Source organism: Pan paniscus, chromosome 1, assembly GCF_029289425.2.
Source record: "Pan paniscus chromosome 1, NHGRI_mPanPan1-v2.0_pri, whole genome shotgun sequence".
NCBI lineage: Eukaryota > Metazoa > Chordata > Mammalia > Primates > Hominidae > Pan > Pan paniscus.
The window spans coordinates 204777419-204846578 of NC_073249.2; the positions used below are offsets into that span (position 1 = coordinate 204777419).

The 69160-nt window shown below is 51.8% G+C and overlaps 1 protein-coding gene across 1 annotated transcript; it reads left to right on the forward strand.

The window, feature by feature from the left end:
• The first annotated feature begins 19698 nt into the window (after positions 1-19698).
• On the forward strand, positions 19699-47308 carry WNT4 (Wnt family member 4). Its single transcript, XM_034957770.3, has 5 exons — positions 19699-19863; positions 32834-33069; positions 41116-41247; positions 41339-41481; positions 42176-47308. Exons 1-5 carry the CDS (start codon positions 19787-19789, stop codon positions 42641-42643), a joined length of 1056 nt encoding a protein of 351 aa, XP_034813661.1. The 5' UTR covers positions 19699-19786; the 3' UTR covers positions 42644-47308.
• The last annotated feature ends 21852 nt before the right edge of the window (positions 47309-69160 follow it).

The following is a 69160-nucleotide window of genomic DNA, read 5'->3' on the forward strand; positions in this document are numbered from 1 at the left end:
GCTTCATCCCATTCCTGAGGGGAAACTGAGGGCTTCATCCCATTCCCGAGGGGACACTGAGGACTTCATCCCCTTCCCGAGGGATACTGAGGGCTCCATCCCCTTCCTGAGAAGACACTGAGGGCTCCATCCCCTTCCTGGGGACACTGAGAGCTTCATCCCCTTCCCGAGGGACACTGAGGGCTCCATCCCCTTCCTGAGAAGACACTGAGGGACTCAGCCCTCTCCTGAGGGAACACTGAGGCCTCACCCCTTTCCCCAGGGCTGCTGGGCTGTGTGATCTCTGCCCCACCCAGTGGTGAGTCCTGAGTTTGGGGGCAGCCACCTGGTTGGAAGGGAGCCAGAGTATTGAAATTGACACTGCATGGCATAGTCAGACCATTTTTTAACTTGACTAGTGTTTATCTGGGGAGGCTCTGAGAGGTCTGATGGTGCTTATGGGAACCTGAAGGGCTCCCAAGTTGTGCCTCAGCACTGCTGACCACCTGGTGGCTCTCGTCCTATCTGACCTGAGACCTGTCCTTGCCCTCTTCAGGACAAGCTTCACAGCCATGCCCTCTTCTTGCATCACCCCTTCACCACTCCCATCAGCAGGTGCACCCATCCACATGATCTTTGCTAAGAAATGAGTTCCCCCAATCTGTAAGCACTGACTTTGGAGTCAAAAAAGCAAGGGGGTTCTTCTGGCTGTGTGGCCTTGCATGAGTCACCTGACTCCTCTGAGCATCACAGGGCAGAGAACGCACTACCTACCGCTGGATGCCATGAGGATTAAACGTGGAAACTTAAGAAAAGTCTGGATTCAGCAGCAGGCCCTCAGTAAATGAGGAACATGCACAGGGGTATGGATTGAAGGTTTTCATCCCCTCCCAAAATTCATGTGTTGAAAACTTATCCCCAATGCAACAGCACTGGAAGACGGGGCCTTTTGGGAGCTGTTTAGATCATGAGGGCTCCACCCTCATGAATAGAGTGATGCTGTTATAAAAGAGTTTGCAGGAGTGTGGGTTCCCTCTCTACCGCTCTTCTGCCACATGAGGACACAGTAGGAAGGCCCTCGCCAGATGTCAACACCATGATCCTGGACTTCCCAGCCTCCAGAACTGTGAGCAATACATTTCTATTCTTTATAAATTACCTAGTCTCAGCTATTTTGTTAGAGCAGTTCAAATGGACTAAGACACAAGCCAGGAAATAACACGTTTGCATTCTTCCCAGCCCTTCTCTTGCTTGCTTTCTAAGGGGGGTGCAGGCTTGAAGCAGAGAAGGCTGGGGAGAACCCAGGAGTAGGTGAGCCAGGCACCAGGCACGAGGCCCCAAGTGAGGCACTAGGGATACAACTGGAAATGAGACTCAGTTTTGCATACGCACAGTAAGAGTATCAGGAAGGCCCCAGCTACACTCTGTCCTCTTTCTCTTCCCAACCGGGCCCAGTGTGTGGCCACTGCAGCCCACACATCCAAGCTCTGTCCACATCCCCCAAACATAGGCTCCATTGCCACCTCCAGGCCTAGCAGCATAGTGGAGTGCACCCTCAGGAGAATGGGTCACGGGAAGGGAGCCACACAGGTCCTGGAGCAGGCTCAGGCCTTTGGAGCAGGCCATTCCACCATCCAGAGTGTGCTCTACAAGCGGGGGTGGTCTGGGCTCTGGGTGGGCACCTACTCTTGGCCCCTTACCCTGTGGGACGGGGTGTGGGCCAGAAGTAACCATAGCCAGATCCAGGGTCAAAGCCTGGGCCCTGCTTGCCTTGATCTAGGGCAATTAGACACTGACTGGGTCCCTGTGCACTTAGAGTCGAACAGCAAGAACAGGCATTAAACTAAGAACTTGAAGAAGGTGAGATCCGTGATACAAACGCCAGTGGAGGGAGAGCCTGGCTTCCCCTGGGAGTGGAAGCGAATCCTCCAATGCCCCCAGCTGAGGCCCCTTCAAGTCCTGCTGCCAGAGCTCCCTCCCAGCCCCCCAGACAGAGAGTTTAGGGAGCTGTGCCCACAGCTTAGCACCAGTCCTGCCACGCTCTGGGCTCTGAGGCCCAGGGTCCCTGGGGCAGTGTCTCCCAGCAGATGGCTTCCTGCCCAGTTGCAGATGCCTGCCCACCCCAGCCCAGGGATCCAGATGCTCGGCATGCAGTTAACAAGTGCCCTAGCACATTCTCACGCACCTTGAAGTTGGAGAACCCCTGCTGGAGGGGGCATACCCTGTTTTTGCATTTGTTCTGCATTCTTATATTGAGCACCTATAGTATGCCTGGCACCGATCTGGGCACTGAGGATACACCTGTGCACAGACATGGCCCCTGCACCCATGGAGCTGGCCTCCTAGCCGGGGAGACAGACAGTAAGGCAAATAAATGCATGACGAGATCATTCCCACAGTGGTAAGATCCATGAGGACAATAAAAAGGGCAGGGAAGGCCTCGTGGAGGAGGTGCTGTTGGAGCTGAGACCTGAAGGACTTACAGCCAGGTCTTTCTGCGCCACATCCTAACCATTGCGTGACCCTGCCTCCCTTTGTCCGGCTGGGGCACCCTCAGGCCTGAGGGGCCAGGAAAAGTGAGGGTGATGGTGGAAAGAAGGCCATGCCTCCTCCCCCTGGAGAAAAACCTTCACAAACTGAGCGTGGAGGGAAGTGGTGATATAAAACCCACCACATATAAATAGGCCCGTCCGCTCCAGAGTTGCCCGGGAAAGCTGCGGTCAGTTTGGACTTTGCTTAAGGCTGAGCTCCCGGCCACCGGGAGCCCAAAACGGCTGAACAAACTTCGAGCTTCACATGGGGCCGGCCCTCGGTGAGTTCAAGGCTGGAGCATTTCTCCAGAGTCAAAACCGCAACAGGAAGACACAGAAACAGTCTTCCGAGGAGGGCCGCCCTGGCGCAAGGGCCCTGGTCAGCTTCCCAAAGGTCACCGTGGAGGGGGGCCAGGGAGAAACCAGGAATATCCGCTAGCTCCAAAACCTCTCCCCGGCCCAGGTGCCACCATGCCTGAAATTTCGCCATGAGAATCGAGGAGCTGGATTAAACATTGCTGCCCCTTTACTCCTGCAAGAAAGAACACACTTCGTCCCGAACACGGGGAGGGCAGGAAGAGGGGCTCTGGGGTGGTGTGACTGTGCTGATGGTGTAGCCCGAAACCACCTTCATTTCTGATTTCAGATCTGATTTCAGATCATCTGTGCCCATTTCCATGGGAACCAACTGGTGTCTCCTAGGGACATAAGCCCATCCTCATAGTTGTCTAGAGAAAGGAGTCCCAGGCAGGGAGTCCGGAGCTCTTGGTTCTGGCTCTGCCACTTGGCCAAGTTTCCCTTCCTATCCCTGGGCCTTGATTCACCGATCTCTACAATGGGAACTGTGACCTCATTCAAGTCCAGGGACCCTCAGGCTGATTCCCTTCCCTAACAAGAAGTAGGGATGTGGGCTTCAGAATGAAGGTGGCGGTGTCCCTGGTGAGGAGAGGAAAGAGGAGAAAAGGGCCCTGGGGAGGAAGGTGGAGATGCTGGGATGAAAGCTGCCAACTCTCCAGCTGTTGCCCACTAGCCAGATCCTGCCCCCTTCCTTGGACCCCTGGACCCCCAGGGAGCTCAACCAAGTCACCCCAGAGCAGATCTCAGCCTGCACTCTGGCCAGCATAGCCGCCAAAGCCACGCCCCAGGGCTCCCCTACTATGGGAGCAAGGAGAGCTTTTGCCAAAGCTGCTCAGACTGTCTCACTGGACCTCCGCTGGTGCTGGGGAAGTGACCAGCACAGAGACCCGAGCACTGTCCGTGCAGGAAAGAGCATGGGACTTGGAGCAGGCAGGGACCTACGCGGAATCTGCACTTCATCCTTAATTCACTCTGTGACCTCAACCAGTCAGTCCCTCAGCTTCTCTGAGCCTCAGTTGCACCATCTGTAGAATGGGGTTAATGATCCCTCTTAGAACCCATGGAGGCTCCCAGGACATTATGCACCGACTCTGCCTACCTCCATGCCTGGCAGACAGTAGTTTTACAGAAAAATAATTCCCTTCCTCTAAGAAATGTATGGGGTTTTTTGTTTGTTTGTTTATTGTTTTGTTTGTTTGAGACGGAGTCTTCCTCTGTTGCCCAGGCTGGAGTGCAGTGGTGTGATCTCAGCTCACTGCAAGATCCGCCTTCTGGGTTCACACCATTCTCCTGCCTCAGCCTCCCAAGTAGCTGGGACTACAGGTGCCTGCCACCACGCCCGGCTAATTTTTTTGTATTTTTTAGTAGAGACGGGGTTTCACTGTGTTAGCCAGGATGGGCTCGATCTCCTGACCTCGTGATCTGCCCGCCTCGGCCTTCCAAAGTGCTGGGATTACAGGTGTGAGGCACCGCGCCCAGCCTGTTTTTTTGTTTTGTTTTGTTTTGTTTTGTTTTGTTTTGTTTGAGACAGAGTCTCGCTCTGGCGCCCAGGCTGGAGTGCAGAGGCACAATCTCGCCTCACTGCAGCCTCCGCCTCCTGGGTTCAAGCGATTCTCCTGCCTCAGCCTCCCCAGTAGCTGCGACTACAGGCACAGGCCACCATGCCCGGCTAATTTTTGTATTTTTTAGTAGAGATGGGGTTTCACCATATTGGCCAGGCTGGTCTCGAACTCCTGACCTTGTGATCCGCCCACTTCAGCCTCCCAAAGTGCTGGGATTACAGGCGTGAGCCATCACGCCTGGCCAAGAAATGTACGTTTAACTGTGCAGTTGATCCTGGTCCCAACATTTAACCCAGGGATTAAGCTCCTCCCACAAGGGGAGCTGGATTTACACAGTTGAGAAATATAATTGCCACCGCCACCCAGACTCCTGCCACCAGATCTCTGTATGTCACTGCGTAAGGTCCTGCCAGTGCAGGGCTACAACCATTGATAGTAACTGCAACTGAGTGCGCACCTACTATGTGCCGGGTGCTTCACACACTTTCACTGTCTCGTCACATTCTCACCTCAAGCCTCCAACCTGAGGAAACCCCCCATTTTACAGATGTGAAAACTGAGGATCAGCTCAGGGATGTGAAGTTCCTCCTCAGGGACCACACAGAGGTGGAAGGGACTCAGTCTCACTGTCTGCCTGCAAAGCCCGTGCATTTACCACTAGGCTACCCTGCCTCTGGAGGATGAGCGAAGCCCCTGTTTCTCGGTACCCTAGTGAGGGCTGCTGGGGAGAGCCCAGAGGAAATAGCAGAGGCCTGAGTGTCCCTCCTCCCCAACCAGCAGATGACAATTTCACTTAAACCCTATTTCCCCACATTAAGGGGAAGCCTGAACTGGGCTTCAGGGTGGACTCCCAAAGTGGCTCTGAATTCTGGAGGGGCCAAGAGTGCGGTTGTGATGCTGAGGGCACGTTTCCAGGGTCATCACATTTACCGAGTTTAATATAGATACAGGAGTCTTGGTGATGGTCCCTATATATGTGAACTTGGAGCCATTCTGGGCAATCAGGGTCCTGGGGTCACAGCTGGGAAATTCCCACAATGCCTCAGTTCTCTCTGGGAAAGTCCAGCTGTGCCTCCAGACTGGGACTCAGTCGCCACACTTACGGGCCAGCCACGGTGATCAGGGCTCTGTGGGTCTCTCCAGCCCCGCCAGACACCCTGGCTGGGCCCGGGGACAGTCAGGGAAAGCTTCCTGGAGGAGGGAGGATGGAGCAGGCCTTTGTGGACAGAGAAGATTCAGGCAGGCAGAGAGAGGGGCATCTTCTCCAAAGAGTTGTCCTGGCACCATGGAGAGGGCCGGCCTTCCTAGTCAAGCAGACCTGGGTTTGAATCCTTGGATGGACAAATAAATAGATGGATAAATATATTTTGGAAAAGAAGGAAGGAAAGGAGAAAGGGAGGGAGGGAGGAAGGGAGTGCTCATTAGTACTCATTTGTTAATTCCAGGGCTGCAAGCCCTTGCTGCCCGCATTTGCCCCTCCCGCAGAACCTATAACATCAGTCAGGAGACGCTGGGTTACACACTGCAGCCACAAACAACTCCAAAGCCGGTGGCTCCACACAGTGAAGGGTTTGCTCCTGTTCACGCTGCACGCCTATGGATGGGAGAGCAGTGGGAGAGACCCCAAAGCCCCATCTGCTCTGTGTCGTCCCCACCCAGGTCCCAGTCACCCCCATCCTGCTAGTTGTTGCTTGCTGTCACATTTTGCTGGCCAAAGCCAGTCACACAGCCACCTCTAACTTCAAGGGGGTGGGAAGTGCATTCCTACCTTAGATCTGGAAGGAGGAGAGCCTGGATATCTCACTGCCACACAAACCGTGTCCCATTCCAGCTGCCTGGAGCACTGTCCCCCAGTCAGTGGGGTGGGGACTGGGCAGGGAGGGGAGACAGCAGAAAGACCCTGGCCCCATGGCCTCATTGCAGGGATCCCAGTGGCCTGCAAAGATATCCTCCCTCCCCAGCTCCCTGGCTCGGCTCGCTGTGGGTAGAGACTTCACCATCAGCCAGAGACCAAGTCTCCCAGCTGGGGCTGGAGCATGAGTCTTGTCCTGAACCACTCTCAGATGGATCCTTGCTCCCAGCTCTGTCCCCAGGGCCTAAAATGCTCTCTAGAGATCATCAAGTCCAACCCTTTCGTTTACAGAGAAGAACGCAGGCTCAGAGAGCATGCGCCGGATTCCCACAGCACTGTTGGTAAAGGGCAGAGCAGGGTCTCTAGTGACCCTGTCCAGAGTCCCTTCCACCCTCCAGCTGCAGACACGGACCTTCTGAACGGAATGCAAGAGACAGGATAAAATGCCTGCCCTTCCCCTGGCCAAAGTCTCACTGCTGAGCTTGATGGGGTCCTCAGGGGCAGCTGGGGCCTTGGGCCCTCTCCCACTGCTACAGGGGCCCCTTCTCATCTGCAGGGGAAGGAGCACTGGATTTGAAGTCAGACAGTCCTGTGTTCATGTGACGTCCTGTCTGAGGGTCCTGGCCAAGACACCTCACTGGACCTCAATTTCCTGATCTGTAAAATAGGGACAATGATACCTGCCCTGCCTAATTCACTGGACTCATGAGAAGCTATGGGAAGATTTCTCCCATTGTGACATATTCTACAAGTGTGTATAAGGCAATGTTTTCATCCCCTTCTGCCCAGCCAGCCTGACCAGCCCTGGGTCCCCAGAGGCTTGCACAAGTTCTGCACAGAGGTGTATTCAGGGACTGTTTTGATGAACTGAATATATTAATATATGTTCTTTTTTTTTTTCTTTTTCTTTTTTTTTGAGACAGAGTCTCTCTCTGTCGCCCAGGCTGGAGTGCAGTGGCATGATCTCGGCTCACTACAACCTCCGCCTCCCGGGTTCAAGCGATTCCCCTGCCTCAGCCTCCTGAGTAGCTGGGATTACAGGCGCCTACCACCACGCCCGGCTAATTTTTGTATTTTTAGTAGAGACAGGGTTTCACCATGTTGGCCAGGATGGTCTTGATCTCCTGACCTCGTGATCCACCCACTTCAGCCTCCCAAAGTGCTGGTATGTTCTTAATTCATCTCATCAGGTAGCAGCCAACTTCAAGGCCAGTGGTGTGGATAACAAAGTCCCTCGGTCCTACAAGGAGCCCAAGCACATCTGTCACAGATACGGGAGCCCGAGCGGTCGCAGTCCACGCTAGGCGCTCGGTGCTCGCTCGTCTCAGTATAATTTGGTTCATGGATTTCTAGCCCATCTCCCCCACCAGCCTGTGCACTCCATGGATGCAGGAAATGGGTCTGGCTGGTTTTCTGCTAAATCCCCAGCACCTGGCCTGGGGCCTGACATGTGGCAGATCTTCAGTGAATATTTATTGTCGGAATGAAGGATCTTGTGGATCTGGCTCTGTTCCTTCCAGCAGTGCCACCTCTCTGCGCCTCGGATTCTTTATCTGTAAGAGGTGAGGAGGTGGGAAAATCAGCTGAGATAACGAAGAACTCAGATAACAGTTTACAAAGCCCTTGGGTCACCAAAAGGCTCGCAGTGGGCCTGGCTGCTATTATCACCATTATCATCACTACCATACTGCAGAGATGAGACAAATCCTGTAGGGGCTGCAGAGGGCTGGGGGAGGGCTCCAGCCGGGCCCCAACTTTGTCCTGAAATACCACACACATTGCAAGTCCAGTGCCAGACCCATGGTTCCATTTCAGCCTCCAGACAGTGGTTCTTCTCCCCATATTTTGGAAGAAGAAATGAAGAAATTGAGACTCAGGGCAACGAGAGAACTCGCCCAGGTCACACAGCGCCTAAGCACTTGATCATTTCCTGAGTGTCTCCAGGGTGCCTGTCCCTGTGCCAGCAGCGACACATGCCCTGCCTCATTTTATCATGCCCATCTTACAGGTGAAGAAATTGAGGCCCATGGAAGTCACAGGGCTTGCCCGAGAACCACAGCCAGTTAATAGCAAAGAAGCATCTCCCGCCCCCACTCAGGCCTCAGCCTCAGTTCCCGGTGCCCACTCCACCCCCAGGAGGCTGGGATCTGAGCAGGGCCCTGGCCACCCTCTGCCACTCCGGAAGTGCCCTGTGTCTGTACCTTGATCTCCACACCCACGGTGCCAGGAAACCCCAGCAGGGGCGGCAAGCTGCGGGATATTTATAGCGAGCGTGCAGAAAGCTGCCACCCCCATCTGTTTACCCAACAACGCACTTCTCGCTGGCCACTTACAGCCCCGCCAGCCACAGACAGACCCTCTCGGTCGCCTCATCTATTTTTTCCTCCCCACTTAATTTTGCATCATCCCAGCTTCCAAAATAAACTTCCCCAAACCAGCCAGGCTCATTCTGGCCCAGAATCCCTGCCCAAGAGCCCCCTTCAGCCCCTGCCCCCACATCAGCCCATACAGCAGAACCACCAAACCCAACCCGGCCCCTTGGCTGCCTTTGGCCTTGATTTAGAAGCAGCTGCTCCTGCCCCGGCGGGTTTCCGACAAGGCAGTGCCGGGGCGTCTGCCTCTGTGGGGATACCGGCTGGGCTTCTTTGTGCATAGTTGCTGGTAGGAGGCTGAAGATACTGCCCACTGTGCCCCATCCACCTCCCCAACACACATGCACACACACATGTATGCACACACACATATACGCAGAGCCCCACAAGCGTCAGCCTCCTCCAAGGCTTCTCTCCCCTCGTTCCCTGGCCCAAGCTGGCCTCTTCCAGCTTTGCATGTGGCCCAGCCACTCCTCACCTGCCCAGCCACCACTCTGAACTTTTCCTTCCTCAGTCCCACCCTGCCATCTCACCTCCAGGCCTTTGGACATGCTCTTCCCTTAGCCTAGAACACTAGAACAGTTTCCCCTCACCACCTGCCAAGCTCACCTTCCCAATCCCTCAGGCCTAAACTCTAGGTCACCTGTTCCAGGAAATTCTCTGTCCAGCGTAGGGGAGCAGGTCTGTCCTGGGCCATCCTACCTTCCACCAGCCCAAGAGAGAGTTCTAAGTCACACCTAGGGTGGAATGGAGCCCCCACCCCAGTTCTCCATGAATTTCTCAGCCCAGCCCTGGCCCTGCACACATAAGCAAACCAGCTCTCTCATCCCCAGGAGAAAGGACTCCTTCACCCCAGGACCAGAGAGGATCATTCAGCCCAACCACCAGTTGCAGAAGCTAGGGACGCCTCAACCATTCCAGAATTACCATTCCAACTTCATGTTCAATCCCTTGAGTTGCAGGTTTTTCAGGCTACTAATTCACAAGCCCATTTATTTCTTCTAAGTTTTTTTTGCAAAGGTTGAGGATAGGAAAGGAATGAATGTTATGTCTATTCCCATTTAAAAGAAAGATACTCGTAGGCCCATTTTTGGATAAAGAAACTATAGCTTAGAGAATCCCGCTTCAATTATTCATTCAGCACTCATGCACTGAGCTCTCACCACATCCCAGGCACATCACAGCATCAGGGGCACAGCAGTGGGCAAAACAGCCACAGTCCCTGCCCTCCTGGAGGCCCCAAGCCGCGGGAAAAGACGCATTCAACAGATGATTGCGCCAATAACTATTGAATAACCATTTGTATTACGTTGACAGTGTTTCAAAGCTCAGGACTAAGACAGAATATGTAATCAGAAGCCCACAGAAGCCTTCTCAGACCTGTTATGGAAGTTGAGACCTGCAGCAAATTAGTCCACTAAAGAGCAAGTTGAGACCAGGCACAGTGGCTTACACCTATAATCCCCGCACTTTGGGAGGCCGAGGCAGGGGGATCACTTGAGCTCAGGAGTTCGAGACCAGCCTGGCCAACATGGTGAAACTCCAACTCTACTAAAAATACGAAAATTAGCCGGGCGTGGTGGCATGGCCCTATAGTCCCAAGCTACTCAGGAGGCTGAGGCAGGAGAATCGCTTGAACCCAGAAGGCGGAGGTTGCAGTGAGCCAAGATGATGCCACTGTACTCCAGCCTGGGCAACAGAACAAGACTCTGTCTCAAAAAAAAAAAAAAAAAGCAAGTGGAGGGGCATTCCCAGCAGGAGAAACAGCACATGGAAAGGCCTGGAGAGACCTCTTGACCTCCCAAAGTGCTGGGATTACAGGCACACGCCACCGCGCCCAGGGGTGCACGCCTGTAGTCCCAGGTACTCAGAAGGCTGAGGATTGCTTGAGCCCAGGAATTCAAGGCTACAGCAAGCCATGATTGCATTACTGCACTCCAGTCAGTGACTGGACAGCAAGACCCTGTCTCTAAAAAAAAAAAAAAAAAAAAAAAAGAGGAAGAAGGAAGGAAGAAAGGAAGGAAGGAAGGCAGAAAGGAGGGAGGGAGGAAGGAAGGAAGGAGACATTCAAGTGCAATTCAGCACCTCGTGCAATAATCCTTAGCTATCAGTTACGTTCCCTGTTACCTTGACCTTGACCAAATACCGCTTCTAATTCACCTTGAATTTTTCTTTATCAGTCAGACCTTTTTCTGAGACTTCAGAATTGCTGGTGTCCAGATTGTCTGCCTCCCTCTTAATGGTCACTGCCAGACTAGCTTTTCATTCCTCCAAGTTCCTCTGATTTCTTCCCTTAAAGGTGATGTGCATTACCTTTGAGAAAAGTCAAGTTCACACTGCCCACCCCCAAGCTTCCCCAGGGCAATGGGCTGCATTAGAAGTCTGCCATTGTGGAAGGGATGGTTCTAACAGGGCCTTACCACTCCTGAATAGTGTGTTTCCCAGGTTGGGTCTTGTTAACTGCAGCTGTTCTCCTAACAGCAGCTTCAACACATGCTCAGATTCAACCTTCTGTTGAAGGTCCAGCACTAGCAAAGCCTCCACAACCCCCATGTGCCACTCTGCTTCCCAGAGGAGTGGCATCCCCTCCAGGTCAAGCCATTTTCAAAATTCAAGCAGGTGCCGGGTGCAGTGGCTCACGCCTGTAATCCCAACACTTTGAGAGGCTGAGGTGGGCAGATTGCTAGAGCCCAGGAGTTTGAGACCAGCCTGGGCAATACAGTGAGACCCTGTCTCTAAAAAAAAATACAAAAATTAGCCGGATATTGTGGTGCATGCCTACATTCCAGCTACTCAGGAGGCTGAGGTGGGAGGATCTTTCTGGACCAGGAGGTCGAGATTGCAGTTTGAGCTGTGATTGTGCCAGTGCACTCCAGCCTGGGTGATGGAACAAGACCCTGTCTCAAAAAAAAAAAAAAAGATTCAAGCAGAACGCTCAGCTGCAACAAGTGTTTTCACCACAGTCCTCTGTTGCTAGAAGGAAAGAGCAAGCTCCCAGCTGACTCGGTGAGGTGACAACAGGATAAAGACAGAGAGGAGTCAGCATCCAGGATTCAATCCAGTTGGAAAGACCAAGCGAGGACAGGAGCCCTGTGAGGGAATCAGAATCACGACCTGAGGCTGGGCCAGTGGACAAGACCCCAGACCTGCTGGCCAGGCTGTGCAGGGGGATCCCAGGACGGCAGGTAAAGGTGAATGCCCTCCACCCTGATCAGTGAGAGCCCCATCCTTCAGGTGGGTGGAAAAGGGATACCTGCCTTCTGCTGGGCAGGGAGGGGCTGGGGCATAACAAGGTCTTACCCACTCCAGGGTGAAATGATGACTGCTGCAAGTACAGCCCTTGGAATCCCAGAATCACAGGACATTGGGGACTTTTTCTTCTCAGCATTACAAAAGGCTTGAGAGAGAGGAGGTTAAAATATCCCAGGGCTGGGCACGGTGGCTCACGCCTGTAATCCCAGCACTTTGGGAGGCCAAGGCAGGTGGATCACCTAAGGTCAGGAGTTCAAGACCAGCCTGGCCAACAGGGTGAAACCCTGTCTCTACTAAAAATACAAAAATTAGCCAGGCATGGTGGCAGGTGCCTGTAATCCCAGCTACTCAGGAGGCTGAGGCAGGAGAATCACTTGAACCCAGGGGAGGAGGTTGCAGTGAGCCAAGATCGTACCACTGCACTCCAGCCCAGGCAAAAGAGCAAGATTCCGTCTCAAAAAAAAAAAAAAGAAAAAAGAAAAGAAAAGAAAAAAGACATCTCAGGGTTCCAGGTGGAGAAAATGGGCTTCATCTAAAGCAGGAAAGACTGCAGTTAGACATGAGGTAGGAATACTGATCATCCAAGTGTCAGCATGTGGAATGAACTCCCGAAGGCGGCTATAGATTCTGCATTCCCAGGACCGAATGCAAAAGGACCTGCCCTGACTGGTGAGGCCCGACCAGAAGGGCCAGCTTTCCTGAGTCTGACGACCCCTCCTTCACGGCAAAAGATTCCATAATGAGGGCACTTTTAGTATGTGTTAATAGCAAAATAACAAAAAGCCAATATAACCCATTCAGACTTTAGAGCACATACAGGAAGTCCAGGAACAGAGGAACAGCCTAACTGACAGCACAAACAGGCACTGTCGAGTGGGGGACCCTCTACAAATCAACTTCATGTCTGCACCAGCCAAGGACATTTTATTTTTTATTTATTTATTTATTTATTTATTTATTTATTTATTTTATTTATTTCTGGGGATGGAGTTTCACTCTTGTTCCCCAGGCCGGAGTGCAATGGTGCGATCTCAGCTCACCACAACCTCCGCCTCCTGGGTTCAAGCGATTCTCCTGCCTCAGCCTCCCAAGTAGCTGGGATTACAGACATGCACCACCATGCCCAACTAATTTTGTATTTTTAGTAGAGACAGGGTTTCTCCATGTTTGTCCGGCTGGTCTCAAACTCCCAACCTCAGGTGATCTTCCCACCTCGCCCTCCCAAAGTGCTGGGATTACAGGTGTGAGCCACCACACCCGGCAGCCAAGGGCATTTTAAAAAGCCACAACTGGGAGATAAAGGGGCATGGCTCTAGATTAATAACAATCAAGAGACATAACAATCAAATATCATGGGTGAACCTTGTTTAAGTCCTGATTGAAGAAGCCATCAGTAAACAGACTTTTTTAAAACTACTGGGGACATTTGATTCTGATGTTGGCGTTAATTTCATTAGGTAAGATAATAGCATGGTGGTCATGTAAGAAACTGTCCTTGTGTTCGAGACAGTGGTGTACTGGTAAATGTTTAACAACCAGCTCTCTGGGGTGGGGAGGTGGAGGGGAGCCCTGGTTTGTGGTGTGTGCCAATTCCCATGGTGTAAATACTCCCACCATGGCCGATTTCAAGCTACCAATATGATGTTTCTGAACACAGAATTAGGGAGAGATGCACCAGTCAGGTCTTAGCCACTAAAACCAGCAGCTCTGGCACACCCCTGGTCTTAGAGCTGCACACTGAACTTTGTATGGGCGAAACGAAAAGGGATCTGGCATGTGTTTTGAAATAATTTAGTAAAGATTTTAAAAAGTAGATGAAACAGACCAGACACGGTGGCTCACGCCTGTAATCCCAGAACTTTGGGAGGCCGAGGCAGGTGGATCACCTGAGATCAGGAGTTCGAGACCAGCCTGGCCAACATGGTGAAATCCCGTCCTACTAAAATTACAAAAATCAGTCGGGTGTGGTGGCACTTGCCTGTAATCCCAGCTACTCAAAAGGCTGAGGCAGGAGAATCACTTGAACCTGGGAGGCGGAGTTTGCAGTGAGCTGAGATCATATTATTGCACTCCAGCCTGGGCGACAGAGCAAGACTCCATCTCAAAAAAAAGAAAAAAATGTAGATGAGGCAAATGGGGTGAAATATTGATAATTGTTGAATCTGGGTAATTCAGATATGGGTGTTTATTAATGCTATTATTCTTTATTGTATATATTTGAACATTTTCACAGTAAAACATTTAAAACTGCGATTATCTTCTATATAGAAGGAAGGCTTTTAGTCCAAGAATTCTGGGTGTTCACATTGATTTCTAGACCTCTACTCTAACTCCGCAGCCTCCCAGTGGTCTGAAGGTAAAGAATGAGAACCACACACCTACATCCATCTTCTGATCATCAATGGGTCATAACCAAGGTTACTCTACAGAACCGGCACTAGGTGATGGGTGGAAAGAAAGCCCTAAAAAGAAAAAGAAACCTACGTCCAGATTGGCAGTCCTGGGTGTACCACCTACCAACAGTGTGATGATCTTAGACAACTTAACTGGACTCTCTGAGCCTCTATTTCCTCACTGGCAAAATAAGGGTACTAATAGCTTATGGTAAAGATTAAATGCAATATGTAGGCACAGCTCTTGAGGTGTTCTGTGACAAACAGTAGGATGCTCAGTAAATACTGGCTTCCTTCCTTCCCATAGGGATCTGACAGGGGTTACGGGGGCATGAGTGAGCTGTTAAAAGTACAATCCCCATCTAAAGTCAAAGATCGCTCTTCACCCGAGAATGTGGGTCCCATGTTGCCAAATCTCCCATTTCTCAAGAGAAGCTGGAGATCTAGCTTCTCATGTGAAATCTCCCAATCCTGAAATAGTATCAGTAAATTCATATACTTGAAAACACACTAGGCAGGCCAAGCAAAACACCTCCGCAGACCACAGGTGCGCAACTTCTGGTTTCAAACATAGAACAAGATGAAGCGCTAACAATCACTGAAGCCTTACTCAACATTCACTGAAGCTGGGCCCTGTGCTCAGGAGCCTTTACGCACCTTATCTACTGATTCCTCATGACATCGCTATGATCCCCTTGAACAGATGAGGAAACTGAGGCTCAGAGAGGCAAAGAGATCTGTCAGGGCCCGGAACAAATGCAGGTATTCCCCAGAACTTGCTGGTCCACTTCACTGCTTCTCTAGATCCCACAAGAGTCTTTAAGGAGCAAATGCCAGTCCCAGAGAGGGGCAAGGACTTGCCGAGGGCCACACATACATGGATGGCTGACTGGGACTGACCAGGTTTCCCGTTCCCTCCCTGGTCAGGGTGAACAGCCTTGGAGGAGACGCCTGTGCAGATATGCCCAGCCAAAGCCCAACACACGTAGACCAGAGTGGCACGGGAAGAAAGTACCTTTTATTTCCTTGCAAAGTGCACGGATAGGCATTAAGACTTTTCTAGACCCTAATTAGCTGGGCGAAGTGGCAGGCACCTATAATCCCAGCTACTCTGGAGGCTGAGGCAGGAGAATCACTTGGGCCCTGGGAGGCAGAGGTTGCAGTGAGCTGAGATCGCGCCATTGCACTCCAGCCTGAGTGACAAGAGCAAGACTCCATCTCAAAAAAAAAAAAAAAAAGAATTTTCTAGACCCTGAGCCTAGTGCCCCCAGTTTCTTCACCTCACAAATCTGGGAAATTGGACTAGAAATCCTGGTCACCAGCTGACCTGACACTGTGTTACCAGGTGCTTCCAGGACTGAGCTGGAGAAACATCCAACCACGTTGCTTTGGGCCCACTCCCTAAGAGCTGGCGATAACTTAGACACACTAAATGTGATTCTTTCTGATTAAAAACTTGACTGGGTTTCCCTTCCTCGGTGAATTTTCATAGTTATTAAGGAGGGAGAACTAACTCCAAAAACGGACCACTCAGGAAGTTAAGGAATTGGTCCCGTCAAGAAAGATATGTTCCCATTCCATTATGTGTGAGGTACTCATGGCGCTGGGCACAGAGAGGGATATGGTGTGGAGGGCTCTGCCTTGGATTTTGAGGGTTTAAAGTAACCCCCAGGAAGTGTCTACAGAAACCCCATGAGCTTCCCCTTCTGAACACAGACATTAATTCTGACATGTGGAAGACTTTTGTCCATTGAACAGCTTTGTGCTGGCTCAGTGCCCAGACCACCTGCTTCCAAACCCTGGCTGTGCTGCTACCTGGGTGACTTTAGGCAATCCACTTGAACTCTCTGTGCCTCAGTTTCTCCATATGTAAAATGGGAATAACAATAATCTTAACCTATGTAATAGGGTTGTTAATATGTCTTATAGCAGTTTTAGAGCCACACATGGGCTTCCCCTCCTGTAAATGGAACTAAGAACAGTATCTACTTCCTAGAGCCGTGGCCAAGATTCCATGAGTTAATGCGAACAGGCAAAGCACTTGGAACAGTGGCTGGTATATATAGAAAGCACCAGATGCACTCTTACTACTGATATTAAAGAGCTATTGACAATTTGACTTTTTAGTTAATTTGCATTGATATCTTCACAGTTGGGCTGTTCTTGAAAGTTAGAAGAGCATTTCCTCCAAGAGACTTTCTCATTAAGAATTTCCGGCCAGGCAAGGTGGCTCACGCCTGTAATCCTAGCACTTTGGGAGGCCGAGGCAGGTGGATCACGAGGTCAAGAGATCGAGACCATCCTGGCCAACATGGTGAAACCCCGTCTCTACTAAAAAAATACAAAAATTAGCTCGGCATGGTGGCACGCACCTGTAGTCCCAGCTACTCAGGAGGCTGAGGCAGGAGAATCAGTTGAACCCGGGAGGCGGAGCTTGCAGTGAGCCGAGATCACACCACTGCACTCCAGCCTGGGCGACAGAGGGAGACTCCGTCTCAAAAAAAAAGAATTTCCACTGACTCAGAGCAAAGGGCTCCTCCTCTCCATTATCACAGCACAGCTCAGGGAGACACTTTCTGATGGCTCCAGTTCTCTCCCTCCTGGGCTCAGCTTGATCCTGCTCGTGGGGCTCACACACACCCACTCATATGCATCTCCCAGCACCCCAGGAGAAGGCAAGCCAGGTAACATTGTTCCCACCTGATGGATACAGAAACTGAAGGTCCTGCAGCTTCCCAAAGGTCAAGTGTCATGTGCTTTGGGACAGGGGCTTAAGCCCAAATATCTGAGTCCCAGGCTCAGGATGGTATGGGAGCCGGGGACGTGGCTCTGGAGTCCCAGGTCCGCCGCTTTCCTTAAGCAAGTAACCCGGTGTCTTCATCTGTAAAATGAGGGTGATAACAGTACGTACTTCCTAGATTTGTTGCAACGATTGAATGAGTCAAAGCGTGTAAAGCACTAAGAACAGTGCCTGACATACCAGGGCACAACATTTGAGTGGCACAGTGCATCCTAGGTGGCCTGGCACAGTCTTGGTCTATGCCTGGTAGCCTGGCAAATCTTCCAGTTAGAGCCCCCCATCACTCTTGAAAACATCCTGGTTTGGAAGAAAATTATATGGCCATCCTAACATAATTACCTGTTGCCATCTAAATTATTATTGTTGTTATTATTATTTTCCACCATACCACACTGAGTCTCCAGGAAGTGAATATGCGGTTCAAAATAGGTCAGCACTTCAGTACCACCCTTAAACACAGGTGAGAGTGGCCCCTGCCCTGGGGACCCCCCCAGTCTGGCCCTCCTCCAGCTAACCTCTCATCACAAGGAGGGAAGACCATGGGACAAGGGGACATGCCCACCTGGAGCTTGTGGCACCTCCACTAGAGCATACTCTGGGTGCCCAGGCCCCTGGGGTTCCCTGCAGAGATGGCCCTTAGCCCACTGCCAGGACCTGCGTGGGTCTCTTCCCCAGATCCAGCCCGAGGACAGAGTACACCACTGGCGTGCCCAGCCCTAAGCCTGAGGGGCTACCAAGGGGCTGAGCTTGCATGTGCAGGCTGAGATGTTCATGAATGTGCACAAGACTCTCGAAGGACAGGACAGAGGCAGAGGTAGGAAAAGGTAGGGGGCAGGGGCCCAGGCCAGGCACTAGGGGCCCCCTCTCCCTGTGCCACCAGCTCCAGGGCAAGGTCTGAGGAGTATGAGAATGCCACACTCAAAGCCAGCTTTCTGCCTTGTTAGGAAAGTGTATTTGTCAAGATAGAAGAATAGAACATAATTTATTTTGCATTTTGTTAGCTTGATTTATAGCCTGCAAATATTTGGACATATGGTATGTGAACCTCCATCTATACTCTTGCCCAGCCCCACAAATCCCTGCCACCTTCCACCCAGTCCCAATACCAAATGTTTACTGAGCCCTTCCTCTGTTCTGAGCCCAGGGGACCCCAGGGCACCATCCCAGCACCCAAACATGATGGCCTCTGTGGGAGCAAACTTCATACTCCAAAATCAGTGAAGAACTAAGATCAGGGGGTGAGGGCATAGACCTGGTCCTTGCCTCTGTTCCCAACCCCTAGGGAGGTGGGACAGGTGCCTCCCTTTCCGGGCCTTAGTTTTACTGTTTAGAGAAGAGGTTCCTCTACCTGTGAGCAGCTGGGGGATGCAGCCTGGAGGATGAGTAGCACACAGAATCAGATCAGTGACCTGAGAGGGTGTGGCGTGGACTTGGGCAGACAATTCTTAGGGGTTACAGTGATGTGGAACTGAGCTCTCTGGACTAGCCAAGCACAGGCTGTTGCAGCCCATTCCATTCCATTCATTTATTCCTTCCACAAACATGGTAGCCACCGCCCTGTGCCCAAAACCAACAAGAGGCTGAATCTGCCTAGTATGGGAGGATAAATCGAACAAGCACATAGAAAACCAAATGCAAAGTAAGACTTGGTGAGTGAGCCAAGAGAGCTTCCCTAAACTCCTCCTGTCCTCCCAATCACAGCGTCTTAAGCCCACTTCCCGGATGAGAAAACGGAGGCTCAGAGTCAAGACCCTGCTGCCTGGGGCGCGCCCAGACCTTGTGGCTAGCCAGAAGCGAGGTTTCGGATTCCCACAGTCTCGGGCCACTGTTCCAAGCTGCCCAAAGCTGGGGAGGCCCCGTCCAGCTCCCGGAAGGCTGTAGGGAGGTGAGCGCCAGGGAGGGGCTGGGCCGCAGGACGCGGGGGCCAGGAGGCAGGGAGGGGCCGGGCGGGGGGCGGTCGGGAGACATCCAGCGCCCCGATGTGCAGCCCCAGGCACCCGGAGCGCCAGCGCCTGGGTGCGCGCGAGTGGTAGCCGCGCTCCGGTGGGTCCGCCGCGGTCGGACCGGGGTCTGGGCTCCAGGCGCCGGCGGGGGGCGGTGGGGGGTAGGGGGGCAGCGAGGGCCGCGCTGCAGTGCCCGCAGCGGCGGGTTGGGGGAGCTGTGCCCGCCTGTCCCCTAGGCCCGGGCGGCGGCCGGGCAGCTGGGTCGCCGCGCCTCTAGCCGGGCCGGGCTCGGCGGCGCGCAGCCAGGCGTGCCTGGAGCGGGCTCGGGCCCCAAGTCCTCCGGAGCGCCCAGCCGGGGAGGCCCCCGGAGCAGCCCAGTCCCGCGGGCTAGGGCGGCAGCCGCCGCCGCTCCGGCCCGCCCCCGGGGGGTGTCCCGGGCCGCTGGGCCCGCCCAGGTAACCCCATCCTCGGCCCGCCCCCGGCCCGCCCCCCCGGCCGCCCGCCCGCCCGCCCGCCTCCGCCGCCGCCGCCGCCGCCGCCGCCGCATCCCGGCTCTGGGGCGGCGCTGACAGTCTGGTCCGCGCCGGGCAGCGGGCGCAGCAGCGGGCAGGCTGCCGGCAGGCACACAGAGGCAGAGCCCCGCCGCGCGCGCCCCGGCCCGCCCGCGGGCGCCCACCTGCAGCCCCGACGGGAGGCCCCCCGCGGCCGCAGCCGCTGCCCCGGGCCGGGCGCCCGCGGCGGCACCATGAGTCCCCGCTCGTGCCTGCGTTCGCTGCGCCTCCTCGTCTTCGCCGTCTTCTCAGCCGCCGCGAGCAACTGGCTGTAAGTCTGGCCGGGGCCGAGCGGGGCGGGGCGGGGCGGGGCAGGCCCCGGGGGCAGCGGCCGGTGCCAGGCGGCGCGGGGCAGCGGGCGCGGGGCAGCCCGGCAGGTGTCTCGGCCGCGGGATCGGAGGCTCGCTCGCTCCGCTGCCGCCGCCACGGCCCGAACGTCCCTCTGCACACCCGGGGTCCCCTCCTGCCCGGGTCCGGCTCCCTGCCCAGAGGCGTCAGGGGTGGCGGTGGCGGCGTCCGCACCGGTAGGCGGCTCGGGGCGCTCGAGGGCGCCAGGGGTGCGAGCGCGGGGCGGTGGCCCGGGAGGGGCGCCGGACGCGGGGTGCAGTCCAGCCGGGCTGACAGGTCGCCGAGGAAGCCCATTGCAGGGAAGGGCTCCGGGACATAATAGCAGGTTAATCCCGAGAAGTCCGGAGCGAGCTCCCAGCGCCGAGCTGCGCCGCGCTGCGGGCTGGGCTGGAGGCGTGCAGGGACCTGTTTCTGCTTGGGGGGCGGGAGCCGGAGACAGAAGGAAGGGACCAGGACGCCTGGTCTCCCAGGGCCCGGGGCTGGCGCTGGCGCTGGCCGGGCCTTGGTTTTTCCCCGGGGCAGGAAGAAACTCCGTCCAGACCTTAAAGAAGACAACGGCCCCCCACCTCCCCGTGTCTAGCCTAAGGAGGAAGGGGTGGTAACCGCTGGTGACCTGTCTGTTTCTCCTTGACTGGATCTGCGCTCAGGGCGCTCCCTGGGTAGGGGCAGAAGGTTTGCTGCAGGGAGGGAGACTAAAGGGATGAGCTCCAGTGAGTGGGTGGACAGGGAGCAAGCGGACCTGCGCTCCTTTCATCCCCGCTCAGGGACAGTTCCCCATGCCCCGCGCTTAACCCTGGCCGCAGTTCCTCCTGCCCAGAGCTCTGCCACCATCCGCTGTGGGCAGCCAGTGGGGAGCCAAGCTCCAATATTGATCTGAAAAGCATGGGGTGGGAAGGGGGATCGCCAACAGTGTAGCTGGGGTTTCCATGGAGACAGGGAGAGAGGAAAAAATTCTCTCTGCATCAAGACCAAAGAACAAATATCTCCCATGAAATTGCCCCAAGTGTCCAATGGCTGTTGCTATGAGGTCATTGTGGCCAGCCAGAGCCCTCCAGGCTGGAAGGAGTGTGTTCGTTGGGGTCAGAGCCACCCAGGGCTTGGGGGACGGAGGTGATGTGGAATTCTCCCAGCTGTTCCGAGAGCAAACGACTCCAAGGCAGCCCGAAGTGGCTGCGGAGCTTTTGTTTTTCTTGGAGACTTAATTTGATTAACACTTCAGGAGCAGTGGCAGAGTGTACAGAAAGCAAGGCACCACCACCTTCTCCCACTGCCCCCCTGCAGGCCACCCCCTGAATGGAGCCTGGGTCACAGAGCTGGGGAGGGAGCTGATTTGGACTTGGAGGACCCTGGGTGTCCCTGGAGCTGGTTCTTGAATGCATGGGTTCAGAGCGGGGGTCTCCAAAACAGATCTGAGCATCAGGAGGAGCAAGAACTGTGTCTCACCTGCCCAGCACTGCCAAAGCCACAAAAAACAAACAAACAAACAAAAAACAAAGAAAAAAAAGTGGCAGTCCAAGCGTCTGGCCCAGGCCTACATGGAAGACAGCGACATCTGCAGTGGAAAGTCCTTCAGGAGCATCTCATCTTTGACTCAGATGAGGAAACTGAGGCCTAGGGAGTGGAAGCTACTTGCCCAAACTCAGAGCTGAGAACTGAACCCAGGTGTTCTGACTCCCAGGCAGTGACCCTATACCCCCTTCCCTGAAGCTGTCCCAAAGTGGAGCCAGCATGGCCCGGTGGCATCACCACTCACCTTCACCCATGTCCACCCCCAGAATCCCAGCCAGGAAGGCAGCCTCGGCTTTGGATCATGCAAACTGTGGGGAATTCCAACAACTCAGTTCTCCTGCCTGTGCTGTTGGGGGTGGGGTGAGGAGGGGCAGCCTAGGAGAAGAGAGGTTGGCAAACCTGTTCTCTGCAACGGTGATGGTTCAGGTTGCCACGAAGCAGGTCTCTGGATGACCCAGCTCACTCCTGCTCCACCCCCGGCTTCAAGCCAAGGGTCTCTCTGCTCCACCCAAGGCAAGAGGAACAAGAGGCTTCCCAGGACCCTCCCAAACCAGAGAGGCTATGAAGGAGAAGACACTGGGCACATACCAAGGTTGGGTCCAATATTTATCAACCTCTGTCGAACAATCAGCTGGCCAGGAATGGCAGCTCTGGGGGAAATGGATGTCACAGCCTGGCCTCCCACAAGCCTGGAGTCTAGGTAGAAAGACATGATAAAACCACGACTGGGTGGAACAGGGCACATGCTCTATGGCTGTCAGAGGAAAGAGCTGAGCGTGAGCCCGAGCAGGCACAGAGGGGGACTTGGTCTGAAGACTGTATGATCATGACAATAATAATTATTATAATGACTCCCACAGCATGATCTAAATCCCAACAACGTTTCAATCCCGTTACAGACGAGAAGATTGGGGATCGCAGAGGTAACTGCCCAAGTCACCCAGCTGGTAAATGCCAGAGGTGTCCGACTGAAAAGCTGCCTCTAGAAGGAAAAGCTTCGGGCAGGCAGGTGTCCATGCAGGCATGATGGCTGGCACTGTGTCTTTTCAAGTGTGAGGTATGAGGAGGCCTGGCCCCGAGAGGATAGCTGACAGCACCTGCCAAGGAGCAAGGTCTAGGTTCCGCTCGCCTCCCAATACCCTGGAGTCCAGGGTGGGTCTGCTGGCCAGTGGTGAGAGCCAGGACTATCTGTTGTCTCAGAAGGGCAGGTGGCCTGGTGGGGAGGCCAGGTGTCCCGCTGCGTGCAGCTGTTGGGCAGGATGGAGCCTGGAGCTGGGAGGGCAGCCTGAGGCCTGGGCAGGCCCAGAGAAGCTGGGAGCTGTTGATTAGACTCTCGTCTGGCACCCAGAGGAGCCCGCTGACAGCTTGTGACGGCTCCCACCACTGAGGGAGGGCCCGATGGATGAAGAGTCCCTGGGGGAAGGCTGGGACTCTGCCCTTAAGGAGGCTGCCCTGCCACGGACCTGAGCTCAGAAATGTTTCTAATGTCCCCTCTTCCCTGCACTGAGGCTGTACCGGGAGTCAGGATACCTGGGTTCCAGTCCCAGCTCTGGGCCACATATTGGGTGTCCCCTTCCTCCCTTGGGGCCACAGTCCTCAGCAGATCGTTCTGAACCCCAAATGGAAGTGCTGGGGAGGGTTAGGGAATAAATAAGCTAAGGTTTCAGGACTGTGGATTTCTGAGGAAGGTAGTGGGGTAGTGGGGTTCTAGCAGAATCCCACGGGTGAGGGGAGGGGGACCACGCTGCACTCAGAGGCAGGCCGGCGGCATGGCCAAGAAGTGGGTCTTTGAGATCCAACCGAGCTCTGCCCTGCCCAGCTGAGTGACCTTGGACAGGTTATTAACCTCTCCGAGCCTCGGGTTTCTCATCTGTAAAATGGAGCCCATTGATGCAAATGGTGCACAATGGTGGTTGGGAAGAAAGAGCGAGCCCATGCGTGTGGCAAGCTGGCACTGGGCCAGGCACGCTGATGGAAATGGCAGCCCTGGCAGCTGCCGGAAGCAAGGGCTGCTGTCAGGGAGCTGCAGGGCTGCGTCCCTATTGATAGGGGTGGTGGAGAAAACGGGCCTTCAGGCTGCTGCTCCCAAGCCCTGTTTATCCCAGGCTGTCCCACCCAGATCCACTGATTTAACACAGGTAGGATCCTAGGCTGCAACCCCCTTGCTCAACAAGGGCCCCCGCAGGAGCCTCCCAGAGTCAGGAAGACCTAGCCTGGCTCACAAGCCAATCTTGCCAGGCAGAGGAGTTGCTGCTGGGAGCACCTTTCCGTGCCCTGGGGGCAGCGAAGGACGCATCATGCTTTCCATTGGCTTTGAGTTCCCACTGGTGTGCGACTTCGGGCCAAGCTCCCCTGAGCCTGCTTGCCCGGGGGCCGGGGGACAGTTTATATCTCCCTTGGCCTTGGGTGGAGTGAAGCCCAACACTCTGGGCACAACTCCCTGGGGCAGGGATGGGGCACGGCCAGCCCAGATGTGCAGTGCCAACCACACAGGTAAAGATGTGGCCCACCTCCTCCAGGAAGTGTCCCCTTGATTCCCAGCTTTAAAAGATCCCTCTCTCCCCTCTAAATAGTCAAAAATCCATCTCCTTAGGGCTCCTCCGTGGCTCTGGGCAGTGAATTACAATCACAAACATCCCCACAGTGCTTTACAGTTTACACCAGGATTTCTCAACCTCCATATCACTGATATTTGGGACTGGATGAGTCTTCTGTATGGGTCTCTTCTGTGCATTGTGGGATATTTAGCAGCATCCCTGACCTTTACCGGCTAGATAGCCAGTAACATCCCCCCAAGCGACAACACAAAATGTCTGCAGACTTTGCCAAATGTCCCCTGGGGGGGGGCAAAATCATTCCCCCAGGAATCAATGGTTTGCAAAGATCTTTCACAACCATTACCCATTTGAACCACACACCCTCCCCTCCATGCCTCACCACAACCACTTTCAGAGGACAGGAGTGTAGATTACTTTCAGCCCCACTTCAGAGGCCCAGACGTGCAATGACTTCCCCAAGGTCATTCTGCAAATCAGAAGCAGGACTGGAACTGCTCTCCCATGTCCAGATTTTACAGCTTTCATCCCCTGCCTATAGAACCGTTTCATATTATATATAACTCTAGTCTAATCATGTGGTTTCTTTACTGCTTCTACAAGGTTATAAACATCTGGAGGCCGTGGCTGTGGCATAAACACCTCTGAATATCTCACAGTGCCTGGCACGTGCCTGCCAGGTACTAGGTGCTCAGCCAATCTTTGATGGATGAATGAAAGGTGGGCTTGTTTAGAGGGTTCTCAGCTGTTGTCCAATGGTAGCCCATCTTCAAAGGCCTGCAGTAGGAGGAAGGCTCTGCTCCACTGCCCTGAGGCTCAGGTGATACTAAAAGGCACAGAGGTGGGTGGCAGGAAGTGTGTCTGTTGCCCCCCCGACCTGCTGCTCTGCCCCTCACTGCTGGGCCGAAACAGACCCTGAGAGCCAGGCTGAGTGTTTCTCCCCCAGCACTGCAGCGCCCCAGGACCAGGCTCTGCCCGAGGGGGTTGCTCAGGCAGCAGTCACGACCCAGCTGTCTGCTATGGTTTGACTTTCTTCCCTCAGCCCTGGATTAGCAATTGAGCAACACAGCAAGCATCTGACAAGACAGTGCTCCCCAAACCTGTTGAAACTCGCCCAACTCAGGCCCTGTGGGTACACTGGGAAAGCTGAGCATTTGCACCAAGCCTCCTCCTCTTGTTCCTGCCTCTGGGAAGAGGGGCTTGGGCTGAGCCAGTGGGGCGCAGATTGGCCAGGGAGCCATGGGTGGGGTGACAGCTGCCTGCCGTGGGCCCTCCAGTCACCCCTCCACTGCATGGAGCAGGCGCAGCTGCAGGCAGAGCTGCGACCCCAGGGTTGCTCTCCAGATTTCCACAGGAGTTGCCAGGTTTTATCTCTGAGTCCTGAACTGCATCTTCTGTGATTCAGCCAAACTCGGGACGGCTCGCTCCCTGCCGTGACCCCACCAGCTCCCCCTCCCCCATGTCCTGGCAAACTGAAACCAAACTGTGTTCTGAAAGTTCCCTGCCAAGTCAGACCCCGCAGAGGAGGGGACCTGGTCTGAGGAGAGAGCGGGAGGGAGGTGGGAGGAGGAAGGGATGCGTCCTCCAGGGGAGAGGAGCCTCGGACAGCTCACATGTATCTTTGGAGAGGCCCATTAGAACAGCAGGAATGCTGATGGGCCTCAGGGCCCTTCCCTGAGATGACTGTGAATGGTCCCTTCAGACCCTATTTCTCAATTTGTTCACATACAAGCCCTGAAATCCCAGGATTGGGCCCTAGAGACCCTTCCCCAAGGGCTGGAGACAGCAGAATAACCCCTCCTGAGTCGGGTGCCCAGCTGTTCCAGCAACCCAAGCTTCGAGGCATGAGAGTGAGGGGGTTCTTGGGGATTCTCAGTCAACCCCCTGGGGAACCTTCCTGCCAGGGAGGGCCTGGGATGCCCCCAGGCAAACATGTTGAGCACTTCCTCACATCAGGCCCTGTGCTGGGCACTTAGGACCATACAGCATGGCGGTGGTAGAACCAGGACTCCATCCCAGGTCTCCCAGAGCTGTTCCCGCAGCCGCTGACAGCAGCCCTGCAGCCCTGTACCCCCAGCCAGTTATTCTCTGCTGGGGGGATGAGCCCCACCCTGGTGGGGGTGGAAGTAGGGGTTCAGCCACAGGCTCTCCTAGGACTGGGCCTTTGGAAGGTATCCCCCAAGGCCGATGAACTCACTAGAAACCGGGAGCCTCACTCCAGGAGGCCAGCACTGGCTCTGGACAGTTCTGCTGGGGTTTCACCTGTCCCTCCTCTTTCCCCAACCCCAGGTTCCCTCAGCCCAGCAGGGAGGACAGTTCAATGGGTCAGTGGCCACAGGACATGAAAGGTTGTGGGGACACAGGTCGGATGGGTCTAGCAAAGGAAGAGCTCTCTGCTGGCAAATCGGGGGACAAGGTGAGGTCAGGCCAGCCTTAAATTTGATACCCACTCCCCCCAACAACACACCTGCCTCAGGGAGAGAAGGCAAGTTCTCACCTGGCAGAGCTCTGGGGCCATCCAGGCTCAGGTCCAAGGGGCTACTTTGTGGCCCTGAGGCAGCCACCAGCTCGCTGGGAATACATACAGTGAGATGGGAAATGGGGTTGGGGGCTCCCAAACAGGAAGTGGGGGACACAGAGCCCTCAGGAGTGAAATGTAGGGAGCTAGGGTACCAGGATACTGGAAGTAATGAGAATTGGGAAACCAAGAGTCAGAAAATGAGGGCACTGAGGCTTCCAAGGATAGGCGATGGGAGCGAGGGGTCCCAGGAGACAGGAAAGAGGGAAAGGGGCCCAAAGGTGCAGAGTGGTGTGCACTGGCGGTGGAGGCCTGGGTTCCAGGGGAGGCCGTTCTCTCTCTCTGCCTGAGGAAATGCACCTGAGGCCAAGAGGACTTGGCCTGGGCCTTGAGAGACCTAGGACCATGCTAAGGCTGAGGGGTGAAGGCAGCACCCACTGCCCTGCAAACCACCATGAGTGTCTCCAAAGCCTGCCCCTCCAGGGGTTTTGGACCAGTGGCAGCAACCCTTCCATGGCCCCAACAGCTACAGAGACCACAGGCTTCCACACTGTCCAGGCAGTCCCATAACCACCCAGACATCTGTCCCCAGCACCCCTTACTCCTGAACACAGCCCAGACACCTCACTGTAGTTCAGAAAAGACATGGGGCTCTAGAAAGACCCATCAAGGGAAGAATCAGGCCTCCTCCCTCAGGTCACTGTCTGTTGACTGCCAAACTTCATGCCTCAGTACCCTGGGTCATCTTTGGCTTAGGAGCCAGAGTGACCTGTTTTCAAATCCTGACCTTCCACTGCAGGCTGCATGGGCTCAAACACATGCTTCTCTGAGCTTCATTTTCCTCATCTGCGAAACAGAGGGGAAGACACCTGCCTAGCCAGCCCTGTGCTGTTGCACTAAGGACATACTGAAGCACATGACTATTGATTGCAGAGTATAAGTGAAGGTCCCATGCATCCACTCTGTGATGCCCACAAATGGTTTCCAAGTCCCCTTGACACTCCTGAGCTTGTCCTGTACACCACTGTCCCTGCCCTCACCCCAGTGTCCCAGCTCTTGATGTCCTAGCAGCACCATCCCCTCCACCCATCTCTCACACTCCCCAGCCTCACAGGGTCTGACTGACAGTCGCCAGGAAACACATCGTCAAACTCTGCAGACTTCATCTGGAGACTCTGTCAAAAGCCTGCCATTGGGATGGCTGCTGAGGTCATCCACTGTACCCCGGGGGAGCGTGTCCCACCTCTCAGGCATGATCAGCTGAAAAAAAGACCGGGAACCCAGGACTAAGAGGGCCAAGAGACCCAAGCAAAAAAACACACACACAAATGAGCAGAAGTCAGCATGGGTCTGGTCTGGGGTGCAGCAGAGGGGTGGCCAGAGGAACTGGGAGAGGCTGTGGGAGGGGTGGTGACGGCACCGATGACAGTGAGCATCTTGAAGGTGCTGCTAGGACAATGCTGCAGCAGGGACGAGCATCTCCTGCACACACATTTCATTCATTTAGGCCTCCTGCGTGCAGGAATTCCAGTCTCCCCACTTTACAGATGAACACGCTGAGGCTCAGAGGTGTTCACTAACTTGCTTCAAGCAACACAAGGATGACATTTGGACCCAGGAGTCCCTGGTCCATGTCCTTTCTGCACTGCCTGCCATGCCAAAAGACAAGGGTCTCCAAGGCTAGGGCACCATCAGGGGGAGCACAGCAGGATACCAAGACTGTGGTTATAGAAACATTCAAAGATGTAAAAGTGAGTGGGGGGTATGGTTAGGATCTTGGGAAACCAGGTACCATCCCCCTAAGAACACAGTCCTGGATGGGGACTGTGGTCACTTTCGCCCCCACTGGCCCGCATCCCCCAAGGCAGCTCTGTTCAGCAGCCACTCCGTTTTCTTCCGGCTCCCCCTCCCACCCACTTGGCCTCCTTCCTCCCTGGTATCGCAGGCACGACCGCTCCTGAGGAGGCTCTAAATGTGGCCCAGGCAGGCAGGGAGGCCAAAGGGAGGGGGCAGAGAGGCCTGCACTGGCGTCCCAGCCCCCACCTGGACACCCGCAGGGCTGGGACCCACGACACTGATCTGCTTGGCCTCCCAAATGCTCCAGCTATTTCCCGTCCCCTCTCCTCTTGACTCACAGCGTAAGAGCTGGGAGGAGTCGCAGAGGTGCAGATTTTCCTCTAGGAATTTGTATATTTTTTTTAAAAAGCAAGCAAACCTGGAAAAGCTTGGGACAAGCCCAGCTAATTTTAGTTTCTAATGAAAACAGCAGGTGGCTGAGAGGATCTGATCTCCCTGGCAGGGCAAGGGCCCTCCAGCCTCGCAGGCTGTAGGCACGGGCCGGGCTCGGGGAGGGCCTCCTGGGAGGAGCCTGCAGGACCTGCAGCCCTCGTTGGAGAAGATCAGGGCATGAGCTGGCTGGTAGCAGCAGCAGGGGCGGTCTGGGCTGGTGGGGTAACCTGATCAACGGCATGGCCATGGCGAGAGTCCTGGGTGGCCAGGGCAGCAGGTGGCAAATTGCTAAGCCTGTACTCCGTGGTGGCAGGAAGGAGCCTAAATTGGGGCAATGCAGCCACGACAGGAGAAGCCTCAGGGATGGCCAAGGCCCTGCACAGCCTGGCCCGGCCCACCCATCACGCCCTGGCTCTCTGTCACCCCTAGAAAGGGCTGGTGCCCTTTTTGAGCCTGGTCCAGCTCCAGGGTCAGTGGACGGCACACGTGTCTCTGGGATTGAGCCACCCTAGGGCACTGGGAATCCTAAGGTGTCCAGTACTAATCAGGCCTCGCCCTGATGGGTCTCCAGGCTCTCAGCAGATCAAAAGACCACAGCAGCCCCCACATTCCTCCCTCATCCTTATCTTCCCCATCCTGAGCACTCTGCCAGGAGGGAAGCAGAGGGAACCCTGTCAGGACAGAGCCCTCCATCCTGCTGCAGGCATTTATTAAACACCTTCTGTGCACTGTGCCCTGTGTGAGGCACCAAGGGCAGTGTTAGCCCCCCTCAGCAGGTAAATGGGGCATATCCACAGCCAGGTACAGAGGAAAGAGAGTTGAGAGTTAGGGCTGGGTTTGCACTGTAGCTCGCCGCTCTAGCTGTGGGACTTTAAGCAAGTTGCTTTATCTCCGTAGCCTCAGTTTGTTCATCTGTGAAATGGTGCCAAATGCTAGTTGGATACTGAAACGGGCAAGCAGAAACATTGTGGATGAGGGCCTGTAATGCCTGGGGTTCTCACTCTCTAGAGCCGGTGCCCGGTTCCATTTCCAGCCCTGGCACCCAGCCCTGCCCGGGCGAGACCCTGGGGTCTGGGGGAACAGGGGTGGGGATGGGGCTGGGCCTCGTGTGTACGGAAGGGGACAGCTGCTGTGCCAGATGAAGGCAGGGGCTGGGGGTGGGCACTGGTGCCAACGGAAGAGGTTGCTCAGCTCCTTCCTGGAAGCTGGCCCAGTGACTCACGGCCACGGCAGCCCAGCAGCTCACCCTAAGCCCCTGCGACTGTCATTCAGCCAGTCTCCCCTTGCTGCGTTCTGAGCCTGGGTGGGGGGATGCAGGTGGCTCCCCTGGTCCATCTTACTACTGATTCAATGGCAGAGACACATCTATCAGCCTGGCATGGGGCCAGCAGGCCCCTGAGGCCCGGCCACTCCCCACCCTGCCAGTAGAAGGAGGCCCACCAACTCCGACAGTGGGAAAGGCCATATGGACCCACCGGTTTACTGTACCCATGAGGAGACAGGCTCCAAGTATGGCAGGGACTTGCCCAAGGTCATGGTGGGTCAGAGGCTGCCCCCCCTGCCCAGAGAACCCCTGCCCTTGGGTGCCTCCCTTGACCAGAGCCCAGGGCCCAGCACAGCCAGATGCAGCCTTCTTGGCTGCATGCTGTGGGAGCAGAGACTGAGTTGGGGATGGGCCAGCTCTGTGCCCCCACATCATAGAGCAAACAGGGCCCCCACCCTTCTCCAAGACGCCAAGCCTCGGTCTGAGCAGGAAAGGATCCAACGTCAGGCTCAATTCCTTGTCCCCCCACCGAGGGACACCTGTGGCCTGAACGTGGACCTGGCCCACCGCCAGTAGCCGGGCTCTTGGCGCCCCCTGCAGGCCAAGAGCAACAGGTGGGACTAGCTCCACAGGCGACCCCTTGGCTGGGCACAGGCAGGAAGAGCACCCAGGCAGGGCTGAGAAGACGGGTGGGCCCCTCCCCTTTCAAATGCAGCCTCTGCTGCCTCTCAGCCCCCTTCCTGCCCTTGTCTTCCCTCCAAGGGGCTCCGAGCTCCTGCCTGGGCCTTGTCAGGACACCACCAGTCTGTGCATCCCCTGGGAACCACCTGGTAGATAGGAAGGAGGGGCGGGGAGGCCCCTGGGAGACCAGGAATGCAGGGGGTGGGGAGGGGAGGTTGGCCTTCTTCGGCCTGAGACCATCTACTTTGCACTTGCCCCATGCTGTGCACTTGCCCCCACAATTACCTGGCACCTAGGATGTGCCCAGCTGACAGCCAGGTGCATCACACAGCAAATCACGGGCATTCCTCTTGGCAGCCCTCTGGGTGAGAACCGTTATCTCCATTTACAGATAAGGAAAGCCAGGCTCAGGCTCCACAGCCACGGGGAAAAGGAAACATCCTGGGGATCAATGCCACAGTGAGGAGGACAGTGGCATCCCTGAGTCAGAGCTCCCTATGGCTGAGAAGGAAACATCACCCATACTTATGCAGACTGCTCTCCAGGCCAGTGCCCACCTAGCCTCCCAGGTGCACCTAAGGCACATTAAATTAACCTCAGAGGCCCACCAACCCCCACTGGGACTGGGGCCCAGGCACCTCCACTTCCAACAAACCCTGCACACGTTTCGATGCACAGCCAGATTCAAGAACCGTCACTTGGTCCAACCCACATACCTGACAAATAAAATTTAGCTGCCGCCTGCAAACCTCCAGGGATGGGGAGACAGCTCCCCAGCTGCACCCTGGCTAGCATCTTTGGGTTGAACAAACCCAGCTCCCAGCAGCTTCTGGCCACAGTGTCAATTCTAGTCTTTGAGCCACACAGAGAATACTGTCTCTGCCCAAGGCTGTGAAGCCAGGCAAATGCCAGGTTCAAGTCCTGCTCAACCTCACTGGCTGTGTAGCCCTGCACATGAGGTAAATTACTTAAAATGTCTGTGCCTCAGTTTCCTCCTCTTTTAAATGGCAGCTGGTTGGCTGAGAGGATTAAACGCAATAATGTAAAGTACTTAGCCCAGTCCCAAGTTCCATAGAAGTTTGATGGAACTTCCATAAGTTTCTTCTTATCATCAGAAAGAATTCCCATAAGTAGGACTTTCTGTGTGCTTTTCTATTTGGTCACCATTCATTCATTCCCTCATTCAGCAAACAAATGGCGACTTCCTGCCTCATTGCCTCGGGCCAGTGTCAGGCCATCTCTCACACAGATCCCTCTTGCTCCAGGTAGCTGTTCCTCCACTCAGACAGAACCGGTGGTCCCTTCTCTTACTACAGATGAGGAAACTGAGGCCCAAAGAGCAGTTACCTTCCCTTTATCCTTCTTCAACAAGAAATTTGTGCAGCTTCCTTTATAAGATGCAACAGCTTCTTCACAGCCAACCCCTAGAAAATCCCCAACCCTTGGGAGACTCAGTGTGCTGGGCAAGCCCCTGGGGGAGGGAGAGCATGCTGCACTTGGCTTTTGAAGCGTCCACACAGCCCACTCTCGCCACCACCACCCATAACCTGACCATCCCTAGACCTCTAGCCCATCACTGCCCTCATTGTCCCACCTCTAAAGGGTGGCAGCAATGACACTGGTCTCCATCTGGTGGTCCTAGGATGTGGCTGGCAGTGAGGATCTTGGTCTTGTGGCCAGAAGGTCAGCCAAGGATCACTGGGGTTCCTGCCTAGGACAGGGAAAGAGAGACCCTGGGCAGACAGCTGCTCCAGCCTCCTAGCTAGAAGGCATCTCGGCAGGGAACAGTGGGATCCCATAGCCAGGTCTGGGGTGACGTCCTGGCACAGACAGTGGCACGGGGGCTGCCAGGGCAGGGAGGGATCCCGTAGGGGCTCGATGAGCTTCCCTCCCACTGCTGCCACCTGCTTTGCTGAACTTGAGATAGAGGCTTTTTGCAGAAGACAGCATTTCCACTCCCTTGGTGCCCCTAGAGCCGGGCAAGAGGGCCTGTAACTGGATCCAGAGAGAAGTCGGCAGCCAGGCCCAGTCACTGGGACGAGTCAGTTCCCAGAGACCCGGGCTGGAGCTCAGGCCTGGTCCGGGACCGGGAAAGATGAGGAGGTGGGCTCTGCATCACGTGTCACCCTCTCCCCAGGTACCTGGCCAAGCTGTCGTCGGTGGGGAGCATCTCAGAGGAGGAGACGTGCGAGAAACTCAAGGGCCTGATCCAGAGGCAGGTGCAGATGTGCAAGCGGAACCTGGAAGTCATGGACTCGGTGCGCCGCGGTGCCCAGCTGGCCATTGAGGAGTGCCAGTACCAGTTCCGGAACCGGCGCTGGAACTGCTCCACACTCGACTCCTTGCCCGTCTTCGGCAAGGTGGTGACGCAAGGTGAGGGAAGGGCGTGTGGGGCTGCAGGGGAGCCTGCGGTGCCAGGGCATGGGCCCGGCAGGAAATGAGACGCTCGTGAGCAACGGGACTATTGCAGGTCATTTCTGAAGCAAAACCAGCACAGGACCCAAGTGAGGGCATAAAGGATGCAGAGCGTTGGGGGCCCCAGGACAGGAGGATGATCCAGGTGGGATGCGTGTGTGGGATGGGGGCCATCAGAAGAGGCGGCAGCTCTGTGTTGAGGCAGCACTCAAATGAGCACCGTGTTTCCACTGCTGGCCTCCTGGAAGTGTAAGCAGGTAATTAAGGAAGAAACTGAGGCTCAGGCAGGGGACACCACTGACTTGCCCAAGGTTCCTCAGAGGAAGAGAAGCAGTCAGGGCTCAGACCCGAGGCTCTGGACCCCTGGCCCGCTGCTCTTCCCACCCCAGCACTTGGCCTCCAGTATCTGGGCCCATCCCATTCCTTGGTACACCTGAACAACCCTATTGTGCACCTCCAGCATAGCCAACCCTGAGATACAGGGATGCACAAAAACAGGCACATGGAGGTTAAGTAACTTGCCCAAGGTCACAGAACTAGAAAGTGGCAGAGCCAGCTGGGCGTGGCGGCTCATGCCTGTAATCCCAGCATTTTCGGAGGCCCAGGCGGGCAGATCACGAGGTCAGGAGATCGACACCACCCTGGGTAACACAGTGAAACCCCGTCTCTACTAAAAATACAAAAAAGTTAGCCGGGCGTGGTGGCGGGCGCCTGTAGTCCCAGCTGCTGGGGAGGCTGAGGCAGGAGAATGGCGTGAACCCAGGAGGCGGAGCTTGCAGTGAGCTGAGATCGTGCCACTGCACTCCAGCCTGGGAGACAGAGCGAGACTCCATCTCAAAAAAAAAAAAAGAAAAAAAAAGTAGAAAGTGGTAGAACCAGGACTCAACCCCAGGCCGTCCCGCTCCCAGGTCTGTGGTCTTATCCTCGATGAGGAGACGCTGTGATCAATGGGCCAGGGGAGCCTGTGGGAGCACAGGGTGGACACCACCCCTGGCTGGGGCTGGGATGCTCAGGGAAGGCTTTTCCGAGGAGATTGGTCCTCAGCTGAGACCAGAAATGTGAGATGGCATTAAGCCAAAGACAGGGGGGCCAGGGCATAGAGAACAGTCTATGGAACTGGAAGTCTCCTCCAGAGGTCGCCGGCCAAGCTCCCGCCCTCAAGGAAGTACTCTAAACCATGGGCCCCTTTTTCTACTTCCTGAGCATGAAACTGGCACTTCCGAGCCACTATCCGTCGACAGGGCCCTTTGACTTGTTCAGGCAGCAGGAAGGGGTTGCCTGGGCCAACCCTTCTCCTGACACCTGTGGTCCTGGACGGCCGGGGCTGCTGGGCTTGTAGCAAACCATTTGGATGTTGCTAGAAACCAACTGTGATAGAAATTTGGAAGTCATTCTCCTAAGAGCTGGCAGGGGCCAAAAAGGCATGATCTCGCTTGGCATTGCTGAACATCGCTGCTCTGGAAAAGCAACAGAGACCCAGTGAGCAGCCTGGCAGTGGAGGATCTCCCAGGATAACAGGGCTGCCTGGTTGATGGAGCCCCAGAACCAGCCTCAAACAGCAGCCCATGAGCCTGGGAAGCCCTTGGACACAGTAGGTGTGTATTGGACAGATTGGTGGATAGATTGGTAGGGTTTCATATGGCAGGCTGTCACCCTCTCTCACTCCTCCCTTTGCATATGCAATGTCCTCCACCCCAAACACCCAAGCCCCCTTCTTGAGGGCTCAGCAGTTCCCTCCTCCACGACACCTTCTCAGCTCTTCCCTCTGGGCTCCAAAGCTCTTTGTTCTTGCTGTGGGATTTTTTTTAAATCATAATTTCAAACTTACAGAAGAGTTGCAAAAGTAGGACAAGTAATTCCTATATCCTTTTCACTTGATTCACCAACAGCTTACATTTTCACCCATTTGCTTTGTTATTCTCTATTTCTATATATAGACACACATTTTTGTCTAAGCCATTTGTGTTCACACTGCTTCTAGCACACCTTTTAGATTGAAATGCGTATCTCCTCACCCGACTCCACTCCCCCATCACTAGGACTCGGGCCCTTCGAAGGCAAGGTTCATGGCTCATTAACCTGTTTCTTGGCACGTGGCAAAGCCTGGCACGGAGGAGACAGTGGATGTCATCTACTGACAGAAAGCAGGTCAGGGGAGAGGACTCAAAGGCGCAAGGAAGGAGGTAGCCTGGGGCAATGCTGGCCTGAAGCCATCGTGGGTACTCGGGACCCCATGAGAAGCCCTCCTTACCTTTGGGGGAGGAACCAAGGGGGCACCCACACCGGCTCAGCATCTGAGGGACACTGAGATTCCTACTAGGCCTGGGTGGTACCTGCTCTGGACTAAAGTCTGACTGGTGGAGTCGAACATCCAATCCCCTTTGGAGAGGGACATGTCAAGGTGCCGAGACTAAGCCAGTCACACTCGGCAGGTGCCAGTCGCACCTGGAGAAGGAGGCTGAGCTCTGCCCACTCATCAAACTCCTCCCTTTTACGTTTTTGGTTTTCTTCCCTAGTAAAATTCCTCTTGGAAACTTCTTAATTTGTCTCCACTGACTAAGAGGAAAAGGGGATTGTCCCTCCTGAGGTCTGAGAGGGAAGCACTGCTCTCAGAAGGTCCAGGGATTGGCTGGTGAGGCAGATGGAGGAAGGGTGAGGCCGAGGATGACCTGGGACAAGTGCCTGCACTCCCCTGAGCATCTGTGTCCTTGCCTCGCAACAAGGCCACACATAGGCCCACCTCATGAGGCTGTCACGAAGATACAGTGATTTCATGCATGGGAAGCACTTCGTGTAGACACGCCTCCCGTCACCAGCTGCTGTCATCTGCAGTAGCCTGTGTAAGCGGGCCTCACTCACATGCTCTCAGGACTGGGGGCATGGCCGGAGCCTGCATACATGAGCGGCCTGGCTGGGTTGTGGCGTCAGACATGGAAGACAAAGCTAGCAGGCCAGACCAGACCCACCCCGGGGTCTGAGAGGAGAGGAGCCCCCATTTGCTGAGGGCCTGTGGTGTGCTATCATGTCAGGTCATCCTCGTGACACTGAGTTTACAGTGCTGTTCTCCCACATCACAGCTGAGAAAGGAGACTTGGCAAGCAGAGGGCGGTAACATCCCCAGCCCTGGGCCTGCCAACTCTTGGCTGGGAGATTCTGGGGAAGGTCCGTGCCCTCTCTAAGTCCCAGTGTCCTCCTTGACCACTCCAGGACCAGCCTCCTAGGATTCCCGTGAGGATCAGAGAGATGATGCCTAGGAAGAGCTAACTGACCCCCACACGGCTCAGGGCTGGGGGTGCTCTCCCACTGCCAGCACTGCCCCAGGTCTCACAGCCTCCCCTGCTCCTGGCCTGGAGGCAAGATGGACAGTGAAATGATGATGCATGATGAGGCAGGTGTGTAATTCGGGGCAAAACTGTGTGTTCTAGGCTGAAAATCTACCAAAAATTTGGTAAAGATGGTATCTGGCACAGCCGGGAGGGCGGGGATCGGTGGTTCTTGGCTGAGCAGGTATTCAGGGCTAGATGAGGGATGGCCTCTGTATTTTAGTCACTACTTAATCCCAAGCCCTAGAACAGGACCTGCACATAATAGGTAATCAACAAATATTAAAATATTAAATGAGCAGGACCTGCACATAATAGGTAACTGATAAATATTGAATGGATCGTTAAATACTGAACTGATAAATATCAAATAAACCAATAAATATCGAATGAACCAAAGGGTGTGAGGGTGGGAGGGAGGCCATAGCGCCTGGCAAAGGTGTGCCTGGGCAGGTGGGAGAGGCAGGAAAGGCAATAAAAACTCCCCTTCTCCTGCTGTCCTCCATTTGTAGACAGCACCGGGCCTCCTCTGCCTCTACTGTGTCTCGTTCTGCGACCTTGAGCAAGTCCCTGTCCTGAGATGAAGGACTTGATGAATTCTGAGGCCCCTTCAGGGTCTGACTGCTGTGACTGGGAGGCCATGTGGTGCCCTGGCCATAGCAAAGTGAGGGTCCAAACCCAGGCCTGTCTGTCCATTCCCCATGTCTAAACCATCTAGGACACCTTCCTGACTGTGGCACCACCTGGACCTAAGAAGCAAATGCTCTGTGGTCTTGGGCGTCCCTCACTAGAACCTGTGCTCTCACCTTTATCCTCAATATTGGCATCACATCGGACCCAGTGATGGGGAGAACATTATTTTCTCCTGGGTTACCTCTGTGACCCAGCCTTTCGATGCTGTAAGTTACAGAAGATCTGGGGAGGGGTTACCCCCGAGACATTCCCAGACTAGGAATGCCTTGAGGCTGCAGTGGCCAGACACACACAAGACAATTAGAAGATAAATCTGGGGGACATCCTGATTCTGACCACATGGGGCAGGGAGGCAGAGGTGCGAGGTCTGGCCTGCCGGGGTGGCATTATTATCCCCATGTTAGAGTCGAGAACACTCAACTCAGGAAGGCTCAGAAAGAAAGGTCACACTGCTAGTGAGAATCCAATACAACTTTGGCTCTGAAACCTTTGCTCTTTCCCTGATCCTATATTGTCTCTTAAATCCAAAGGGGCTTCCTGGAGGTGGTTTCAAGAAAAGGTAGGTTTCTGCACATCCAAGAGAGTAAAGGAATCTGGAAAGGCAGACTGGGCAGGGATAGAGGTTGGAGAATGGGGGATAAGGTTATCCTGGGAGACAGTGCCTGTCCTGCCCCACCTCCCCAGGACTCCAGCTGGCCTCACCTCCGCCAAGATACGTGCCCTGGCACCCAGGGGATCAGCAAGCCTATGGCTTCATTGCCAGTCCAACTCAGCCTTAGCCAGTTCTCCAAACACTCCTAACTGCTTGAATATCCTTCCTTCTCCTATATCTGGGAAAGACTTCACAAGTGATACGCTCTGAAAAGCACAGGCCTGGAGTCCGACAAGCCTTGGTTCTAATCCCCACTTGGCCATTTACTGCCTGAGGAACCCAGGACAAGCCACCAAGCCTCACCTTTTCTTCCACAGAGCAGAGCTGTAGAGAGCTCATTGCTAAGGCTGTCATGAGCCTTAGACAGCACATAGCAAGTCCTCAGAAAGAGTGGCTGTTAGTGGATTTACGGGTTAACTGAATTCCCAGCCCCAGGCAGCCTTAGCACCTTGGAAAAGGTGGCATTGAGGCTGGACCCAGAGGACACACAGTATTTAGGCCTGTGACGTCAGAGGCCAGGGGTGCTCTGGGAAGAAGAAACAGCAGGAAGAAAGGAGCTGGGTGTGAGAAGGGGCAAATGGCTGTGTGAAAACGGAAGAAGGCACCATAGAGTTCTGCCTTACCCTGGCCCCTGGCCCAGGAAAGGACAAGGCGAGGATTGCCTTCGTCCCTTGGAAAGCCCCTGGCCAGGGAGCAGGATCTGCCACCTTGCTGGGGAACCCCCCCGCCTCCCGCTGCTACCTGCCCAGGTGGACTACAGTTCTTTCTCTATATCTGAGTGGCCTCTGAGGAGAGTGCTCTGCCAGGTCCTCCTCGAGCGAGCAGGGCTCCAGCCTGGGCACCTGGGCAGAGATGAGGAGCTGGGAAGGGCCACCACCCTGGAGTCCAAGGGCTGGACACCAGAACCAGGTAGAGAAGGCTGGAGGAGCCGCCGTCAGCTTTAGGGGCACAGATGCTTGCCCACATCTTCCAGGCTTTCTGGGGCCTCCTGTGCTGAGCCCAGAGGCCAACTGTTCACCGTCCCCCAGTAAAGAACCCACAGAGGGAATTGGGCTTGTCCTACAGCATGTGAAGTTTGGGGTGGACCTAAGGAAGCCCTTCTTGGCTCCATATGTGGGAGGTGGAATCAACTGCATGTGTATTCCCAGGGGCTCAGAGCCTCTGGGAGGCAGAATAATGTCAGGTTTAAAAGCTCTGGAGTCTGGCTGCCTGGGCTCAAATTCTAGCTCCACCACTTCCTGGCTGGGTATTGTTGGACAAGTTGCTTTACCACTCAGTGCCTCAGTTTCCTCATCTGTCAAAGAAGGATGAAAAGTATCTACTTCATAGGGTTGTTGGGACAAGTATATAACACATGTGAAGTCCTTAGACAGAGCCCAGCACGTGGTAAGCTGTCTGTAAGTTTTAGCTCGTTATTATTATCTTCCTTCCAGAATCTCTTCCTTCAGGACCGCTCCCGAGCTGAGAAAACTCCAGTGTTCTTGTTCCCAAAGCCAGGGCAAAATGAACCTGGAGTCTCGGTGGATGAATGTTGGTTTGGGGAATGAGGCAGAGATCTCTCTGAGCAACCTCCCTGGGGGCCCTGCACCCCAGGGACCACCAGTACACAGGGGAGATCAGCCTGGGGCTTGGGTTGGGCCGGGGTGGCCTGGGAGCCAAGACCAGCAGAGGAGGAAGGACCACGCGAGGCCAGGCTGAGGCGACCCGCCAGTCTCATCAGCCAGCCCCGTCTCCTGCTTTGACTTCCCTTCCCCCTTGGTCTTTGGGGCAAAGATTTGTGCTGGTTCAGGCCTGGAAATACCAGAAATACCAGAAACTGAAGTCGTCTCTCTTTGGGCGGCCACAGCGTAAAACCAACCAACATGATCCTGCTATTAACCTCGATTAACTCGGAGAAGACTCTGTCTCAGGCTGTCGAGGCGCCATTGCTCCAGCCAAGCCCCCCATTGCTGGCCCAAAATGGCCAAGCCAGGGTGGAGAGTGGGCAGTGGAGAGTGGGTGGTGGGCACTATCGCCAGCTCAAGGGCCGAACCAAGAACAGGGCGTCCTGAGTGGTCGGGGACTGAGCTGCCTCCCACCCCAGTGCTCAGCCTCTACTGCCTCTGTCCACAGACAGGGGCACAGAGAAGGTGATTGTTTCCATCTGACCACGGTGACTGCTCCCTGGGGCAGCCGAGAGCACAGGCCTGGATGTCACAGAGGTAACTGCCAACCATGGGGCCAAAACCTGCCCCCTCTGCTCCTGCGGACACAGACACTCAGGCAAGAGACAGAAGGACAGTCACAGCGTACAGAGGCCCTCCTCACAGGGCCCAGGAGGGGAGCATGGTCTGCTGTCTGGTCACACACCCAGCCGGCCGTGCATACTCCAGCTCACACACTGCCCCCCACCTCCAGAAAGAGAGTCCACAACAGCTACACCCCCGAGGCACAGTTCTTAGGAGGATAAAAACATCCATTCAGGCGAGGGACGAGGGCGGGCACCAAAATAGAACCACTGAGAAGTCATGAGGCAGAGGCAGACAGACGTGTGCTTGAGTCTTGGTTCCATGGCTCTCTGGCTGGGTGACTGGGACCAAATCCCTTCCCCGGCTGATCCTCCATTTCTCCGTCTATAAAATGGGGGACAATGAAGCCCCCAGTGGTGGAGGGCTTATGCATAATAGGTATCTCCTAATTAGCCACAGTAGGGGTTAGGGGGTTACGTAGAAGCTGTTGTTATTACGGTTTACTCTAAGGAAGCAAGACATTTTCAGAAACAGGCCCAGTCTCAGAGGAAGGGGCAAGATCATACATAAGGAAGGGCAACTCCTCAGAGCCCAGTGGGGCCAGCTGGGGAACAGGCCAGACCTGAGTTTATAGTCCAGGCCTTCTTTCTACCTGCAGCCTTGGCAAGCCAGTTCACCTCTCCCAGCCTGTCTGGTCTTCCATAAACCTTCACGAACCTTCTGGTGGGGGGAGCGAGAACGGCTTCTCACAGGAGCTGGGAACACAAGCTCTGAAGCCAGACTGTCTGCTGGCTCAGTGACCTCGGAAAAGCCCCCGAGCCTCTGTTTAAATGGAGATGGTAACAGTACTTGCCTCCTGGGGTGGTTGTGAGGATGACAGCATCTGCACGTTTGAAAAGCCCTAAGCCACGCCTGGTAAAGGAAGCAGATTCAGCTATTGGTGTGATAAGAACAAGCGCCGTGGGGTGCCTAGCACATGATTTCTGCCTGTCTTGCTCCCTTCTGGCCTCCAGCAAGCAGGAGGCTCCACATGCCCCTCCCCCTCTACAAAGGAGGGTGCAGGGAGGAGCCCTGGGACCCAGCCCTGCCCTCCCTCTGCCTCCCACAGGGACTCGGGAGGCGGCCTTCGTGTACGCCATCTCTTCGGCAGGTGTGGCCTTTGCAGTGACGCGGGCGTGCAGCAGTGGGGAGCTGGAGAAGTGCGGCTGTGACAGGACGGTGCATGGGGTCAGTCCACAGGGTAGGTGCAGGAGGTGGTCAGAGTGGGAGGGCAGGGGGCTTGGCCCTGGCCCTCACTCACCGCAGCCCTTTCTGTGCCCACCACACCCCAGGCTTCCAGTGGTCAGGATGCTCTGACAACATCGCCTACGGTGTGGCCTTCTCACAGTCGTTTGTGGATGTGCGGGAGAGAAGCAAGGGGGCCTCATCCAGCAGAGCCCTCATGAACCTCCACAACAATGAGGCCGGCAGGAAGGTAGTGTGGCACTACCCCCCACCAAGAGCGGGGTAGAGATAGCATGGGCAGGGCCCCACAGACTCTCCCACCCACACGGCCACTCAGAAAACATTTGTGCAGGCTCTCACCAGCACCTGGCACCTTCTATAGGCCAGTGGGGTTCAGGACAGGCCACAGGGGGGTACAGACAGGCAGGCAGGTGTTACAGAATGGGGTAAGTGGCCCCCTCCATACATATGGCCCCCCCACACACATACATATATGTGTCCATCCCTGTCTCTCACACACACATTCCCCAAAAGAGCAGCAGAGCTAGATGTGAACCTTTCTCTCCATCACCACAAAGATCATGTGCCTAACTGTAATGCCACCTGCCTTCTGGATGCCTACTCCCCAAGGTTCCCGTGGAGGTTAAATGCAGCAGTGTTCTCCCCACCCCACACCTGTCACTCACTGTTGATAGGACACCACCCTTAGTGCTTCTCTTTCTTCAACTCCCAGTGCCCCAAGTGCAGGGACAGTACCTCGTTCACCTGTCACAACACTGCTTAGCAGCCCAGTACCGCGTAATTCGTAAGAGGAGGCACAACGGCAAATCTGACTGCAGCATCAGCCCCAGGGACCCCGATGCTCCGCTGTCAGCCTCCAGGGCCCCTCCCCTGCCTTCCCTTGCCATGTCCTGATGGCCCCTCTCCCCCACCCTCTCCCACAGGCCATCCTGACACACATGCGGGTGGAATGCAAGTGCCACGGGGTGTCAGGCTCCTGTGAGGTAAAGACGTGCTGGCGAGCCGTGCCGCCCTTCCGCCAGGTGGGTCACGCACTGAAGGAGAAGTTTGATGGTGCCACTGAGGTGGAGCCACGCCGCGTGGGCTCCTCCAGGGCACTGGTGCCACGCAACGCACAGTTCAAGCCGCACACAGATGAGGACCTGGTGTACTTGGAGCCTAGCCCCGACTTCTGTGAGCAGGACATGCGCAGCGGCGTGCTGGGCACGAGGGGCCGCACATGCAACAAGACGTCCAAGGCCATCGACGGCTGTGAGCTGCTGTGCTGTGGCCGCGGCTTCCACACGGCGCAGGTGGAGCTGGCTGAACGCTGCAGCTGCAAATTCCACTGGTGCTGCTTCGTCAAGTGCCGGCAGTGCCAGCGGCTCGTGGAGTTGCACACGTGCCGATGACCGCCTGCCTAGCCCTGCGCCGGCAACCACCTAGTGGCCCAGGGAAGGCCGATAATTTAAACAGTCTCCCACCACCTACCCCAAGAGATACTGGTTGTATTTTTTGTTTTGGTTTGGTTTTTGGGTCCTCATGTTATTTATTGCCGAAACCAGGCAGGCAACCCCAAGGGCACCAACCAGGGCCTCCCCAAAGCCTGGGCCTTTGTGGCTGCCACTGACCAAAGGGACCTTGCTCGTGCCTCTGGCTGCCCGCATGTGGCTGCCACTGACCACTCAGTTGTTATCTGTGTCCGTTTTTCTACTTGCAGACTTAAGGTGGAGTAACAAGGAGTATTACCACCACATGGCTACTGACCGTGTCATCGGGGAAGAGGGGGCCTTATGGCAGGGAAAATAGGTACCGACTTGATGGAAGTCACACCCTCTGGAAAAAAGAACTCTTAACTCTCCAGCACACATACACATGGACTCCTGGCAGCTTGAGCCTAGAAGCCATGTCTCTCAAATGCCCTGAGAAAGGGAACAAGCAGATACCAGGTCAAGGGCACCAGGTTCATTTCAGCCCTTACATAGACAGCTAGAGGTTCGATATCTGTGGGTCCTTCCAGGCAAGAAGAGGGAGATGAGAGCAAGAGACGACTGAAGTCCCACCCTAGAACCCAGCCTGCCCCAGCCTGCCCCTGGGAAGAGGAAACTTAACCACTCCCCAGACCCACCTAGGCAGGCATATAGGCTGCCATCCTGGACCAGGGATCCCGGCTGTGCCTTTGCAGTCATGCCCCTGAGTCACCTTTCACAGCGCTGTTCCTCCATGAAACTGAAACACACACACACACACACACCTGCGAGAGAGAGGGAGGAAAGGGTTGTGCCTTTGCAGTCATGCCCCTGAGTCACCTTTCACAGCACTGTTCCTCTATGAAACTGAAAAAGGAAAACACACACACGCACACACACCTGCGAGAGGGAGGGAGGAAAGGGCTGTGCAATAAAGTCCTCTCCCATTATCTTACTCAACACAATTTATTGAGCAAATACTACGTGTTCTAGGCCCTGTACAGGCCATCTCACTTGATGGCCACAACAGTCCTGGGAAGCAGACAAAACAAGAATGCTAATGCCCATCTGACATCAGAGACGGCAGTGCTCCCCAGACCTCTCACAGCAAGCTGGATGGACAGGCAGGGCCAGAAGAGTCCTCCAGCCAAGCCTCCTCCTTGGTTCTTGTACCCGAAGGCAGAGAAACTGCAGGTCTTCTTGGGTCTGAGCCTGGGGCAGGGGTTCTGGCTGGACGAAAAGGGGCAGGGAAGCAGCAGGAGCCAGAGACCACAGGCTGAGCTGGAGCCCACATGGTTCCTAAGGGCAGAACAGGCTCTGAGGAAAGATGTGAACAGCTGGAAGGCTGACAGTGAGGTCTCAGCAGTGTGGCGCACCCCTCCCTAGCACATCCGAGTCCCTGGGGTCCCAGGTACCATAGGTACTGCAAGATTTCCCAAGAGACAGCACCAGCAACCTGGGCCTGACCCTGTACAACCGCCGAACCATCACGAGCCCCGCCCAGGCTTGTGAGAAGGACATGCATGGATCAAGACCTTGCCCTTGACCCATCTGCTTCTCAGATGGGCTCCCAATCACCAGAGGAAGTAGCTGTCGGCCCACTTTCCAGACTGCCCCCACACTGGGGCTCTAAGTTTCAGGTCTGAGATTTTATGCTCTGTGATCCCCCACTTGGGGTTCCCAGACTCCAAGCTCCTGGCTCCTCTGTTCAGTGGCTGAATTCAACATCCGAGATTCGGAATATGGGCTCCAGCCTGCAGAAACTCTTCTCCAGGCATTGTGGTTTGTGCCTCCTAGTGTTGGCTCCCTCATGAAAAGAGGGTCAACACCCTTGGCCCCCAGCCAAGATCTCTGCTCAATGTCCATACAAGGAGGAAGCCAAAACCAAGTGAGGTGCTGGAGCCACATTCAAATGTGGTGATAATCTTGGGGCAGGCCAGCTCTGATGTGGATGAAAGCTGAGCCAACTGTCGCCACAGCTGCCCAGCTGGGTCCGCTGCTCCCCTGGCTGGCTGTTCAGCTGTCTACTAAGCCCAGAAAAAATACTATGCCTCACTAGCAGAGGCTAGATCCAGAAAGAGGGAACAGTGAGGACCCCTCCCCTCCCAGAGGAAAGAGCTGAGCCACTCTCCCCATCCAGGGAACAGTGGGTCTAGGCTGGATGCTGGTATGATGGGAACTGCCCTTTTCACCTGCCAGGGAGTTCCTAAAGCTGATCTTCCTGGGGTTCTGAAGGTTGCGACCTAGGTTAATGAGACCAAATTCTAGGAACCACTGCCCAGGCCAACCACCGCCAGTGCTGCAGAGATCAAAGAAATCCACAGCCACAGGAAAAGGAGCTTCTTTGGACATGCCCAGCTCCAAACTGTCCCAGGGGGAACTGGCACAGCCCTTACATAGCCCACCCCCTCTTGGCCTCACCGTGGCCTGGAAATTGGCCAGAGGGTCCACATCCTGCCCAAACCACTCTCCTCTCGTCCCAAGGCAAAGGTGATGCCCTGAGGCCTAGGGCTGGATAAAGCCCAGCTCTGGATGCTGCTAACCCACTCTGCTGCCCCACCCCATCCTCCAATTTTTATACTAGGCTCTTTGCCATTGTGACGTCCCATGACATAGTCTGATGCACGATAAAACAATTATTTCTTTATCTTGCAATTGTGACAGTGACTTTTTTTATAGAATAGGCAGAAGAGACTTGGAGAAGGTCATGGGAATAGCAGACAAATAGTAGCAAATTCTATATATAGGGGCCCCTTTGCCTTCTTAATAGGTGGTTTGAGGGCCACAAGGACCCACCTGCATGCTTTCTGAAACTTCACTGTTAACACACAAAGGCTTCTTCGTGTGCATTTCACTGGGTCATGACCAGCTACTTAAACCTTGGCCTAGTCAGATCTTTCAAGAGTATTGATGAGGGCCTGGTTGAGTAGAGGGCCTGGTAAACTGGGTACTGACATGGGAGGTAGGGGACGAGGGAAAAGGACTTAGTTTCTGTCCTGAGACATGGGAATCCAAGGACTATGGCTCACAGGTAAACTCCAGGATTAGAATCCAATTAGAATAAGGAGTCTGGGTGGAAAACTTCAAGTAACTCAAGTCTAAAGCCACAGCCAAGGGAACTCGTTGCTGATGGGGAGATCCAGGGTGGCTTCTCAGGAACCTCCATTCTAACTAAGTGAAGTCCTTATTACCAAAGTAGGCCATGGCCTATCCCCCACCCCCGCTGCAGCAAATTCACAGCAGCCGGGGAGTGGGTAGGCTGCTCTGTGCTCAGCTTTCCAAAGGCTTAGCAGGGTAAAGGGCTAAAGAAAAGTGCTTTCAGGACGGCAGGGGTGCTTATGAATTTGTGAAGAATCGGGGGCAGGGGCATAATAGACAAAGGGAGGTCCCAGGACATGGTATAGAGTATGGGTGGACAAAAAAGGACACCTCATCCTCAGAAAGGCAGAGAGAGGGGATAGAGGGTACAAGAGCAGCAAATAAGTCAAGGTTAGCAACATAGTGAAACTCCACCTCTACAAAAAATTCAAAAATTAACCTAGCACAGTGGCACACACCTGTAGTTTCAGCTACTCAGGAGGGTGAGGAGTGGGGATCACTTGAGCCTTGGGGACAGAAGTTGCAGTGAACTGAGATTGCATCACTGCACTCCAGCCTAGGCAACAGGGCAAGACCCTGTCTCAAAACAAAACCAAACCAAGAAGTCAAGGTGACCATGCTGAACCATTTTCTAGCACTATGCAAAGGTCCCAGACTTTGAAATCAGATAGACCTGGTTTGGATCCCAGCACTGCCGCTTCTTCACTAGATAAAACCTTGGACAATTCATTGTCCTCTCCCAGACTCATTTCTTCATCTGTAAAATGGGCCTGTCCCACCCCCTTACACACATACTTCAATGGAGCTAGATAATAATAGAATCTATTTATTGGGGGTGTTAAATAAGAGAACATTGGTAAAGTTCAACAACTCTTCTAGAGAACTGCTGGCTCCTTTGCCCAAATGCCCTCATCTCAGTTGCTGCCCTGAGCTCCCTCAGCATCTTCTCTAATTCTCCCTCTTCTCCTTGTGTCTACCCTCCCAGACAACTCTCACTGGAAATATTACTATTCCCTTTTCAGGAACCTAGGAGGCAGTTAAGGTCATGGCAGTTGAGGTCATTGTAAGTTGAAGAGAGCAGGAGGGGGGATGAAACGAGGAGTGGCTCAATCCCTCTAATTCACATGGAACAAGTTGAGGGCTGAGGCAGGTGCTGCAAGACTTTGACCCTACCCAGAGCTCAGAAGCAGGCAGATCTTTACCCAAAGTAGAAAACCCCAATAGGAGAGCAGAGAATCCCAGGGGCCAGGAGACCCAGGCAGCAGCCAAAAAGGTTATAGCAAAGCTGTCCCTGGGCACCAGCTGGAGGGGCTGATTGAGATCCCAATGTCTGGGAAAAGCAGGGCAAGGCCAGAGAGCAGGGCCAAGTCGGAAGTGCAGACAGGAGTGCCAGAGCTGCAGGAAAAGGTGTAGTGGGCCCCAAGCGCTCTGCCTGTGGGGACGGAAGTAAGACTTTCAGGCTCCCAGGCTGGGTCCGCTTGCAGAGAGCCTGTGTCCAGGCTCTATCCTCGTAGCTGCCCTCAGAGCTTGGGCCTGAAGTTCTCTAGGAGAGCCGTGAAAATGCAGTGACAAAGTAGACCTCCTTCTCAGCCTCTTCCTGAGAACAACCAGTCCATGGGAAGTCTGGGGAGCAGTAAAGGCCAAGCAAAGGCCAGAGAACACAGGAAAACAGGACAGAAGGGAAGTCTAGGAACTAGACAACTGCGGGAGACTAAGAAAGGCTAGACACAGAGTGACGAAAAGGCAGAGAGGGAGGACAGACATGAGGAAGACAGGGAGAAAGAGACAAGAAGAGAGAAGATGCTGTGGGAGCTCAGAGCAGCGACTGAGGTGAGGGTGTCTGGGCAAAGGAGCCCAGCAGCTTCCTAGTAAGAGGAAAAAAGTGCTGAGCTTCAGGAGAAAGTGTCTGATTCAGAAGGGGAGCTGGGGAGGCGGTCTTAAGGCATGTGGGGGAGGGGTGTGTGGAACACGGCCTGGCCTGGCCCAGTCGATGACTTCATAAGCATCTCCCCCGATTCCTTCCTGAGCCGCCAGTCCTGGTGACCCCCTGCCCACATCTCAAGGGTCTAGGCCAAGCAGGCGCTGACAGGGGAGAGAAGGGGCCCTTCTGGGCCAGGCCCCCAAGCCTGGCACAGTGCCTGCTGCGGGAGGAGGGGACTGGAGGCCCAGCCCTTGTCAGCATCCCGGCCGGCACTTCGGAGGCAATTAGCAGCCCAGCTGAGCTAATCCCCCGCCTGGCGAGGCCAACACAAACAGGCCCAGACCGGGTGCACACTCGCCTCCCTGTTTGCTGAGGGGCTCGGTGGTCCGCCAAGAACAACACCAATAACCCAGGGCCTTCTCTAGGTTAAGAGGAGGACCGGGGCCTGCTGAAGAGCTGACAGTGCCCGACAGAGCACACTCTGGCCAGGTGCCCTGGCTGCCCCAGAAAGGCAGCCACTGTTCCCAAGCCTTGGGCCAGTCGGGAAGAGGAAGTTGGACACAAGGAGCCATGTATTCCAATTCAGCACACACCCCACCTCCTCGTGCCACCTGTGAGGAAGAAGGCCCCATGCAAGCTTGTGCCACCTTGGCCAGTCCAACAACTGAGACCAGCAAGGGCTGGGCCCTCTGGTCAGGGCCCAAGGATTACAGGCTCAACGCTGGACAGGGAAAGGCCAGAGGCAACTCAGACCTGGCCCCTGCCCTCAAGGAGCTCAGTCAAGCCAGAGAACAGATTGTGTGTATGACCTTGGAGCAGTTCCAGTCTCTAGCCCCACCAGCACCCCAAGACTTGGGAAGGCTAAGGTAGAACCCTCAAAACAAAGAAGGGAAAGGGGGACCCAGGAGAAGGAACTGAGGCCCAGAGACTGATCACTGTGGAAGATGGTGCAAAAGCCAGTGGGAAGGACCCAGGACAGGTTTTGTCAGACTGGTCCTGGACCAGGCAGTGGCTCCTCTGGGCTTAATTAGCTCAATTTGGCAGCCACTGGGAGAACCCAGACCCCAGGCATGGCCCTTCTCATGTAGCCCCGCTTCTTTTAATTTTTGAGGCAAAATACCTCAATCACCCTCTGTCACCCAGGCTAGAGTACAGTGGCACAATAATGGCTCACCGCAATCTCTGCCTCGTGGGTTCAGGCAATTCTCCTGCCTCAGCCTCCCAAGCAGCTGGGATTCCCGGCGCCTGCCACCACACCCAGCTAATTTTTGTATTTTAGTAGAGACAGGGTTTCACCATGTTGGTCAGGCCAGTCTCGAACTCCTGACCTCAAATAATCCACCCGCCTCAGCCTTCCAAAGAGCTGGGATTACAGGCGTGAGCCACCGCACCCAGCCTAGCCCCCCTTCTTGATTCCAGACCAACTCCACCTTCATCAGCTCTGATCCCCCTTTTGAGCCAAAGCCTCCATCCTCAATTTGGTTCCTCACCTACCCAAGGACTCCCTTTTTTTCTTAAGTCCTCACAGGCCTCCTGCCAGATATAAGGGTCAAAAATGGACTTTGTAGCGACATCAGGAACAGTTGCCTCCTTGAAGCTTCTACTTGAGAAAGCAACAGACATGGCCTCCCTGAGAGAGTGATGCAGGACACTACTAATTATCAATACTCAACACCACACCATTTACTGAGCAACTCACTGACCGTGGGTCAGGCCTGCACTAAAGCACCATTTACTAGCATTATCCCATGTCACGTTCATAGGCAAGCAAGTGAACACAAACATTTCCTGTCAGATAAACCAACCAAGAGGCAGGTGTAGGCTTCATCGCTATTTTACGGGTGAGACTGAGACCTACAGAAGGGAAGAGACTTGCCCAAGGCCGGAACCTAAGGCTTCAGCCTGCTGGTCAGGATGGAATATGTTATCAGAGCCCCTCCTCAGTCCCACAGACCCTCCACTTCCCTCACTCCACTACTGCCGTAGACCTACCCTTGGTGCTTCCTGGCCAGAGGGCTTCAGAGCCTTGAGCCTACCCCTCCCCATACAGGAGCATGAAATCTGTCTCTGGCTGGGCTAAGCTGAACTCTGTCACTCTGCTGGAGAATTACACATCGCTCTACAGTTTTCTCTTTAAGGCAGGGGATGAGGAAGCCTGCAGTCACATTGCTAGAGCTGACAAAGCCATAGCTGGAAACAGCAGCCCTCCCCCCACCCCTTTCCCTGGCTGGCATGGCAGAAGAACTTCAGGCCCAGCTCCAGGCCTGTCAGATTGGCTGTCAGGTGCCTGCCTGCAGCAGGAAGGGGCTGACAATCCAGTCCAAACCCCTTTTGGGCTGCTCCCACACCTGGCTCTAGAGCATCTTGCCTGAACCAAGGTATAGATGAGTTGACGAGTCCTTTTCCCTTCAGTTCAGCCAAACAGGGAGGTATTTTTCAAAAACATCTTTTACTAGGAAATTGAAAGAAAACAAACAGATCGTAAGTACACAGAAACAAGCAGATTCCTAAGCAGGACTTTAACCAGCACCTAACCAGAGCTCTATAGATGCTTGCTTCTCCCTTCTTTCCTCGTGAAGCCTCTTTCTAGGCATCAGAAGACCTGGGGTCTCATTCCTCATTGCTGGCAGCCTGAGGAATCTGAAGCAAGTTCATAAACCTCTCAACCTCATCTGTAAAGTAGAGATGAAGATACCGCAGGGCCAGGACTGGACCCAGTTCTAATTCTAAAGCCTCCATTCTACACAGGCTTCCTGACCTCACACTTCCACCATTATGGTTGCTGGAGGCCCAAGTGAAACACTGTATGGAGAAGTGCTGTATGGACTGGGAAGGGCTATCAGGGATGCTGACGGTAGTCACTGGCCAGAACACTGGCTCTTTCCTTAAGAGTGAGGGAAGTATGTACTGGGCATGTGGAGAATGGCATTCCAAGCTCCTGGTCTCATCAGGTTTAGGTGACACTAGAATTTGCTTGCTGGATCTCTCTTCTCCCATCTCTCCTCCTCCTTCCTTCCAGCACCTCCTGCAACCTGGGCCTCCTCCCCCATCCCCTTCTTGGACAGCAGCTAGAGCCACCTGGGAAGCTTCAAGAATGGCTGATGGTTATCGCAGCCAGGACAGGGCGAGCTGCTGCCCCTCTGATTCATCATAGAGCTGGAGTGGATCCAGAGAAGTGACCAAGAGGATCCAGGGCTGCTGCTATGAATTCAGACAGCTTCAACTGGGAAAGAGGGAGGCTGAGAGGGCGGCTCAATCCCTCAAATCAGAAGGGTGTGAGGAGAGGGGACTTGAGACTTGCTCTCCAAAACAACAGGCAATGGTGTGGTGGTAAAAGCCTGAGAGCTGAAGTTGCACAGCTTCCCCATCTGTCCCATCTCAAAGGACTCCTGTGAGAACTGAACCATAATGCAGGTCGGCATCCAATGAATAGTTCCTCCCCCATTCCCTTCACTTCTGACCTGGGACACACACACTCACCCTTCCCACCTGGGCAAGTAAGCACAGCCAGATGCTTACTTTACACATCCTGACCCTCTCATCTCAGAATCTAGGATACACTCAATATGGGTGTGATTCCTGCTCCCCAAGCTGCTCAGGTGCCCATTTCCAACCACAGCAGGCTTCGGTTTAATAGGGGGACCCCCAGTATGGCAAGGGGAAAGGCAGGTTACTCCCCTCCACTGTGCCCTCAAGGGTCACAGCTCTGTACAGCTCACCCAGTGAAGCAGCCACTTGCTGGCAAGCAAGAGATTCTCAACCTTTAACCTATGTCCCCTGCCTTTGAGAGACAAACCCCTGCCTTATTAAATCTGTCATTTCCTTTTTTTTTTTTTTTTTTTGAGACAGAGTCTCACTCTGTTACCCAGGCTGGAGTGCAGTGGCCCAATCTCGGCTCACTGCAAGCTCCGCCTCCCAGGTTCACGCCATTCTCCTGCCTCAGCCTCCCGAGTAGCTGGGACTACAGGCACCTGCCACCACACCCGGCTAATTTTTTTGTGTGTTTTTAGTAGAGACAGGGTTTCACCATGCTAGCCAGGATGGTCTTGATCTCCTGACTTCGTGATCCACCCACCTCGGCCTCCCGAAGTGCTGGGACAACAGGCGTGAGCCACCACGCCCGGCCTAATCTGTCATTTCAAAATAAATCTTGTGACTAAAAACAAATCAACACAATAGTGATTTTAAAATAAGCATTTCCTTTTTGTTGTTTTTTTTTCTATTATTCTCATCTGATAAAATAAGCATTTCAAATTCTACACATCATTTGTCTACCAGCTATTCTATTACTGCCCCCAAGGGGAGCTGGTAGTACAAGTTCTGGAGTCAAAAGTTCAAGGCTGGCTGGCTTGTTCAAGTTCAAGGCATGGTGGCTCATGCCTGTAGTCCCAGCACTTTGGGAGGCCGAGGCAGGAGGATCACGAGCTCAGGAGTTTGAGACCAACCTGGCCAACATGGTGAAACCCCGTCTCTACTAAAAATACAAAAAAATTAGCCAGGCATGGTGGCACAGGCCTATAATCCCAGCTACTCAGGAGGCTGAGGCAGGAGAATCGCTTGAACTGGAGAAACAGAGGTTGCAGTGAGCTGAGACCACGACAATGCACTCCAGCCTAGGCAACAGGGCGAGACTCCGTCTCAAAAAAAAAAAAAAAGTTCAAGGCTACAGTGAGCTATGATTGCACCACTACACTTCAGCCTGGGTGGCAGAGTGAGAATCTGTCTTTATAATTTTTTTTTTTTTTTAATTTTACTGTAGAGACAGTGTTTCACCATGTTGCCAGGATGGCCTAACAGGTGTTAGCCATCATGCCCAGCCACACCTTACCACTTTTCTATAGAAATAAATACTGAACACCACTTTTCTTTTAACTGCCAGTTGACTAATTTCAGCTTAAGTAAACTAATAATTTAGTTATTGACATGTAAGGGACTTAATGTCAACTCTATTCTAGACATTTTTACATTTTCTGTAAGGAAGTTAGCCACAACAGCCCACCAATAGCACCAGCTGGATCTCAGTTACAAGAAAAAACAGCTCAGAACATTCTCAAAAATAATTTTTTTTAAAGTTGTGGAGTCAAATAACCCCAGCTCTACCATGGACTGGCTGTGAACCTTGGGCAAGTCATTAACTTGTTTCCTCAGTTATAAACTGGGAATGAAAAGAGTAGCCGTCTCACAGAGCTATCATGAAGATACAGCATGTAAAACCCTTAGCACATAGCTGGTCACACAGCCAGGGCTCAGTCATTAGCTATTACGGCTTTTAACATCAGAGAATGTTCCTGCCCCCACTTCCAATCCTGAGAATGCTGAGCCAGTAGATGTTTAAGAGTAGGCTCCCCAAGACTTCAGTTGGGCAGAGGACACACTTTAAAGAAAAAAGGGACTGATGCTCCTTTGACAGACCTGTGCTTCCCAAGGTACAAGCCACATGGTGTCATACATACTACTGCTTACACATTCATACCCCCCAACTAAACTGTGAGCACTCTCCGGGTGGGATCTGGAACTTCTATTTCATATCGAGGGTGGGAAGGATGCACTGAAGATCAAATGAACTGAGACATGCATGTTAGGGGAGAAAACATAACCATCTACTGACCATCAGAGAGGTGCAAGATAGACCGACTCACTGATGAACAGCCACACAGGAGTGGGCTCCAGCCCTTTTCCAAAATGCTACAGGTCTATGACTATTACTCTGGACTCTTCCTTCTCCAGAATAAAGAAGTCAAGGGAACAATTAAACTACCTCTACCCATTACTATCCCTGGACTTCAAGGCCCCTTATTGCCCCTTTCAGGGCCCCAGAGAAGAGCCTCAGCCTGGGTCCGCAACCCATGGTCCCTGTGCAAGGCCTCCCTGGAGGGCCAGCCCACACGGCTTTGTTATAGATGACGGCCTGGACAGCTATCTCACCCACTGTCTTCTAGTCTCCTCATCTCCAAGTTCCTGAAGCCCCGGCCAAAGACAACAGTGTGGACTTGTTTTTTTGGGGCCCAAAGTAGAAGGCTTCTCAGCACCTGGGAGCAGCTGGAAGTTGGAACTCAGGACTCATCGCTGCTGGTCTCCCCATCCTGTGCCAAGTGCATCTGTAAACAAGCCTTCTCAGTGGTTCCCTGCAGCTGCTCCCCAAACGGGTCAAAAGGAAGAGAAACAGGCTAGAATTAGGGCAGCCCATGGCTTGCAAGTGAGAATTGAGCCAGGCAGGGCCTGGTCTGAAAGGTGGTCCCTGGATACAGCCAGGCCTGCACTGCTGGCCCTGTGCCCAAAGCCTTAGATGGGTTCAACATTGCCCATGACTGCTGCCCTATGCCAAGGTGTTGAGACCCCAAGAGCCATGGGGCCTGTGTCACACTGCTGTAGGTCCCACTGTTTTACAAGCTGGCGGGGAGAATGAGCTTGCTGGGGTGGAGATGCCTGGATGCTGGGCTGTTGTGCGTGATTCTGTTTGCTATAAAACAGCCAGACATTCCTAGGACCTGGAATCGCGCCGAGGCCATGGAGTTAGCCTTCCCAGCCATATATCTCCAGGCGGGGGACAGGCCTGAGACATCTGAGATAATAAAGACATGATTGTCTCAGCCCTGGGGCTTGTCTCCCCTTTGTCCCAGGGCCCAGCAGCCAGCAAAAAGTTTAAAGACATCCTCCCCCTTCTCCTGGGAAAATACAAATGCACCAGATTCTATAGCCCCTGGGGTGAACTTCCCAAAAACCAGGCCTCGGCCGGGATTCCTGCTCTCAGCACCCCAAAGCAGAAGGTAACTTGGAAGCACACAGTAGAGACATGAACAGCTAGAACATAAAGACACTCACTACATGCTGATCTCGTGCACACATCTCTAATTCTCACCAACCCTACAACATAGCAATGATTTAATTTTAGGGATAATGAAACTAAAGCTTAGAGGTTAATGGATTTGTCCAAAGCCACAGCTATTAGATGGCACGAAGGGGTTTGAAACCTAGATTTGTTTTATCCCAAAACCTGTAACTTCTCTGGTAACCTGAAAACTGCTTTTGAAAAAAATGCTCCTTCTTGGCCGGGCATGGTGGCTCACGCCTGTAATCCCAGCACTTTGGGAGGCCAACGTGGGCGGATCACAAGGTCAGGAGTTCGAGACCAGTCTGGCCAACATAGTCAAACCCCGTCTCTACTAAAAATACAAAAATCACCCGGATGTGGTGGTGTGCACCTGTAATCCCAGCTACTCAGGAGGCTGAGGCAGGAGAATCGCGTGAACCCGGGAGGCGGAGGCTGCAGTGAGTTGAGATCGTGCCACTGCACTCCAGCCCAGGCGACAGTGCAAGACTCCGTCTCAAAAAAAAAAAAAAAAAAGAAAAAGAAAGTTCCTTCTTCCTTAACTTCTAGTTTCTCAACCCCAAAAAGGGTAGGAGGACTCCCTTTAACATATGAAGGGAAAAATTCGTATGATGGAGGCAAAACCCAGATTCCTTAATCTGGAACCCAAAGCAGCCGCTGCCAGGCCAGTTTCTGTAAATCACTTCTACCTCAATCTGAGCAACAGCCTGTCTCAAGGGTACGTGGCTTCGTGGAGGGAAAACAGGGACCTGAGAGGTGCTAAGGATGAAATCCCTACATACTCCAAGGATGACTCTTACCCACTTTATGAATGAGTAGAAGGCCAGTTCTAGCTTTCCTAACCACAGAAAAGGGAGAAGAGGCACCACCCACAAAAGTAAGGTGTTTGAGTAGCGGGAACACTGGATTCAGAACCAAAAGACTCCAGTTCAATCTGTAAAATCTTGTAGAAGCTCAACTCTAAGCCAGTTTTCTCATTTGTAAAATAAACACCTGTTCTATTTGCCTCACAGGCTTTTATGAAGATGAACATGAAAGCATTTTCTCAGCAGCTTTATAAATACAATGTATTACGACCCATGCAAGCTTTTTCCCTGTTGCCTTCTTTTGCATTCCTGACTCCTCTTCTCCCTTCCTTCTGTTCATAGAACTGAACTATGTGCTCAACACCATGCTAGATAGGAGAGGCTCAAACACAAGTTAAGACAGCAGAGACATTAAGAAAATCAGGCAGTGTGAGACCAGAGCCATTTGGTTCCCAATGAACAAGAACCAGACCTGCTGAGGCCCAGGAAAGGACCTCAGCCATATATTTCTGTCTAAGTTTCAGGCCTGCCCAAGACCCTCTCAGTTTAGCTGCAGGGTCTCAGGACTAGAGGTTTAGTGTCTTCCTAAGTCAGACATTCATTGCTGGACCAAGTGATCTTTTTCAAGGCTACTTCCAGCCCCAAGATCCTACCAATTTGCCCCTAACTCATCTGCTTTTTTTATCCTCAATTCACTGGCCTCTACAAACCAGGCAGCCTCAACTCAATTAGAAACACAACTGCCCTCCCTGGCAGCAAAAGGGGGCTGAGAGAAACCAAGAGCCGGAAGTCCTCCTAAATGGCCCAGGGAAAAGGTGAACCTTCCACTGACTTACCCATTCTGGGCACCTAGACTCAGAACTCTGGAAGAAGGGGGAGGTCATCTGGTGTAACAGTCCCAATGGCTGCCCTCAAAAGTTCTCTGCTTGTACCTATTTCAAACAACCTAAACAGCCCTGAAATCGACCAATTTTCTCCGAGCATCATCCCACACACAGACATTTCACTATTCCCTGACAGTCTAACTTTAATTCTGCTTGTAGGGATGGAATATATCTGTCTAAAACAGAGGATGTCTTGGTCTGCAAGTTCCCCAACGACAGAATCTACAAGGCTTGACTCATGACCCAATTTAAATAAAAAATAAAAATAAATAAAACAGACAAGGAGAACGAAGACTGATACTTGGCTGAAGGTTAACTGAAAGGCAATTTCATGACAGTCAAGCAGACTGGGGTCTAGGGAATTGGCAGCAATTATTTTAAGAAATGAGAAGCAAGATTATCGAATTTGGAGCACAGTAGTGTTTCTATATCTGCACAGGCTGCAGGTATGGGGTGATGACATTCTGTGGGCGGTGGGCTCTTTTCCCAGCAATGTGGGAGCCTGTACTCTCCTCTTAAGGACAATTAGAAAGAAGCTTAACAAACCTTACTAAGTTCCAGGTGCACAACCAGCCAGTCTTTTCTTGCTATTTCTCTGCCATCTAGTGGCTGCTCTGGATCATTACAGGCCCACCTCATCGTCATTTTCCTTGGTCCTTCCAGTAACTTCCTAAATGATGATACCACTTACACAGCTAGATCTGGTGGGTGCTTTACCTATGTTATTGCTAGTCTTCACAACACTGCAAGGTACATTATTAATTCCATTTTTCAAATGAGAAAACCAAGGCTTATAGAAGTCACCTGTCCAGGGTTACAGAGGCTCAGTAGAAAATGTGATACCAAAGTCCATCCTCATGCCATTGTATCACTCCTCCTGAAGGAACAGAAGGCCCTGAAACTAAACATAATTTCAATTCTTCCAGAAATGTCTACATGCTCCAAGCTCTTCACAGCTAGCTACCATCTTGGTCAAGCAGGTGGCACCACTGCCTCCTCCGGAGCCCCACAATGCATTGGAACCACACTGGGAACTGGGCAAATCACCCCACTACATTTCCTTCATTTGAAAACTGAGAGATCACGTAAAAATGTGTACACGATGTTCATTGTAACCAAAAGGTAGAAATAACTCACGTGTCCATCATTTGATGGAATGAATAAGCAAAATGTGGTATCTCCATACAATGGAATACTATTTGGCCATAAAAAGGAATGAAGTAATGACACATGCTACCATACAGATGAAGCTTGAAAACACGTTAAGTGAAACAAGTTGGTTAAAAAAGACTACATATTATAATTATACGAAGTATTCACAATGGGCAAATCTACAGTGACAGGAAGTGGTTCAGCGGTTGTTTAGGGCTGGGCAGATGGGGCAGAAAGTTTCAGGGGATGACAGCTAAAGGGTGTTTTTGAAGAAAAGAGTTTTTGAAGGAAAGAGAAAGTTCTAAAATTTATCAGGTGATAGTTGCACAATTTTGTGAATAAACTAAAAACCACTGACTTGTACACTTTAAGTGAATTGTATGGTACAGGAATTATATCTCAATAAAGCTGTTACACTCACCCCACCCCGCCAAAATTGAGAGGGCTAGTCTAAATAACCTCTAAAAGTCCTTCCCATTGTCTTTTTAAAGAGAGACTCACCTATCATTATCATTCCCATTACTGATAACTTGGCCTGAACCAAGTTCAACTAACTTGAACCAAGTAAGACTATAATATCTTCAAAGCAATTAAAATCAGAGAGGAAATAAACATAATCTGAATCTTCTAGCTCTTTAAAATACTTACAGTTCTATGATATATACAAAACCTAGATTTTGAGAAGCAGTTTTTCTTCCTTATAGCCTTTTAAGACTTTCAAGGATCTCCTTTTTTAAATCCGAGAAGTGTAAGTAATCAGACCTGATGGGACTGTGGAGTCCCGTACTTTCTCTCTACAGCACTTAACACCACCTCTGACATACACATTTTAATCATGTCTGCCTCCCCCTACTAGAATGTAAGTCCCGCCAGTTTAAGAATTTTGTCTTGGTCATCCTACTGCATCATGAGAGGTACTGATATGGTTTGGCTGTGTCCCCACCCAAATCTCATCTTGAATTATAGTTCCCATAATCCCCACATCCCCACATGTCATGGGAGGGACTTGGAGGGAAGTAACTGAATCATGAGGGCGGTTACCTCCATGCTGTTCTCGTGATAATGAGTTCTCACAAGATCTGATGGTTTTATAAGGGGCTTCCCCCACCCCCCACCACTTTGCTCTGCAATTCTCTCCTGCCGCCATGTGAAGGACGTGTTTGCTTCCCCTTCCACCATGACTGTAAGTTTCCTGAGGCCTCCCCAGCCATGCTGAACTGTGAGTCAATTAAACCTCTTTTCCTTTATAAATTACCCAGTCTTGGGTATGTTTTTATTAGCAGCGTTGAGAACAGACGAATACAGGTACTAAGCAGACGTTTGTTAAATAAATGAATTTATGAACAAAGGAATGAACTGCATTGTTAGTGTTATGTAGGCAAACTATACAGTACCTTCAGATCTATACCAGTTATACCACTAAGGCATACCAAAGAAAAATGCAGCATGTTAAGAAATAATGGCTGTAAATCACTGTAGGCAGTGACTGAATGTGGCAAAATAACAATCTACTGACAAACAATTAGATGTGTTCCCAAAGTCACTCCTAGTCACCCTCAATCGGGCAAATCACACTTTGTTTCTTCCTTTTATTATTACTATTATTCCCAGAGGTGCATCAGACCCACCACTGGCCCCATGGGGAAGTACCATTAGCTCCTCCAAGAGTTCTATGAGCTAAAAAGGCACAGGTTACGACTCTCAACCCCACAGTCATGATCCATAGATCACTGGTTACTACAAGGTAACAATTCCTTAGAACCTCTATCAGAAGAGAGCAGGACCAGGCTGGCATAAAAGAACACTGGCCTAAAAACAGAGGCCTGAAGTGTAGTCACCAAACAGCTGTACAACTCTAAGCAAATTGTTTTCCTTCCCAGAGACCATACCCTTATTTTAAAATGTAATGAATTATCACCCTTGGCCTATCCACCTCACAGACTGTGGGAATAAACTGAAAGAACGTGACACACTGTGCAAATGTAAAATCTTGGTCATTATTTTCAGGGAGGAAACACAGGCCTCACCACATTTCAGCACTAGCTGGGGTCTTATCCAGAAGGACTTGAGGGTTCATCAGAAAATACTACTGGGATTGCTTGACAGGTTTTTTGAACTGCATTCCTACCCATCTGAACTATTAAACACAGTCTACAGGAAATGCTTAATTCAAACATATTTGCCATTCAGGCTAGCTCTGTAAGTCTCAAGATCTCTAAGCAGCAAGCTTCCCTCAAGATAATCATACAACAGCTAACAATAATAACCAAACACTGTTGTAAGCACTTTACGCACATGAACTTGTCTAATCCTCATGAAACCCCGTGAGGTGATATTGTTACTATCCTCAAAAGAAAAACATCCAAGTTAAATATCTTGCCCAAGATCACACAGCCAGTAAACAGTGAACCCAAGACTCAAAACCAGGCAGTCTGGCTCTAGAGTCTATGTTTTTAATACTACTCTATACTGGCTCCTACAAAACAGACAAGATATAGACAAGCATTCCTGAAATGAATAAGTGCCTAAACAAAAGTAAATCACAGAGACAAATTACCATTTTGTACCCACTACCATTATAAAATTGGCTGTTCTTCTATGAGAATTCCCTATCAGACAAAGCTTTGTCTATCCTTTTGTCCGAGTGCTTATTGGAGGAGAGTACCTTATCCCTAAATCCTAATGACAACTCTGCAGAATTGGCTCGATTTTACAGATGTGTAAATCAAGACTCAAAAACTAAAGCAGTTTGCCCAAACACAGCTAGTCATTAACAGAGCCAGATTCAAAGTTAGGGCCTTCTACTCCAAAATATATGTGCTTTTCCTACTATTTAATACAGTTTTTCTCTTTAAAATCAAAAAGTTCTACATAGAACTGGCACTAGAATGATTCCTGAAACATGAACAACAGGAAATATGCTATTTTATATAAATTGTAATGAAGAATGCCAGGATACTTACAAGAAGGGAAACAGATAAGTCTGTGTAAAGGGATCTAGTTTCACCACTGAATTATATTTATGCTTGGATCCTACTAGTATTCCCAAAAGGAAGTGATCCATAAGGTAGGAAAATATGCTGTCTGCCACTGTTAAGAAGCCGTATTTGGCAGGCCCAGTGGCTCACGCCTGTAATCCCAGCACTTTGAGAGGTCGAGGCGGGAGGATCACCTGAGGTTGGGAGTTCGAGACCAGCCTGACCAACATGGAGAAACCCCGTCTCTACTAAAAATACCAAAAAATGAGCTGGGCGTGGTGGCACATGCCTGTAATCCCAGCTACTCAGGAGGCTGAGGCAGGAGAACTGCTTGAACCTGCGAGGTGGAAGTTGCAGTGAGCCAAGATCACGCCATTGCACTCCAGCCTGGGCAACAAGAGCGGAACTTCGTCTCAAAAAAAAAAAAAAAAAAAAAAAGCAGCCGTATTTATCCTATAAACAAAAACCAACTCGGTCTTTACTGGTTACTGCTATATATTTCTTTTTTAAAACTACAGACTGAACCAAACTTAGAATCTCTCAACTATATCAGTAAAAATCTAAAAAGATTCTCCATATAGGGATAATAATCACAAAATTCTTGAAGACTCACTAGTCTACTTGTATATTTAGTATACAGGTTTTATAGATTTTTGTTAACTACCTGTCAATAGCTAGCAAAAAATCCTGAAACTTAAGAGGCTACAGAAATGAACCTGCACCAGTCGTGTTCAAATCCCTTGGCAACACCTTAGAGGTTACTAGGGCTGCACAAAGTTTATCTCTGTTTGCAACAAGGAGGCAGTGGGAAGAGTAAAGCTGCTGGGCCTGCATTAACTACAGCAACTCTGTTTCATACACCTTTTCTGTTTCTACAGTGGGGCTCTATATAAGCTTTTGTTTATGAAAAAGAAGGCCTACTGAAAAAAAGACACAAACCAAAAAGGAACAGAAACTCATTTTATTGAGATGAGGAAACAAAGGCCCAAAAAGGTATGGCAACTTGTCCAAGGAAACTCTGGTGCCACAACTAGAACCTGGATCTTCAACTTCCACCTGAGAGCTCTTTCCAACAGTGTTATTACTACCATGGGAGAAATGAAGATATAGTATCAAACACCATAATGCAAGTTAGGAGCAAAAACAGGACTTGATTTATCACGCTATATGTACCAGGGTTCACGGAGTTTTCTAGCAGCAGAGGAGATAATCACAAACTCAGCACCCTCCAGTAAAGTCATTCTTACAAGAAGCCAGTGAAGAATTCACAGGTGCCTGCCCACCCTTCACAAGCTGCCAAGAGATGGACCTAACTCCTTAACACCAATAATTCCAATACAATTGTGAAATCCTCAAGTTATGGAGAAAAAGGAGCATTTCTTTAAGAGCTTCAGAATCAAGACAAAAAAAATCCCTCTCCCATCAGACTAGTGCAAACCTTACAAAGGAGGGCTAAGAAGCTAGCACTGGGGCCCCATGGTGGGTCTGGAACTCCATACACATTTCCAGCCCTATCAGAGTTGGTTAGAGATGAAATTAAAAGCCTTACTCTACTCCTGGCAATGAGTATGAGGAGGAAGCCCCTCACTGATACAGCAGTTTAAGACCCAGAAGTCAATAGGGTTTTCTGGTCCTGATTTGATGTGAGCCAACAATGATGACAGTGATGAAGACAGCTGCTATCCACCCCATTCACAGATGAGTACCTTCTACTTGCCAGGCACTATGCTAAGAGCCTCACATATAGCAATTCATGTCACTCTCACAACTCTTGGGCAAAGTACAGCTATTTCCACTTCACAGAGAATGCAACACTCAGAGCATTTAAGTTACTTGCCTGAAGACATAGATCAAGTTAGTGGCAGAGCCAAACTCAAATCCAAAGCCTATGCATGTACTTCACACAACACCAACAATGCCAAGTTGTTTCGCCTCAGTTTTACCATTTGACAAAAGACATCATCCATTCCTGCCTCTTTTACAGAGTTGTACTGAGGTCAAGTGAAATCACTAATACAAACATGACTTGAAGTTTAGGAGTTTACTACTTAAACTCAAAAACTGCATGAGGATCCCTGACTGTTTGCAGAGAAGATGAAGGCAGAGCCCCAGTCATCTCCCTGTGCTTGGGTCAAGCTAATGAAAGAAGGGAGCCAGGTTGCAGAGCTGGCTCCAAGCCTCCCTCAGACCTTGGGTATTCACTAAGGTGCAACTTTCTCACCAAACAAACCCTGCTCTTCCCAACTCACAGGCCTATTATACAAAAAAAAAAAGAAGAAGAAGAAAGAAAAAAAGGCCAGCTGAGCAGACTCTAGAGACAGACTGCTTAAATTCAAATCCCAGTTCCCTCACTTACTAGCTCTGAATTCTTGGACAAGCTTTGTATCATAACATGCCTCAGTTTCCAAATATGAAAAAATGGGGGATTGCTGAGAAGACTGAGTTAATTCACACAAAGGCTTAAAAGAGTGCCGTGTAGAGAATAAACACTCAAATTTTAAGAAGGACCAAATGACACAATGGGCAAAGGCACCCTACAATCCTCTAAAGCTACACCTTTAGATCCTCTAAAGGAAGAAGGTGTCATATTCTCTCATGCTACAACTGATCCTAAAGTCACCTCCCCCAAAAAGCTCCTACCCAACAAACCTACCCTTACAGATGAAGCCTTTTATGCTGCTTTGCTTGCCCTGTGCACTGTATGATGCTTCAACCATGATTTTCAGCTTTGTAATTAATCATATACATTTTATTTCCGCATAAGATATGTAATGATAAGCACACAGTTTCCAAAATCAGACAGATAGGATTTCCAACTCTGGCTGCATATACCAAGCAATTATGATGTCTCAGAGTCCTACACCATAAAAAGAAGATACCTGTACTATCAACCTCAGAGCTGTTGTGAGTAGCAAGTGTGATAACACCATGTGCTTAACACAGTGCAAAGGCACACAGTAAGAGCTCAATTAACAAAGCTGTTATTTCGCCAGAATATGTCCCCATTTCTTTTATGATTCTCAGCCGTTAGGGCAGAGCCCTCCTGGATGTGATTAATATTCCTTCCTTAATGCACCAATTTATTTATGGGGGCCTTGAGGCTACCTTTCTTCCTACTGCACCCATCCCTATGCCGTGGTGAAGCAGGGCCCCCAGCCACTCTGCAAACATGCCTGGGCCCTCCTTTGTTCACGTTCCCTCCACTCAGAAATCCATACCCAGCTGGGCACAGTGGCTAACGCCTGTAATCCCAGCACATTGGGAGGCCGAGGTGGGTGGATCAGCTCAGGAGTTCGAGACCAGCCTGGGTAAAATGGCAAAACCCCCTCTCTACACAAAATGCAAAAATGAGCCAGGCGTGGTGTCACACACCTGTAGTACCTTCTACTCGGGAGGCTGAGGTGGGAGGATTGCTTGAGCTTGGGAGGTCAAGGATGCAGTGACCCAAGACCACGACACTGCACTCCAGCCTGGGTGACAGAGTGAGACCCTGTCTCCAAAAAATAAATAAGTAAAGCTGTAATGACCTATAGCCCAGAAATACTCTAAAATTCATGACTGACACAAATAAAACCTTAAGAAATCATCTCATGTCATGGTTTTCAAACCAATGGCACATTAATCTGATGGGCTTTAAAGAAGTGATGCCTCTAAAAAATAATTTATAAAAATTTAAATGGTGCTCAGATCCTATTTCAAAACAATATGGCCCCAAGCACTGCTTTCCTTTTTTAAAAATAAGCTTCTTAGGTAACATTACACAGAACCCTTTTAACTTTTTCAAAGTTTCAAAAAGGTTCTATCACCAAGGTGTGCACTGGTCCCTAAACATAGCTCATCAAAGTTCTATCTGGGAATCTTTTAGAAATTAGATTGATTCTCAGGTCCCATTGCATACTTACAGATTCAGAATCTCAGGAGTATTTTTTTTTTCAGCCTTCCCATCTAATTGTTCACCAACCAGGAACCCGAACTGCATTTGAGACCTCAATGATAACAAAGTATGCAATTTTACAGATAACGAGGCCAGAAAAGTGGAAGCTACCTGCCAAAGGGCACGTTGTTAGGAGTAATAATGCAAACTTCATCAAAATAAAAATATGCTTGTTCAAAATGTAGGCTCCTAGTCTCTACCCCTAAAGATTGGGAGTAAATCCTACAGGGTCCAGGAATCCTGATGACTGAGACAAGTGATCCACAGTTCACGCGGAGAAAAGCACTGCTCTGCGGGACGCATCAGAGCAAACAGAACAGTTATGATCCTGTGCTCTATTGTAATAGGGTTGAGAAAATGCTATACTTACCTTAGCCTTGAAAATCTGTCACTTCTACTTCAGAGATGCATGGTGGACCCAAAATCCATCGAGCATTTATTTGCTTTTGGGGAAATCACCTATGAGACTATGACACTGCATTAAAATCAGGGCTCTCCTCCCATCCTGACCCCACTAATCAGCAATGTGCTTTTAAACCTTCCACTGTACTCCTTTATTAGACATACTTCACATTTTTCTATAACGTAGGGCTTTAAAGACTCACTGGATATGCCTCTAAGAGGCAAGTGTCTAACTTCACAGAAGTTTACCCATTCTGTTCCAAGCTAGTTCTAATGCACAAATTACCTGATGGCAGCAAAACAAGAAGTGCAGGGAGATTCTAGGAGAAACTAGGTAGAGCCGCAAGAATGCAGTACTCAACTTTGAAAGGCGGACTTAAGAATACACATTTCAGGCCGGGCGCAGTGGCTCACGCCTATAATCCCAGCACTTAGGAAGGCCGCAACGGGCGGATCACCTGAGGTCAGGAGTTCGAGACCAGCCTGGCCAACATGGTGAAACCCCATCTCTACTAAAAATACAAAAATTAGCCAGGCATGGTGGCTCACGCCTGTAGTCCCAGCTACTTGGGAGGCTGAGGCATGAGAATTGCAGAGATTGCAGCAAGCCGAGATCACGCCACTGCACTCCAGCCTGGGCGACAGAGTAAGATCTGGTCTCGAAAAAAAAGTAATAATACAGATTTAAGAGGTAAAACTGGACCTAACACAGCACTGTAAGCACCACAAAAGAAGAGGCCAGGAATGCAGGTTTCACGCTCAGTTCTGCTACCATACAGCTGTGTGGTGACAGGCAAAAGTCATCTAAATGTCCTCACCTTTCCTCACCATGTGCAAGATGCAGGGATTTAAACTAGCTAGTCTCAATTCTGTGATTGTGACATATGAACTAAAAAGGATTACAAATTGTTCGCCACCCAGTTCTCCATCTTAGCCTATTTTCAATCCCACTATCTAAATACAATGTAGAATAACAATCATCTCAATACAACATTGTGTATGAACTGTCCAAGTTGTGCACTGCACAAGGGTACCACATCCAAGGCAGTACTATTTGCTCACAAAATAGATCTGTGTATTTACTGTAACAGTTCTAGCAGGTAGCAACCAAATGCCTTGCTTTGGAAAATAAAATCACTAAATTATTACAAGTCGTTCATAAAGTATCTTTGGAAGGGCCTTTTCTAATTTGCACAAAGGCTCTGTGTGGCCTGGGCAGTGGCCCAGATACCCATCAGGGGTTCCAACTGACCACCTGCACCGCGGCACAGGCACACAGAATACAGTGAGTGGATGAAGCACCCTGTAGGCTATTGAGACCAAAGTCCTTACCTCTGCCTGCTTACATCTCTGCACTGCTTGAGACTGTCATTCTCCAATGTCTCCAGTGCCAGGGAAGAGAACAGGTTTTTGATAAATAATGACAAATGAATGTGTCATGAATATGCATGCACAGATAAAACTTTTACATTACTCTCTTGAGAGCAATGCAAAGTGGAAAGAGATGACATAGTTATTCAAGAGAAAGCAGCTATCAAAACTGTAAGGGAAAGAAAATTCCAAGTAGAAGTCAGGAGACATCTATTTTACTCTCTGTATATCCTCAGTGCCTTAATTGCTTTAAAAAACCTATTTGTTGAATTTACTAATTCACTGTAAGAATGAATGAATAGGCCGGGCGCAGTGACTCATGCCTATAATCCCAGCACTTTGGGAGGCTGAGGAGGGCGGATCAGGAGGTCAGGAGTTTGAGATCTGTCTGGCCAACATAGTGACACCCAGTCTCCCTTAAAAATACAAAAAATTAGCCGGGCGCGGTGGCAGACACCTGTAATCCCAGCTACTCAGGAGGCTGAGGCAGGAGAATCACGTGAACCTGGGAGGTGGAGGTTGCAGTGAGCGGAGATGCCACCACTGCACTCCAGCCCGGGCAACAGTGTAAGACCCCGTCTGTAAATAAATAAATAAATAAAATTTTTTTTAAAAATGAATGAATAGCACTGACTTGGGATCGGCTATATGCCATCTCTGGGCAATGGAATACGAGAAAGTGTAAATGCGCTTTCCCTTGCCCCTCTTTGGCCCACCATAAGCAAGTCCACACTCAAGCAGCCACTGCTCTCTGGAACTAGGCTCCAGAATGACAAACACAAAGCCCACCTGAGCCCAATCTGAAGGCTAGAGACAAGTTCAGCTGACCCATGAATGAGAAAAATAAATGCTGTTTTAATAAGCTACTGTTGGCATGGTTCAAATGCAACATTATTCTGGCAAGTGAATAAAATAAGGAATTTTTTTTAAGGTGGAGGCACTTTGAAAAAAGACTCATAGTAGTAATTAAAAGTATTCATTCTGGCCAGGCGCAGTGGCTCACGCCTGTAATCCTAGCACTTTGGGAGGCCAAGGCGGGCGGATCACGAGGTCAGGAGATCGAGACCATCCTGGCTAACATGGTGAAACCCTATCTCTACTAAAAATACAAAACATTAGCCAGGCATGGTGGCACATGCCTGTAGTCCTGGCTACTCGGGAGGCTGAGGCAGGAGAATGGTGTGAATCCGGGAGGCGGAGCTTGCAATGAGCCGAGATTGCACCGCTGCACTCCAGCCTGGGCGACAGAGTGAGACTCCATCTCAAAAAAAAAAAAAAAAAAATTATTCAAGCATTCAAGCAGCCCTGGAAAGAAAACATGATTGGGCCATGTAATTAAATCACCATGATCTGAAGTCGGGTGGATACAGAGTAAGACTTACAGAAAACAAGTGTGACATAAAGCCACTTCCCTCCAATAATCATTCAGAGATGCCCTAACCACCAGCCCTTCCTGAAAGATGATGTAGTTGCTACTTCCTGGTGAAATGTTGTCCCTTCCCCCACAGTTATATAACAAATTTCTAAATTTGTACCCAGCAAGGACTAAGTTTCAATCCTTCTTGAGCAGGGCCCTTGTTTTGCGAGTTTCTTAGCACCCAGCACCAAAATAACCACTAATTTACCTCATAAATGGAAGAAAAGGAAAATAGTCCAAACCTAACAAGTAAAAGAAGTACCACTATTTAAGCATTCTATGAAGGTAACAATTATGATAGCACAAATTTAGTGACAACTTGCAGGGCAAAAGGAGAAAAAGTACTACTACATTAAATGTACACCAATGTTAACAGGTATCCTAATTACAACATGAAAATGTGAGAAAAATACACCTGAGAATGAAGGAAATATTACAATTGTTCTTTTAAACCACAATCCTTTTCTTCCCCCTTAGAATACACTCCCCTTGTGGCATAAAGTCCAGCTTGAAGAACATCGCTTTAACTATAAAATCTAAGATGTTCAGTAAAACACTTATAAATAGCAATAATATATTAACATCGTATTAAATACTATAAATTCTGACACAAACTAAGCCTGTAAGGACTATTTTCAATAACCCTTTCCAGCCTCTAAATCATACTCCCTGGAGAATATCACTCACCTTCTAAGCCACGACTATAAGCAAGTTTGTTAAGTCAAATAGAAAACAATATTTAAATGGAAAACCTAAGCTGCATCCACTTGCTATCCAAGTTCTTCTGACATGCAGAAATCAATCTGAAAATATTTAAGAAAACATTAGCTTCAATCAAATCCCCGTCATCCTTGTTCTTCTGATACACGGATAATTCGTTGACACAACTGTATGACCTGCTTTATTTCACTTACTCATTTATAAAATAATATACCCATCCAATGACTACTTCTAGAGCCATATCATGTCAAGCATTGCTTTAGGACAAAGATATAGCAATAGTCAAGGACCTATACGCCCCTGACTACACTAAGGATACATATGTCCCTGCTTTCCAGGGTATCACATGATCCAGGTATCTCTCCCTAGTATAGTCAACAAGGAATAAATAAGATGCATTTCTTGGTTAGAACTGTTAAAGCTTACATCTGCCTCTTCCTAACCCCTTCTCAACCAACCCAGCTTAATTCTAGCACAGTATGCAAATCATGCCAAACATGACTCCATGCAGAGAACTACCAAAATGAGGCCACAGTGTACCAACCTTAACTGATTTTAAGGGTTCTTAGTTTCTAAGATGATCATGTAGATCAGTATAATGTCCTAAAGGTAAATAAACCTTTCTTGCTACCTAAAGAAAATGTATCCCATATTCAGATTCGCAGCACAGAACCTGTATTCTGATAGTAGTAGTTTGAGATAACCAACTAGGTGTGGTGATTCCCAAACTTGGCTACATTTTAGAAATGCCTGGAAAACTTAAAAATCACATTGTTCAAGCTGCACTCCAGTTGGAGAACCACTGATGCAGAAAACTTGGGGGAAAATGAGCTGCTTTCCAATGATCTATGGATTAAAGGTACACTGACATTTCCTTCCACCATGAGCAGTGAGCTTCCTGAACACTGCTTCACTAAGAATTATTATGGACCTACTTGGTATTTAAG

What these genes read in the sequence shown, in the direction of transcription:
- WNT4 (XM_034957770.3), top strand. Translation starts at nt 19,787, where the DNA reads ATGAGTCCCCGCTCGTGCCTGCGTTCGCTGCGCCTCCTCGTCTTCGCC. An exon ending in CGGCAAGGTGGTGACGCAAG is followed by an intron (nt 33,070 to 41,115) that starts GTGAGGGAAGGG and finishes TGCCTCCCACAG; the next exon opens with GGACTCGGGAGGCGGCCTTC. An exon ending in GCATGGGGTCAGTCCACAGG is followed by an intron (nt 41,248 to 41,338) that starts GTAGGTGCAGGA and finishes ACCACACCCCAG; the next exon opens with GCTTCCAGTGGTCAGGATGC.